Raw genomic sequence first — 60948 nt, 5'->3', positions numbered from 1 at the left:
CAGTTTATTTACCCTATTCTCCTTTATAGAACTGTGTATTGAGAATGATATCTTCAGACAAGTTGAATGCTATACAAAGTTCTATTTCAACAGCAAACAAACTGATTTTAACAATTGTTATTCTGGTGCCTTAGTTTTACCTTTGGCCAGTTTTTATTTTTCATTTGAACAGGTCTTTTTAAAATTACAGCTAAGACACACATTGTTAAAAAAAAATGATAATAAATAAAACTGACAAATGTACAGTGATGAAGTATTAAAAGTCCATTCATCAGACATGCTTATTTTTCAGATTACATATCATACATACTAGACAGCTCACTGATTGGTTGGCAGAAGTGTCCATCATTTGGAATAGCATTGATGCAGCCACATGAGGCATTGTTGAGTTCATCACAAGACCCATATACTGTGCACTTTTCACATGGCCAGAAATACTGATCCTCACACCTGCACTGATATTCAGTACCATTCAATCTACACACTGTGAAATAGAAAATCATGACAATGTTGTTGTTGTTTTTTTGTTTGTTTGTTTGTTTTTGCTAAATATTGTAAAATATTGTCACTACATATCTATTACAATAGATCAAGACAATCTTTAATGCTATAACTCCTATAACAAAGGTCTAAAACAGTAACACGGTTTCAATGAGTTTCGGTAGACAGAGTAAAGTCAGTTACCTGTAGTGATGTGTATTTCAGTGATATTGATGTTAATATTTATTAAGGGTAAACTGAATGTCTCCAAAAGGTTCCTCAGTAGTTCCAACATTTTCATATCTACTGTGTCAGTCTCAATCTCGAACAGATATTCAGCTGAAGGAAAGGTGAGAAAAAATTCTGCATACAATACCATATTACTGAAGTCTAAATTGCAACATAAAAGGAAACAGGTGAGAATTCGCACATATCCTGGTAGTTAATGGAGTATGTTGGTTTTACCTGTCGGTGTTACATCAGGACATGCAGAGTTAGCTATAAAGTACAAATAACAGCATGATTACAAAGGACTAATAAATACAATTTATTAACGTACTCTAACTTAATTGTGTATTGAGTATGATAGCTTCAGACAAGTTGAGTGGTATAAAAAGTTAAATATGTACAACTCTTTGTACCAATTCTTATTCTGTTGGCTTAATTTTACATTCGGTCAGTTTTTATTATATATTTGAACAGGTGTTTAAAAAATTACGGATAAGACAGGCATTGTTCAAAAAAGGACTAACAGTGACCGATGTATACTGATGAAGTATTGAAAGGCCATTCATCAGATATCCTTTTTTTCATCTTGCATATCATACATACTGGACAGCTCACTGATTGGTTGGCAGAAGTGTCCATCATATGGAAGAGCGTTGATGCAGGCACACGAGGCATTGGTGAGTCCATCACAAGACCCATATACTGTGCACTTTTCACATGGCCAGAAATACTGATCCTCACACCTGCACTGATATTCAGTACCATTCAAACTGCACACTGTGGAAAAGAAAATCACGACAATGTTTTTTTGGGGATAAATATTGTAAACTATTGTCACTACATATTGGTTACAGTGGATAAAGACAATCTTTAATGCTATAACTCGTATAACACAGGTCTAAAACAGTAACAGGGTTTGACTGAGTTTCAGCAGACAGAGAAAAGTCAGTTACCTGTAGTGATGTGTATTTCAGTGATATTGATGTTACTATTTATTAAGGGTAAGCTGAGTGTCTCCAAAAGGTTCCTCAGGAGTTTCAAGACTGTTATATCTACTGTGTCAATTTCGATATCAGTCAGATATTCAGCTGAGGGAAAGGGGAAAATAAATTTTACTTAAATATACTATGGTATTCTAGTCATAATAAAGGAACACAGGTGAGAATTTGCACATCTTCTGGTAGTTATTGTAGTATGTGGGTTTTACCTGTGGGTGCTATAGCTGGACATGTAGAGTTGTCTATAAAGTAAAACCAGCAGTGTGATTAAACGTTGTAATTAATACAGTTTATTTACCCTATTCTCCTTTATAGAACTGTGTATTGAGAATGATAGCTTCAGACATGTTGAATGCTATACAAAGTTCTATTTCAACAGCAAACAAACTGATTTTAACAATTGTTATTCTGGTGCCTTAGTTTTACCTTTGGCCAGTTTTTATTTTTCATTTGAACAGGTCTTTTTAAAATTACAGCTAAGACACACATTGTTAAAAAAATTTTTTTATAATAATTAAAACTGACAAATGTACAGTGATGAAGTATTAAAAGTCCATTCATCAGACATGTTTATTTTTCAGATTACATATCATACATACTAGACAGCTCACTGATTGGTTGGCAGAAGTGTCCATCATTTGGAATAGCATTGATGCAGCCACATGAGGCATTGTTGAGTTCATCACAAGACCCATATACTGTGCACTTTTCACATGGCCAGAAATACTGATCCTCACACCTGCACTGATATTCAGTACCATTCAATCTACACACTGTGAAATAGAAAATCATGACAATGTTGTTGTTGTTTTTTTGTTTGTTTGTTTGTTTTTGCTAAATATTGTAAAATATTGTCACTACATATCTATTACAATAGATCAAGACAATCTTTAATGCTATAACTCCTATAACAAAGGTCTAAAACAGTAACACGGTTTGAATGAGTTTCGGTAGACAGAGTAAAGTCAGTTACCTGTAGTGATGTGTATTTCAGTGATATTGATGTTAATATTTATTAAGGGTAAACTGAATGTCTCCAAAAGGTTCCTCAGTAGTTCCAACATTTTCATATCTACTGTGTCAGTCTCAATCTCGAACAGATATTCAGCTGAAGGAAAGGTGAGAAAAAATTCTGCATACAATACCATATTACTGAAGTCTAAATTGCAACATAAAAGGAAACAGGTGAGAATTCGCACATATCCTGGTAGTTAATGGAGTATGTTGGTTTTACCTGTCGGTGTTACATCAGGACATGCAGAGTTAGCTATAAAGTACAAATAACAGCATGATTACAAAGGACTAATAAATACAATTTATTAACGTACTCTAACTTAATTGTGTATTGAGTATGATAGCTTCAGACAAGTTGAGTGGTATAAAAAGTTAAATATGTACAACTCTTTGTACCAATTCTTATTCTGTTGGCTTAATTTTACATTCGGTCAGTTTTTATTATATATTTGAACAGGTGTTTAAAAAATTACCGATAAGACAGTCATTGTTCAAAAAAGGACTAACAGTGACCGATGTATACTGATGAAGTATTGAAAGGCCATTCATCAGATATCCTTTTTTTCATGTTGCATATCATACATACTAGACAGCTCACTGATTGGTTGGCAGAAGTGTCCATCATATGGAAGAGCGTTGATGCAGGCACACGAGGCATTGGTGAGTCCATCACAAGACCCATATACTGTGCACTTTTCACATGGCCAGAAATACTGTTCCTCACACCTGCACTGATATTCAGTACCATTCAAACTGCACACTGTGGAAAAGAAAATCACGACAATGTTTTTTTGGGGGTAAATATTGTAAACTATTGTCACTACATATTGGTTACAGTGGATAAAGACAATCTTTAATGCTATAACTCGTATAACACAGGTCTAAAACAGTAACAGGGTTTGACTGAGTTTCAGCAGACAGAGAAAAGTCAGTTACCTGTAGTGATGTGTATTTCAGTGATATTGATGTTACTATTTATTAAGGGTAAGCTGAGTGTCTCCAAAAGGTTCCTCAGGAGTTTCAAGACTGTTATATCTACTGAGTCAATTTCAATATCAGTCAGATATTCAGCTGAGGGAAACGGGAAAATAAATTTTACTTAAATATACTATGGTATTCTAGTCATAATAAAGGAACACAGGTGAGAATTTGCACATCTTCTGGTAGTTATTGTAATATGTGGGTTTTACCTGTGGGTGCTATAGCTGGACATGTAGAGTTGTCTATAAAGTAAAACCAGCAGTGTGATTAAACGTTGTAATTAATACAGTTTATTTACCCTATTCTCCTTTATAGAACTGTGTATTGAGAATGATAGCTTCAGACAAGTTGAATGCTATACAAAGTTCTATTTCAACAGCAAACAAACTGATTTTAACAATTGTTATTCTGGTGCCTTAGTTTTACCTTTGGCCAGTTTTTATTTTTCATTTGAACAGGTCTTTTTAAAATTACAGCTAAGACACACATTGTTAAAAAAAATTTTTTATAATAATTAAAACTGACAAATGTACAGTGATGAAGTATTAAAAGTCCATTCATCAGACATGTTTATTTTTCAGATTACATATCATACATACTAGACAGCTCACTGATTGGTTGGCAGAAGTGTCCATCATTTGGAATAGCATTGATGCAGCCACATGAGGCATTGTTGAGTTCATCACAAGACCCATATACTGTGCACTTTTCACATGGCCAGAAATACTGATCCTCACACCTGCACTGATATTCAGTACCATTCAAACTGCACACTGTGGAAAAGAAAATCACGACAATGTTTTTTTGGGGGTAAATATTGTAAACTATTGTCACTACATATTGGTTACAGTAGATAAAGACAATCTTTAATGCTATAACTCGTATAACACAGGTCTAAAACAGTAACAGGGTTTGACTGAGTTTCAGCAGACAGAGAAAAGTCAGTTACCTGTAGTGATGTGTATTTCAGTGATATTGATGTTACTATTTATTAAGGGTAAGCTGAGTGCCTCCAAAAGGTTCCTCAGGAGTTTCAAGACTGTTATATCTACTGCGTCAATTTCGATATCAGTCAGATATTCAGCTGAGGGAAAGGGGAAAATAAATTTTATTTAAATATACTATGGTATTCTAGTCATAATAAAGGAACACAGGTGAGAATTTGCACATCTTCTGGTAGTTATTGTAGTATGTGGGTTTTACCTGTGGGTTCTTTTTAAAATCACAGCTAAGACACACATTGTTAAAAAATATATATATATATAATAATTAAAACTGTCAAATGTACAGTGATGAAGTATTAAAAGTCCATTCATCAGACATGCATATTTTTCAGATTACATATCATACATACTAGACAGCTCACTGATTGGTTGGCAGAAGTGTCCATCATTTGGAATAGCATTGATGCAGCCACATGAGGCACTGTTGAGTTCATCACAAGACCCATATACTGTGCACTTTTCACATGGCCAGAAATACTGATCCTCACACCTGCACTGATATTCAGTACCATTCAATCTACACACTGTGAAATAGAAAATCATGACAATTTGTATACTTTTTTTGCTAAATATTGTAAAATACTGTCACTACATATCTATTACACTAGATAAAGACAATTTTTAATGCTATAACTCCTATAACACAGGTTTAAACAGTAACATGGGTTGACTGTGAGTTTCAGCAGTCTCCACAAAAACATACTGCACAATTCTCTTAGCAGGTGTCTCTGACACTTATTTCTCCCAAATAGACTTCCACAAGTCCAATGGATCCCTGACTAGCCAGCCGTACAGTAAGTCAAACAGGGAAAATACTGTAGAAGGTGCCCCACCTTCTTATAAGCAAAGACTAAGAATGGTAACCATTTGTCCCACTCCCATCCTTTATTGGCCACAAACTTCCAGATCATTGACCTGAGGGTCTGATTGAACTGTTCCACCAACCCATCGGTTTGTGGAAGGTAGGACATTGCTCTGAGTGCCTTGATACCAAACTGACACCGGAGCTGTCTCACCAGTCTGGATGGGAAGTTTGTCCCCTGGTCATCCCCATGAAGATCTTCTCTAGAATACCCACTCTGGAAAACTGCTGGACCAGGGCACTTACTAATTTTGCAGTTGTTATGGAGCGTGGTGGTATGGCCACAGGAAATCTATTGGCATAGTGACATATGACAAGGATGTAAGAGGTACACATTCAGACTGATGAAGAGGGAAAACATTTTGACAAACTGCACATGTCTTGCAGAAGGTTTGGATGTCAGTTTACATGGTTGGCCAGAAGAACCAGCAGATAGGTTTTTTGTTGCCGCAGGTGCAAAACAGGGGTTTCAGTATCACATCCTCCTTTTGTAACCTAACAATATCCTGAGGCACTTCCCAATTCACTGATAAATCCCTGATGTCTTCTTTTGTCTAAGGGCACCCCATTAGCTTTTCAAGGAGCCACCTGCAGCATGTTTTCATAGGCCCCTTTATGGATTCAACTATTACATTATCTGACAGATGACAGATGGTGACTGCACCCCAATCAAATCCACAAGGTTGGAACAGCTCATACAAGGATAACATAAGAAGGCAGGTTTGTTACCACAATGGATCTTAGCAAGCACTTCTGTCTTTGTATCTCTAGAATCAGCTCAGACTGAGGGTATTATTTTTGATTTCCATGAATGCACTGGATGAATTTTGGATATCCATAGTTAATGGTGTTCAAAAGAGCATGGTATTCTTTAATCAGTGTAACAGCATTGAGTCTATCATGGCCATCAGAGTGTCCTCATTAACCGTCACAATCTGGTGCATAGGACCAGTCTGTTGTTTAGAAGGTAGCTTTGCAGCTTCCTCTCTTGGGCCATAGCAATACCCTGTCAGCTTAAACTTCTTAAGGGGACACATTGATGCCTTATTCCCAGGTTGTTGGCAGTAATAACATATAAGGCTTTTGCCCATACCATAAAGTTTGCCTGTCTCCAACCTACTGCTCCAGGTACTTCCCCTTGGGATGACATCTTTGGCCTCTCTGCTGGGATGGTAGGATAGTGCTGATGCTCTGGCTGGGCCACCCTAATTTGCACTGAAGTACAGTAGTACAAGTTTTTCCACTGGTAGAACTTGCAATATCTGCTCTAAGATAGAAGTTCCCCAATCTGTTCCTTAGTTCATTGTTCTGTTCATATTTAATGCTGGTATAGCCCCCTCGGCCAATAGTTAGCCTCCGTTGGCAACTCCCTAGCAGATGTTGTTGTTGACCAGAAGCATTGTCTGTACATCTCAGGAGATATGTCCAATTTTTGTAACAGTGCCTCCTTGACATCCCAGTAACTATTGAATCTGTCTTCATCCATTGACCTATACACTTCTAGCACTTTACCAGTCAGCAACAGCACCAGCTGGCAGGCTTACTGCTACTGGCCAATGCCATGTCTTGGCCATGCGTTAAAATTGCAGTAGAAAGTTTGTAACTGTAGTAGAAAGTTTATTTGTCTATTGATGGCTGACACTCACAATACAAAGGTGCTCACAATGTCACAATCAACCATCAGCTTAACACTATGTATTTGACAATGTGGGGTGCTAAATAGAACAGTATTAATGAAAACAAAATTTGTATTTGAAAGAAAAGATATCTTACACATGTAAAAGATTCCCGTTTGCTCATTATTCACCAACATTAGTCACATTCCATGACATAAATATGCACAACATTAGATAACTTGCAATCCATGTTATTATTTGATCCATATTAAAGCTAGACAATTTATGACAATACATTTATCATACTCACATAATTCTACATAATTCAAATTAACAATTTGAAACGTGCTTACATTTAGTATAGGCAACAAAATCATGTTTTAATGAGAAATTAAAGATTTTTCAGGTAAATTATACATAATATGGTCTCATATATCTGACATACCACATATTCCCCTTTTCAATGTACATCATATGAATCTTACCTACACTATATGTCCAGAAATATGTGGACACCACCCCTAATTATTGGGGTTTTCAGCCATACCCATTGCTAACAGGTGTATACATTCAAGAAAGTAACCATGCAATCTCCATAGATAAATATTGGCTGTAGAATGGGTCATACTGAAGAGCCCTTTGCCTTTACAGATGGCGCTGTCATAGGATGCCATATTTGCCACACATTTCTGCCCTGTTAGATCTGTCCTGGCCAATTGTAAGTGCAATTATTTAATTATTCAATACAGAGTTCCAAACTGCCTCTGTAAACAATATCCACTGCAGTACTGTGTCTGGAAATTTTGTGCGTTGAGAGCTTCATGAAATGTGTTTCCATGCCCGAGCAGCTGGACCCAAGCATAGGATCACTATGCGCAATGCCATCTGTCGGATGGAGTGGTGTAAAGAACACTGACACTAATTAATGCCATGGTTTTGAAATGAGATGTTCAACAAGCTCTTATAGGTGTGATGGTCAGGTGTCCACACACTTTTGGCCACATTTTGAGATTTAAAGAACTCTTGTTCTTCCCTCTGTTTTCAGACACCACTACAGGATGCCCCCCACCCACACACACACACACAAACAAAAGTGCACTGTATAAATTAATTTGATATATTTTCAAACACAGTGTAATTAATACCTGTTGTAATGTCCACATCTGTAATTTCTGCTACATGAACAGATGAAATTGGGAGACTGAGTATTACTAGGAGGTTTCTCAGTTCATCTATCATTGTTGTGCTTGTAGCATTTATCTCAATTTCAATCAGGAAGTCAAAGCCCGGTAGTTCTAAAAAACAAAACAAAAAAAACAAACAAAAAAAAACAACAACAAAAAAAAAACAAGGAAAGAAAGAAATAAAAGGGACATGTGAATACACAAAAAGCAATTTCATTTTTTTTTTTTTTTTATTATTTACTTACAAATTTCCTCTTACCACTTTTTGGCACACACATCTGTGCATCACTGGGAATGGCACTGATACAGGTACATGTTCCTTCATTTAGGTTATCACATGCATCATAAGTAATACAGTTATAGTATGACCAAACATACTGATCCTCACAGATGCACTGATATTCAGATTCATTTGCCTGGCACACTGGAGAGAATAAAAAGCATTTAATGACTGAAATTATAAACATGTCCCTGTCAGCAGGAGTCTCCTTTCCCAGAGTTCTAACCTAGTACTGCACTTTCTGGTTACTTTCTGGTAATAAAGGCTATAAGGCCAACATATGCATGGGCTTGTAAAGTCTTGCTAACCTTTGCATTCATGTAAGTTATGAGCTATGCACACTATGATTGCTATTCCTGTGTTTTGACTCTTGTCTTGACTTTTGAACACATTTGGTTGTGCCAGCTGTTTAGCTATATCATGCCTTTTCTGCATTTCTATACTGCTATCATTATGCACAGGTTTTAGGTTGTAAAGTCTGTTTTTTTTTTTTAGTTCAGTCCCTCTAAAGACACAAGGGGTTGGATATGATAGAAAATACAGAGACATTTAGTTGATAAAACCTCATAAATGTATACAGGGTTTTTTTTTTTTTAACAGAAATAACAAGGGCATATATAACTAATTATTTATATAATGTAGCGAACACAAACACAGAATTCATATGCAACAGGTTTAATAAACACAATATAAGAATGGAAAACTAAATAAGCCTGGTCATACCCTTGAAATACTGTGAAAAATATACTTTAATTAAACATCCCTGACACTGCCAGAAATTTGTTGTCAGTTGTCTGTGGTCACAATGGCACTATATCAGCCATCAGTGAGTGTCAAGTTATGTTAATTGGCAATTTATTATTATTATTATTATTATTATTATTATTATTATTATTATTATTATTATTATTGTTTATTTATTTATTTATTTTATTTTATTTTATTTTTTTTACAAAATGTGATTTTTGTCTGTGACAACAACCAAAAGAAAGTATAAACCCACCTTATGGACCCACCCAAGTCCATAAGAGAAGAACACTTTTTTAATATATATATAGTGTAAGAGTTCCCCTCTCAGGGCTCATAATGAATGTGAAGTTCAAGTGGGACCTTCATAACACTTTTATAGTCATATTTATATAATGTAAGTTATTCCCATTGTGAGATTGCAAGTAAATTATTTAAGTACATGCATAATTAATAATTATAATATTATAATATCATAGTAATATAATTTACATTGACAAAAAACCTAAATGAATTATATTTAAACATAAACAAATTAGCTATAATAATAATGGAGCTTACCTGTTGTAATGTTCAACCCATCAATTTCTATGGTGTTGTCTATTTGTAAAAGACTTATAGACTCCAGTGATGATTTGATTTGGTCAAACAAAATCATTTGTGACACATTCACCTCTATGATCACAATGTATTCTAGTACATCCGTATTCACTGGAAGCAATAATATGATTTTGATTATTTTGGTGACAGATATAAAAAGAAAAAAAAACAGACATAGATATATTATATTGTATAAGTTTACTTTAAAATAGTGCAGCAGGATTATTAATTATAACATCAGAATTTTTATTTACCATTTCGTTTTTCCCTTAAGTGAGTCATTAGTCCGTCTGTATAATGAACCTGAATTTGGAGAAAAAAGTTATTACTCAGATAAAGCATAATACTTGTTAGTGTTATGTTATAACAATAAGTTATAATACAAGTTATATACTTGTTAGTGTAAAACAGCTAAAGACCCACCTCTTCTGTGAACACCTAACCAACTCAAAAAAAAAAAAAACCCAAAAAACATTATATATATTTGCACTTTCCACCTCTACTCTGTGCACTTTGCTTCTTCTGGAACTCAATTAATGGATCTTGTATGGTAGCACTACTTATATTGTTCTCTGCTAGATATATTGCTTTGCTTGTACTTTTCTCACTTGTTAGTCGCTTTGGATAAAAGCGTCTGCTAAGTGAATAAATGTAAATGTAATGTAGTGTAGCTTAAAGTGTATTTATGTTTATCAGAGTTTATCACAAGAATCACAGTCTGGAGGGATGGGTGGAGGGATGGATAAATAGATGTACTTTATTGATCCACCTAGGGGGAAATTTGAGTGCTACACCAGCCAAAGACATTGATACAATGGAAATGACAAGGTGTACAAATAAATAGAGTTAGATATTTTGCATATATTACCAAATTACAACACATAATATTGATGTTAATGTCTGAACTTATTTTAGGACTATATTCTAACATAACAATTAAATAAAACAAGACTAGGGAATGTGGAGGTCTCATGACAGTGCCGAATTCAGCCATGCCTCTGTTTACCAGAATCCACCACAGCACAGCTGATCTGACTACATTTCCCAAAACCCATAGTCACAAAAACATTCAAGAGCCCCTGATTACTAATTGCACACACCTGAACTCAGCACATACAATCTCAGTCATGACAACCAAAGCTTTTGTATTTGTGTGCCCATAATCTGGTTTTGACCATGTTCTGTTTGCCTGTTTTTTTATTCTGTTTTTTTGTCTTTGAAAATCTGTTTGCTTATCATCTGACCCAAGCCTGTTTTTGACATTGATTCTGCCTTTCACTTTGAATTTATTAAAGTGTTGCAAGAAAGACAGCCTGCACTTGCAACTGTCTCTTCTGTCTGGTAGAAGATTTCATTGTAACCTGGATAGCGCAGGCATGTATGATTTGAAACAGCATCCAAATGGACAAAGCACTCACTAGAGTTACAGCATCACTCTCTTCCAAGAGTATTTGAAAATTGGTGAACAGCTCCCAAGTTAGAATTCAGAACACGAAGCATGGAGCAGATGGAATGCATAAAGCAGCATATCTCCTAGGGCTCAATCCTGATGTAATTACCAGACTTGCATACCATGACAACTAGGTTTCCCTGGACTCTCTCTCATTGTTTTCTCCATTCGTCTGGGTCAACTATTGTAGAACCAAAGAGGAAAGCTCACAGAGATGTCACAGAGTGGATGTCAAAGTCATGAGCCTACCTGAACCTAGGCAAAGACACCATGACAGATGCTCCACTATGGAAAGAAAAAACACAGATGAGAGAAATCCAGCTTCTATTGTGGGAGCCCCATGCACCAAGCTGCTCAGTCCCATTCACTATCACAGCACAATCACGAGCAAGTCAACTAAAAAACTCTGCAAGTCAATGCCATGCATCATGAGAACATTTAATAACTGGTGATGTACCCCATCATCCTCGGATTCCCCTGGATGCAGAAATAAGCCTTATAATACTTAAAAAATAAATAATCAGCCCAGTGCCATTGTTGCATCCACCTCAGTCCTGAAATGGATTCCAAAGTGAATATTCTAGTTTCCAGTTTCAAGGAGTTCAAGGAAGTATTTAGCAAGGCCAAGACGAGTCGTTTACCATCTTACAGACCATATTACTGCGCCAAAGAGCTCTTTGCAGGTGCTTGAAGAGCTCCAAGATGCATACCTTTGTTTCCAAACATGACCTGCACAGTGCATAGTTTTTCATCAGGATCAGAGAAGTGAATGAGTGGAAAACAACCTTGCCACCTCTGGCCACTTTGAGTACTGTGTCATGTCATATGGGCTCTCTTGCACGCAATCAAAATTTGAGCGGTTCATTAATGATGTTCTTAAAGACATGCTGGGAAAATTCATCATTGCCTAAAACAACATCGTCCTCATCTACTTGCTCTTGTTTGAAATCCATGCAAAACATGGATTAGGAGCAGGCCAAGAAAGAAGGTTACATTTCATGTAACCCAGATCTCATTCCTCATATACATCATCGGAGTAGTGTAAATATGATCCAAGCAAAAGTCTCAGTTCTCAAGTAATGGCTTGTCCCAAATAATGGAATAGAACTACAAAAAATCATTGGTGTTGCCTATTTCTACAGGAAGTTCATCAGAGGATTTAGTTTCATTGCTGGGTCCCAATATTTTTTAAAACAAAACAAAATTTAAAACATCACAACCCCTCACAGCCACTCATAGTTAAGGTAGATCATCCTACAACACAAGTACTAGTGGCCAAGTATGATAACATATCAATAAATTCATCTCATCATGCTCCTCATTTGTGCAAGCTAAGGTTCCATGAACTCTCCCTGCAGGTAAACTCAGGCCTCTGCCCATACCTCGACACCCATGATCACTTCATAGACAAACTGTCCAAGGTTGAAAAGACAGCCTCCCAAGCCAAGTTCTTGTCCGAGGTCGATGAGATGGCCTCTCAAGCCAAGTTCGTTTCCGAGGATGAAGAGACAGCCTCCCAAGACACGGTCCTGTCTGAGATCAACTATGTGACCTCCCACTTCAAGTTCCAGTTTGAGATCATCTATGTGACCTTCCATGCCAAGTTCCAGTCTGAGATCGACGTTGTGACCTTCAATGCCAAGTTCCTGTCTGAGGTCGAAGAGACGACCTCTCAAGCCATGTTCCTGTCCGAGGTCAAAGAGACGACCTCTCAAGCCAAGTTCCTGTCCGGGGTTGAAAAGAGGGCCTCTCAAGCCAATGTTCTGTCTGAGGTCGAAAAAAGAGGGCCTCTCAAGCCAAGTTCCTGTCCGAGATCGAAGAGACAACCTCTCATGCCAAGTTCCTGTCCGAGGTCGAAGAGATGACCACTCAAGCCAAGTTCCTGTCTGAGGTCGAAAAGAGGGCCTCTCAAGCCAAGTTTCTGTCTGAGGTCAAAGAGACGACCTCTCACGCCAAGTTCCTGTCCAAGGTCGAAAAACGAGGGCCTCTCAAGCCAAGTTCCTGTCCGAGATCGAAGAGACGACCTCTCACGCCAAGTTCCTGTCTGAGGTCAAAGAGACAGCCTCCCAGGCCAAGTTCTTGTCTGAGGTAGAAAGGAGGGCCTCTCATGCCAAGTTTCTGTCTGAGGTTGAAGAGACAGCCTCCCAGGCCAAGTGCCTGTCCGAGGTCGATGAGATGGCCTCTCAAGCCTAGTTCCTTTCCGAGGACGAAGAGACAGCCTCCCAAGACATGGTCCTGTCTGAGATCAACTATGTGACCTCCCACTCCAAGTTCCAGCTAGAGATCAACTATGTGACCTTCCATGCCAAGTTCCAATCTGAGGTCGACGATGTGACCTTCAATTCCAAGTTCCTATCAGATCGCCTGACCCATTGCCTGTTTTTGACCATGCTATTGTCTCATGATTTGGATTTGTCTGCCTGCGTCTCTTTATTAAAAGCTCTTATCTGCACTTGCATCTGTCCTAACCTCTGTTATGTCCAAAATGTGACACTGGGGAGAGGGGGTGTCTGAATGAATGGCAGGGTCAGTAGATTGAGTGGTAGGGATGAGCATGCACCTATTTACTGTATCAACTATTTTAGTAAGCAGTTTCAGGAGTATATTGCGAGTACCAGGTGTGCTGATTGGCTTGGAAGCCAAAAGCAAGAACTGAGCTGAACTGTATGTGTGTGTCTTTGTGCATGATGTCAAATTGAGACAGAAAATTGCACTGAAAAGTGCTCAAAAGAAACAAAAGGAAAACAATAAAGAGCCCTCTCTAGCCTGCTTCATGTTTCCAGAACTACCCCCAAACCCACAAGACTGCTAAAATCCTGTTCTGGTTTTTGATTCTGGATTTTGTCTTTGAAAGTCTGTTTGCTGATTGCCTGACCCAAGCCTACTTCTAAGTACAAGACAGCTAATGAAGTAATTTTTTAAAATCTGTTCTAAAATACTTTACATTTAGAAATCTTTTGTTTGTAAATCATATTTCAGATCTATTTTTGTTTTAAACTTTACCTCTACAGTCATGTCTGAAATTTCAGAAAGTCCTTGTGAGTTCATAAAATGCATATGAATGAGTATGATGGCAACAAATCCCAGGAAATATTCTGATGCTTTCCCTGTAAAATAAAGTAAAGTAATGGAACATTTAGCATTGCAATTTAATTTTCACATACAGCTATCACGTCTTATACAAACATAACAAGTGGCAGGTCTGTTTCAGACAGTGGATGCTTTATTTTAGAGCAGCTGTGGCCATAGGCCTGACTTTATTTAGAATCCCAAATCCACCCTTCTTTAATCCATCTGTTACTGATCATGCGAATAACTCAACAAGTTCTAGGAGTGAATGAACAACAGCCTGATGTTCTTAGTGCTCATGCAGCTAGTCTTTCATTACATTCTTTCTATAGATTCTTTATCCAATCACAGAAGAGAATCTACAAGGAAGTGGGGCTTTCAACAAACATTAGTGGTGTACTCACACTACGCCTGGTTGCCTTGTACCGTGTCCAAGCCTGATTGTTCCCCCTCCCCACTCCCCCACTGACCTGCACTCACATTACAGTTAACCTTCTGGACATAAGCACACTTATGTCATTATGATGCAGCTTTTTTGTTTTGAAGAAAAGTACTCTCACGCAGCACAATGGAGTCCATCATCGTGACGTAACTTATCTTAAAACAGACTTTTTTTTAGATTAGATTTTACTTGCCTTTTGGAAAAGAAAAAAAAAGACTATTGGTATGTACACTTGTTTTTATGATTTGTATCCATACATGATTGTGTTTATATGTAAAGTGCCTTTACAAGCTACTACTAAATGCACTATATCAAATAAAGTTTTTTTTATTATTGTGGCTTGTTAGCAGTCAATTGGGGCATGGTGACACACGGTGCTCTCACATGCCTAATAGATTGCCTAATAGATTTATTACTTATTTAGTGCAGTGACTTTCACTTAATCATGCAACACATATCAGAAGATTTTTACAGAGGCAGCTTACAGTTGACTAGCGCATTGTGCCCGAGTTCAACTAAACCGTGCCTGAGCCAACCGCTTCAAATGACCATAATATTCAAATGAACTGGACTTTGGGGTTAAACATGCTTGGGCACAATACAGATCACCTACTGAGTACACCCTGCAAAAAAGGAATTTCAAGAAAGTAAAAAAAAAAAAAGCCTTGTTTCTGGGGAAATTAGTCTTATTTTTTGTATCAAAAGAAAAATAGTGTGTGTTTAAAATCATAGGCTATACAAAACATATGTTCTGTTTTGTGGGTTTTTGTGAATACCATAGGGTGGAAAATAAAATTGAGAAAACCGATGGAGAAGAAAAGAAGAGATTTTACATTGTTGTAAACTGCAACATTTGTCTCTACGAATTTAAGTATCACAGAAGTACATCTTTAACCTACCATTTAAAAATGAAAACTAAAAACACTGACAGGTGACTATTTTTAGCAAACAAAAACTAACCTGTGATAATGGCCACTCTAGTAAGAAAATAAAAAACACTGCCACAGAGTGTGGATCTCAGTCATGACAATATACAACAAGGGCTCTCCATTTCTGTGGAAATGTAAAATTTGCAACCCCATCAGCTTTCATTTCATATAGTCTAAATGGATCACCAGTTATGCAGATTGGTGAACCTCTGCCCATCTTTACTTCTGAAAGACTGCCTCTCTAAGATACTCTTTTTATACACAATATACTGGCAACATGAGTTTTGTTGTGCTACTAAGGCAGTAGAAGATGAAGCATGCTGATATTGCTGACAATCGTTTATGGGAAACCATAGAGTATAAATGCCATAGAGCTCTCATATACCATCATCAAAATGTGGACTAGTAAATAATAATAATAATAATAATAATAATAATAATAATAATAATAATAAACACTATAAATATTGTCTTAGGAAGGTAGTGAGCCACCACATGCTTCAGTGCACTATGGCATAGATTCTACAAGACTGGAACTTTGTTGGAGGGATAAACAATGGGTTGTTTTTTCCCCCCAAAGGAACTAAAGCTATGTTTATTGTTATACACTTGATCAGATTAACTATAGACTTGGTATTTGAGCAAGACAGATTTAGAGATGGTTTGATTTCCTCTAGAAGGAAAAATTTGATCAAAACAAAATGTGGAATGTAAATCTTTTTCTTCCTGTAGGTTAGTTATTACAACCCAAACTACATCATTTTTATCGTTGCATTCCTAAAAAAAAATAAAATAAAATAATAATAATAATAAAAAACTTACCTTTATTTGCCATGATGCTGAACGTCAGCTGATATCACTTCAGTGTCTCTACATATAAACACAAGAGTTATTGGGCAAATTCAGAAGCTTAATAGTATAAACTGATAAAAGTAACTCTCTTTAAGTTGTCTTTCAATTGATTCCTATCATAGCAATTTTTATCTAAACCTTCTACCTAGTTTGCCTTTGTTTACTTGTTTTTTTTGTTTGTTTGTTTGTTTTGTTTATGCAGGCTTTAATTGTCATCTGTCATACAAGTCCCTGTATAAGATGTTACACAATAAGGTATTAGAAGAAGTGCATTAATATAAACATGTGATTTGCTTTGTATCCAGAACTACTTGTCAGAGCAACACCTTCTGATCAATCAAAATCAAGAACTGAACAGCAATGTGGTCAATTTATTTTAATAAACATTATTTTTGTATAAGTGAAGGCTATTCAATTACTAATTTAAGAATTGATAGACAGTGAAAGTATTTCATTTATCTATAGATTAAACATTATTAAAGGAAAAGTATATTTGCTTAGTAAATGTATATTTTTCCTGTCTGTGTTTTAAGAAAGTTTTGTGAATTAAGTTGTCAGACATAAGTGATGTGACTGATATGAGGTCTATCAGTTGTTATTTCTCATGAGGACAGTACACAACTTTCACATGTTTTTATAAAGAATTAAGTTCCTGACATTTTGAAATAATTACAAAACCATTACATGTCTGTAAAAGCCACATTTCTGTCAAACTGAAATTGAATTTGTCTTGTAAAAATCTACAAGGTATGTAGGATTGTGATTATCTTATTAAAATTCATACCAACCTTCCTAGCGTTTTAAAAATTGACTTTTATTTTGATCAATTTCTAGACTTTCTCAGCATTAATTTAAGCATCATCAACTACATCAGAAATGTAATGCAGTAGGAGAGTATAGAGGCACCTAAATGTAGCTTAATAATTACTCACATCTCCTGGATCCACAAATGAAAATTACAATTAAAATAGGATTAGTAGCAAGTCATAAATCAAATAATATTCAGTGTAAAAAAATATACAACACAAATTTGAGGTTGTTTTTAATTGTTTGTTTGTTTGTTTGTTTGTTTGTTTGTTTTAAATATTTCATTATAGTTAGTTGTGTTTGCAAGATTTAACTGACATGTTTTAATTGTTCTTTTAATGTCATTTGTTTCTTTCTTTAGGCTTTGAATGCAGAGTTTAATCCCCCTTTTTAATTCTCCTCCATAATCAAAACTGATACAGATTATGACATACGAAATGTGATATTTCAAAGCTGCTGCTGTTTCTCAATTCAAAACTCAGGCCAAAGTACTTTAGTAATAATAAAAGTTCAAATTAAAAAGCAGTTGAGGAAAACTAATTATTTTAGAACAAGAAACTACAACTACAAGATCAAAAACATTCTTTCCCTCTCTAGGTAATATTGATTAATCATTAAAGACAAATGCTAAAACATGCTTTGTTCTACAAAAAAGTAGAATAAAGAGAATATCAATGATATCAATGTTATCATGAAATTTTAGTTTTCAAGTCTTACCTTCACTCCAGCCAGCCCACGTTTGTCTCACCAAACATGAGCTGGTTTTCCAGAAACCTCTTAGCTTTTCAGGTTATTATTTCTGACACCTGACCATACAGATGCTTTAGAATTAAAGACTAATCCTATTATGTTTTTCTACTTGCCAAACCAGTTTCAGACTTCAGTCTTTTTTTACATTCTCCTTCTTCCTGATCCCAAGTTATAAGGATGTTTAAGGTGAGGCAGGATTTAGGGATCTTACATTATATGGCCAAAATGAACACCTGACTATCACGCACATATGTGGGCCTTCCCCAAACTACTGGCACAAAGTTGTAAATATATTAATGAAATGAAACATGCTTACCCTAGCTAACTAGTATCAATAATTCATCTAATAATAAAGTGAAATAAAAGTAAATTGAACAACTAGATGCAGGTTTGTTTGTCTTTAATTACTCTTAATTCATTCGTCATTATCTCCATCACTTACAGGTCTTTGGTTTTAGAAGTCCAGGTTAGATGATGGAGTGTTCTCTGAGTCACCGTGACAGTAAGTAATGAAACAAACTGTTTGTAAAGTGGCAAGTAAATCTGGCAAGTTCTAATCACAATTTTTGGTAGCAACAGTTATTTCTCTTAGTGACTCGTAAACATCAATTTAACCATAACTAATTGCACATACTGTGTCTGTATAGGACCAGCTTGTTAGTGGGATGTTATTTACCATACAGGACCATGTTCAAATATTTCTTGCATTCTAGCAATGTAACACATGCCTGTGTGTGAAATCCTCAAAGTGAATAACTGTAGTTATGAAATTAAACAAAGTAAATGACAGTTAATAGAATGTAGTTAAGATATGAATTGAGATCCAGGCAATTAGTACACCAAACAGCTATATTTTAATTAATATCAACTGATGAGCATAAATAAGAAACCTTTTGTTAATAGTATTTTTGTCTTAAAAAACTTTGTTTCTTGGTTTTATGTCCATGTGTCTGTCACGGATCCTTGTTAGCATAATATCTGAAGAATGTGGTTGAATATATTTGTGATTTATATGGAAATACCACTGTAAACAGCTGATGAACTTATAGAACAAGATATCAAGATAGCAAATTAAACTTTTTGAAGTATATTTTAATGGTATTTCAGACATGCAAACTAGTAACAAGAAGGACTAGACTTGTTTGCAGCAGAGGCATCCCTGTCGAGTTCTAATTGTTAATTAGATTTTTTTATTAATTCATTTTCATTTTCATATATATTAATAACATCCACTTAATCATTGAAAAGTTTTTCTTATTTTGCATGCAAATGTATTGTATAATGTATGATGTTTGCAGTTAAAAAGACTCTTATAACATGGGCCTAGCAGCGTAGCTGTCAGTAGCTGTATCTGAGTTGCTTGAAGACATTTCGGCACTCGATACATTGTACACATCTGAAAAAGAACAAAATATTAGTGCCAAAACTATTCACATATCAGGACATTGCTTATACAGTATCTCACAAAAGTGAGTACACCCGTCACATTTTTGTAAATATTTGATTATATCTTTTCATGTGACAACACTAAAGAAATGACACTTTGCTACAATGTAAAGTAGTGAGTGTACAGCTTGTGTAACAGTGTAAATTTGCTGTTCCCTCAAAATAACTCAAGACACAGCCAATAATGTCTAAACCACTGGCAACAAAAGTGAGTACACCCCTAAGTGAAAATGTCCAAATTGTGCCCAATTAGCCATTTCCCCTCTCCGGTGTCATGTGACTTGTTAGTGTTACAAGGTCTCAGGTGTGAATGGGGAGCAAGTGTGTTAAATTTGGTGTCATCGCTCTCACACTCCCTCATACTGGTCACTGGAAGTTCAACATCGCACCTCATGGCAAAGAACTCTCTAGGGATCTGAAAAAAATCATTTTTGCTCTAGATAAAGATGGCCTAGGCTATAAGAAGATTGCCAAGATCCTGTCACTGAGCTGCAGCACGGTGGCCAAGACCATATAGCGGTTTAACAGGACAGGTTCCACTCAGAACAGGCCTCGCCATGGTCGACCAAAGAAGTTGAATGCGCATGCTCAGCGTCATATCCAGAGGTTGTCTTTTGGAAATAGACGTACGCGTGCTGCCAGCATTGCTGCAGAGGTTGAAGGGGTAGGGGGGTCAGCCTGTCAGTGCTCAGACCATACGCTGCACACCGCATCAAATTGGTCTGCATGGCTGTTGTCCCAGAAGGAAGGCTCTTCTAAAGATGATGCGTAAGAAAGCCCACAAACAGTTTGCTGAAGACAAGCAGACTAAGGACATGGATTACTGGAACCATGTCCTGTGGTCTGATGAGACCAAGATAAACTTATTTGGTTCAGATGGTGTCAAGCGTGTGTGGTGGCAACCAGGTGAGGAGTACAAGGACAAGTGTGTCTTGCCTACAGTCAAGCATGGTGGTGGGAGTGTCATGGTCTGGGGTTGCAGGAGTGCTGCCGGCACTGGGGAGCTACAGTTCATTGAGGGAACCATGAATGCTAACATGTACTGTGACATACTGAAACAGAGCATGATCCCCTCCCTTCGGAGACTGGGCCGCAGGGCAGTATTCCAGCATGATAAGGACTTTTGCCTTGCTAAAGAAGCTGAGGGTGAAGGTGATGGATTGGCCAAGCATGTCTCCAAATCTAAACCCTATTGAGCATCTGTGGGGCATCCTCAAATGGAAGGTGGAGGAGCACAAGGTCTCTAACATCCACCAGCTCTGTGATGTCATCATGGAGGAGTGGAAGAGGACTCCAGTGGCAACCTGTGAAGCTCTGGTGAACTCCATGCCCAAGAGGATTAAGGCAGTGCTGGAAAATAATGGTGGTCACACAAAATATTGACACTTTGGGCCCAATTTGGACATTTTCACTTAGGGGTGTACTCACTTTTGTTGTCAGCAGTTTAGACATTAATAGCTTTGTGTTGAGTATTTTGAGGGGACAGCAAATTTACACTGTTATACAAGCTGTACACTCAGTACTTTGTAGCAAAGTGTAATTTCTTCAGTGTAAGATATAAGATATAATCAAATATTTACAAAAATGTGAGGGGTGTACTCACTTTTGTGAGAAACTGTATGTATATTTGTGTGTGCATATATGTGTGTATTTATATATATATATATATATATATATATATATATATATATATATATATATATATATATATATATAGATAGATAGATAGATAGATAGATATAAAATGAGTTTATCATCAAAGTATTACAATGATAAGCCACATGCAAAGATTACTTTCCTAAGTAAAGTGGCTTCTTATGATAGTAATTTATAGAATTTAATTTGTTTTTATTTTGTGTGCATTCTGTAGAGCAGCCGGAATTGTAGAGAAGCCAGTTTTTCAGAGCGTGTCAACCAAGCAGATCATCAAAGGCCATATCAATCTGAGCCAGGATGTATCATTCAGCAGCAGCTTGCAAATAAGAGACTTAATTTCTGGGATAGATGGTACAAGGACCAGCATATTATGCAGTTTATGGTATATAGTAGTTTTTGTTCTAGTTATATTATAGTCTGTCTCTCTGACTGTGCACCCGAGTCTTTAAAATGTCCCCTCCCCAGTCTTGAGTATTTTCAATCTTCTGTCAATGTAAATACCTTCTTACAACCACACTAGTTAGTACATTCTGTTCCTAAAAGTCATGAGTATTTAAGTGAGCATTTAAGTGCTTTATTTAAAAACTCTTTTCAAGGGACCATGCCCCCGAACCCTCATAGCATTTCAGCATCCCTCTAGGTTCAAAATCACACATATGCCCCTGACAATACTACACTGAGCAGTGAAAATCTGAACTAAAACTACACAAATCCTATTACATTGTTTTAGTACAAATCTGAAAAGAGAGTTTGAGTTAATGTGTGAACATTATAATGAAATGTGGTCAAACACAATTTGATAAAACAGCCTTAGTGAATAAAATGTGCATATTAATAATCAGCTCAGTTACATACTTCTCTGCCGTAACCTCTGAAAAAAAGGAAATCCACTTGAGGATGAAGGTCCTGCACTCGTACTCTGTAATTTAGACACATCCATCATCAACCATAATTATTAACGTAAAGTAAGTTTTTTTTTAACCAGTATATGTAGCATAAACTATATTTACCCTGGTACGGATAGAGCTTAAGTTACTCAGTGAAAACGTTCGTGCCAATGCTTCTCGAACCTGCAACCACAAAACAGGCAATATCAAAGCATTATTTATATTTGTTTGTGTATTTTAAGTGAAGAGTTGTGTAATGGCCTTAGCAAAATCATACCTTACTATCCAGTAATGTTCCAAACATCAAAATAAAGAAACCCTTTAAAGAGACAAAAGAATATTTTTAACATTTACTATAAATATAATTACTTTAAATATGACTTATAATCTAGAATGTCTAAAAAAAAATCTAAATGATTTGTAGATTAATATTAATTTGTGTGTATGTAATTAGAGTAACTTGGCTTTAGTACCTGCAGTGAATTAAGGAACGCAAACACCACATGAATCCCAAAGTTTGGTGACACCATGGTCCCAATGCCGAATCCCCACGTTAGACCAAAGAGAGGTGTTAAAATTGCTACACATCTAGCAATAATCAGTAGGGGATGTTTCTCATCTGGCTGAGTGGTGGCATTAACTCCTCTCCTCAACATCTTACACAGAACCACAATAAGCACCAGGAGGTTTATAGCTACAATAGTCAGAGCAGGAATCACAAATGCCAGGAGGGCCTTCGTTTTACTCCAGTTTAGCCAACAATTGTAATCTTTTTGAATGTATCCTTGGCTTCCAGCTGTAGAGGCCACAGTAATGACAGCTATGATTAATGGGGCTCCATAGCCAACAGTGAAGGCTATGGCCATCATTGCTCCTTTGGACATTCTAGAAAAGACCATGAGGGTGCGGTAGAGGAGCAAGAGTGCTGACAGCAACATCCAGAAGAAAAGGGCAAGATAAAAGAAGTGCATGAAGAATGTCGCTGTACTGCAGGGACCCACTCCTTTCTTTACAACTGCTGCTCCAATGAGGAAGCATATGTTCGCAATCAGAAGGGAGACAGCGATGTTGACTATGGAGACATGGCGCATGTAGGATGTGTCATTTCTTGTCACTGATTTCCATATAATCATTTCAATGATGAGACACAAAACCAAGCTGCCCAATGAAATGGCCACACCAATGTAGGTTATATAGTCTAAGATTATTGCTAACTTTTTATCCAGGGTAAATGGTGACATCAGGATTGAAAAAGAGGTTGTGTGATTGCACTCACACGTAATTCTTTCAGTTTCATTTCCTAATTTCTTTAGTTGACATCCAGTCGAGTCCCATCCCCCAATGTCATTCAGAAGATTAAAGTTCCAAAAGACACACTGAGGGTTTCCCAGTGTATTATTTTTGATGTCAATAGAGAGGGAAATGTTGTTAATTGTTGAGGTTGTCTCAATCAGGACTACATCTCCATTGATGCTGGTGCCAGTCTGATTGCTGTCATTGTTGGTAAGACTTCGAACAGGTAAGATATTGTTAAAAGCTGAAGAAATTATGACTGTGAGGGGCGTCTGTGTACCAGTCACTGGAATATTTATTTGGGTAGTTAAATTTTTTCCAAATGTTCCAGAAAAGGGAGCAGTAATGTTAGTTTTACTGAGAGAGGTAGTGTTTGTTGTTATGTTCATGTTTTCATCCCGGAGTCTGCGTGCAAAATCTTCAGTCGATTTCAGAAGTTCAGAACTGGCATTCAGGGTTGTATTTTTTGTATTTAAACTGACCCATGTGTTCCGTGCACCTTCTGCTCCAATAACATCAACTATTTGTAGGAAATCCTTGAAAGTGAAATATTGATTAAATACAGCACATCTGCACCATCTTATACATCAATAGAAATATATATCAATGAATAAGCACAAAGCAAAAACAGTTTGAACTGTAACATTGCTACATAGTATAAAATGCTGATTTTAGTACAGATTACATAAACTAAAAGTCAATATTAATGCTATCCCCTTTATTAACAATGCACTTCAATAGCATATGAAATAAATGCAGTCATTGAAGAGAATCATTCAACTAAATCCATTTAATCAAGTGAATTTACTTACCTTCATAATGGGCTGATTAACTAAAACAGTACTTGAGAGCTCAGAGATGGTGTTTAGGATTTCTACAATTGTCAATATAGTTGCTGGAGAGGTAGTTACATTTTGAGTCCCTACTGTAGCACTACTGAGGTTGGTCATAAATTGTGGAATGTCTACTATCTGTAAAATCTACAGGAAAAAAAGCACAAATTGGTATGAAGAAGCCAATAGAACTTAGATTATTTTTTAATATCCTTCATGTAAGTAAGAAAAAAAATCAAATTGCCTTAGCATCATTTATTAAAGTTTGAAAGATGCGTGGAATACAGTTGTTTTCTATGATGTCCCAATGGCCTGATGAATTACACTTAGCCGTTTGATTGCCAACCATGTCTCCAGTGCAGTTAGCAATGGATATGGCTCCAGAATCCCCAGCTCCAAATATAGTATCAAAGCAAGAAAATCCTAAATAAATAAATAAAAATGTAAAGGGAGTGGGGGGAATTACTCCAGCAGCATTTAATGATATTTGTTTGCTAAGTCAAACACGTATTTGCATTTTATTTGTCTATTTTTAGAGCATGAATTATTTAATACATAACATAAATTCAGCTGTAAAACATTGGGTATTTAGTTGTTTATGGGTTTGTTGGGTATTTATCTGTTGCATTTTTAGGCACAACAATGATTATTCTGTCATATTAAAAACTGAATAACAATCCTAGCATTATTATACAGTATTATTATTGTAATATTACAATAATAAAACTGTGTTATTCTCATGCTTCAACATTTCCAAAATTTCTGCAGTCCTTTTTGAACTGTCAATCAAATGCTCAGAATAGGGACTTTGGAAACAACATTGTGGTGTTGCAAAGCAAGTGATAAAATTGGTATCATAATTGTTGGCATATGTCTTGAAATGTCTTGTGCAATACTAAACATATTAAGTTAACAATTGCTAGAGCCAATTTAGTGTTCTTCAATGGGGAAATTTAATTTCTTCTTGTTTCCAGCTTATTCTTGACCTGCTTGAATAGATCATGGCTTTTACAAAATAATAAACATTACTTACTCCAACTTTGCTAATTTGACTGAAATAATTCACAGGCTCCAGTGTTGATAAACTTCACAGGAAAAAAAATTATCATACCCACTTCCACTTTTAATCCAAAAACTGAACTTTTAACTTCTAAACAGATAGTGATAATGGCATTGCATTATACCATTACTGTAATAATAATTAGCAGTAAAAAAAAAATAAAAAATAATAATGATTACATACCTCTGTCTTGTACATTTATGCTGATGTTCTTTGAGTATCTTTGTGTTGTACTTCCACTGAGAGGCGTGAGTTGACATGTGACCAGTATTACTTGGTCATTATTCTGACAGGTCTGTTTGTTAATTTCATAGTCACATGATATGCAGCCTGTTGTGACTGTGCAGCAAAATTAAAAGGTGAAATGCATTAAAATAGAATTAGCTTAATTTTCAGCCAAACAGGGCAAATTATCATTCAGCTGATCATTGGTGAGAGCAAACCAATATATTTTTTGTAATAATGTGTTGTTTTGAGATTATGTATTGATTTTTGAACTATACTGTATATTCAGTTGGGTTGATATTCATGAATACATAAATCACATATAAAAAGCTGTGTGTGTTACCTGGTGCAGTTGACCTACAAGCTGTGCTCCAATTCCCTTTATACATCCCCTGAAAACAACACTGCAGTGGGATTGCTGTATTCTCACATTTTACAACTTTGCTAAGAGTTATTTGGATATCGGGGTATGGCTGAATTGTAATGCTTTGCCTGATAACATAGGGCACCGAATTTACTGTTGTACTGCATTCATACAGACCTGAGAAAGCAGAGAAGAAATTAATAATAATTATATCCACATAGAAGAATGTGTTTGAAATGTCCTAATCTTGAAATGCCTTTAAAATGTTTGCATGAGAAACTAGGATAGTACAGATTTGATGGATTCATCTGCAAGTTATTTGCACAGTCATTTTCTGTCATCACCCCTATACTCTGAATGTTGTCCCAGAGAACATTATGTGACACAAGCTCTATGGGTGTTTTTAATAATAAACAAACAAATAAACAAATAAAATAACTTCACATGTATATTTATAGTTATTATTTTGCAAAAACGTTTTATTACTACTGTATTTCATCACATATTCTGTTTGATTAATGTTCTGCCTTTTTCTGTCTACTACTTTTTTGTTCATCTTTATACAATTCATTCATGATTGAACACAATTTAAATAATAATTTTTTTATGTTTACTTATTATCTATTGACTGGTTTTACAGGATTTTTTCTGACTTACCACTGTCAGCAGGAGTGACTCTGTTTACAGTGAGGATAAGGTTATCCACTGTATACTTATCCGAAGTCACTAGCTTATTGTTATTCATTTTCCAAGTTATGTCATTATTCTCTGGAGGGTTGCAGGTCAGTTTGAGAGTACTGTCAGGATATATATAGTCACTGCTGTTATATAGTCCACCATTCACTGAAATGAAAAGCCAAAGTTTTTTTTTTTTATGCAGTTCCCTTTTACACATGCACAGGATTACCACTAGACAATGTGTACAGAAACCAACTTTAACCTCATCTGAGCTCGACTTCCCGGAACATTCATAGCACTAAAGACTATTTAATTAACAAGTACAGGGGCATGCACAGGGGAGTTATTATGTGGTCTGAGCCACTGCCCATATGCCCTCATAGGCTGAGGTGCTGAGGCTGAGGTGACCCTCTGGCAGGCAAAACTGCACTGTAAACTGTATGAGCAGAGTGGGGCGGAGAGGATTTCTCCATCTCTGCTAAAAGCATGCTGAAATCACAGCTAAAGATCCGCTCAGTGGTTCCCATTTACCTGTCTCGCCCCATCAACAGGTAGATATTAGTTTTGCATTTTGTTTTTGTATTGCTGGTTATGTTTTGTTTTTGCTCCTGGTCTTCTAATAGTGCTAACAGTTGTATGAAATATCAGCATTCTTGGAAGTCCACTTGTCTAATCAAATTAGTGGACCCGATCTGATCTAATATAAACAACACCAAAATGGCTGTTGATACAATTTGTAGACAATTAATTCATGAAAAAAATGACAGAGAGAGAAAGGTCAAAGGGAGGCTGCCAATGGCAGTTTCAAACATTTCAGAGCTGGTTTCAAAACAGTCATTATATAGAATATTAAGCAAACAAATCACACTGTCACTTCTGTAAAGTATATTTCCCATCGTAATCATTTGTCTTAGTTGGTAGTAATCTTTAACATATAACATATTTAGAATATTTTATGAAACCATATAAATACTGGTATACATAATTGAAAACATTAATATACAAAAATATTCAAAATGATTTGTATCTTAGCATAATACGGATATATTCTGTTTAACCATAAATTAAATTTCGAATACTTCCATTCAAGATGAGGCAGAGACAGGCTCAGAGAGTGACAGGTACTGGTAAGAGGGTTAAATTGGCAAGGTTCATGCTACTAAAAGTGTGATGAGAATAAAGCTAGATATGGTATTCTTTGAATGGAAGAGTTATTACAACAACATTAATTGAATTGAGCATTAAGCCTAACTATTTACAATATAAATGTAAAATGTTTGTTATTAATTCTCTATATTAAGATGATGACACAGAAGCAACTCAAGAGTCAAAGTGAAGGTCTTGGAACTAAGTCAGAGACAGGACATGGTACCAAATAGAAAGGTTTTGCTGTGAAATGAACAGGCAAAGATCAACATGTAAATAGTTTATCTTATTATCAGCAATTAATTCTATCAAAACTGTTATCAATAACAAAATAGATAAATAAACCATTCTTTCCTTTTTGGATTCACGCCACTGCCCTTAAAATCTCTGTGCATGGTCCTGCCCAAATCCTTTATTAATAATGCAGTATGTTTACTTATGAGGAAATTAATGAGTAACCTGATCTATTCATAATTCACTAAGGACTTTGTTATATGGAACGTGTGGCTACTAATTTCAGATAAACAAAAAATCCTCACTGATCCATTTACTTAAATTAAAATTATTCAGGCGAATTATTATTATTATTATTAGTAGTAGTAGTAGTAGTAGTAGTAGTAGTAGTAATAATAATAATAATAATAATAATAATAATAATAATAATAATAATAATAACTAACAAGTTTGTTTAAATCACTAATTCATCTATGAACTTTTGGAACTATGAAGGCTTTTGGAAAGCAGTAAGATTCATTGTTAATCAAACGCACACCCCTGAAGAATGATAGGTTAAAAAACAGGTTGATCATGTTGATAATAATAATAATAATAATAATAATAATAATAATAATAATACCTATTTGACTGGATGCATTATCACTCACACTGTATCCCTGTGAACGGAGACTGCTAGCAAGCTGTTTGTTAGCTGAATCCAAATTAAGGTTATCACTGGTTGCTTCGATGGTAAAGTCAACTATCACACTTCCAGGTCTGTTGAAAACACAGAACATAATTGAAGACATGATCTTTTTAAAAAAAAGTTTACAACCTCTGTTTTAAATAATAAAAATGTAGACTATACTCTGGATCTTTGGTTACAAAAAAAATAAAAATAAAATAAAATAAAATAATAATAATAATAATAATAATAATAATAATAATAATAATAATAATAATAATAATAATAATAATAATAATAATAAAGGATTGATGAATTGGGTAATTAATTAATCTCAAATAATAATTTAAAAAAATGCTTGTAGCATTGGCTGCTTGGGGCAGCTGTGGTTCAGGTGGTAGAGCGGGTTGTCCACTAATTATAGGTTTGGCAGTTCGATTCCCGGCTCACATGATTCCACATGCCGAAGTGTCCTTGGGTAAGACACTGAACCCCAAGTTGCTCCCGATGGCAGGCTAGCGCCTTGCATGGCAGCTCTGCTACCATTGGTGTGTGAGTGTGTGTGTGTGAATGGGTGAATGAGACACAGTGTAAAGCACTTTGTAGAACTGCTAAGGTTAAAAATGCGCTATATAAGTGCAGACCATTTTCCATTTAAAAAGATTAATACTACATAAACAATAAATAAAATCACCTGAATTTAGTCACGTTTGCAGAATTGGGCTTATAGCCAGGTACAGATTTGTAACTTTCATTAATCTGAGGATAAAAAAAAGTTCTGTGTGTCATATTTTGTTTTAAGTGACAGTGGAAGTATTATATGCCACAACACTACTAGTACTTCTACTACTACTATTACTACTATTACTAAATAATAATAATAATAATAATAATAATAATAATAATAATAATAATAATAATAATAATAATATCAATAAAAATAACGCCAATAACAATAATACTAACAGCAACAACAACAACAATAACAATAATAATAATAATAATAATAATAATAATAATAATAATAATAATAATAATAATAATAATAATAACACTTTATTAATTAAATCATCCATTTCTGGATTAAATCATCAAGCATATTAAACTGTTTCACACTTACTGAAGACTGAATGTCCTTTTTATATGTTTTGTATGTTTCAGATGATGTCTCAGTGAGTGCAAAGTCAAATCGTCGATTTATTGTCAATGAGAAGCTTAATAAACGGACAACTATGAAAAAAATAGAAAAAGTTTATAAAAAACACAAAACAAAAAAATGGTTAAGGTAAAAGACACATGAAAACAGTAACTTGATCATCATATACACACACACGTGCTAGGGGTTTAAGAGAATACAAATGCAAATTATTCTGATTGAACAGAAAATGTAACCTAAATGTATAAAAAATACAGATCTAAGCTTGCCAAACAAAACAAAACAAACAAACAAACAAACAGTTGTACAAGCACACGGTTTTTACTGTAATTTTGACCTTTACAGAATAGCTCAATAGAAGCTTATGGGGCAGGATACCAGGTTTCAGCATAATTCTCATGCCAACTACAACTCAGATCAGCACAAAAAACTTGAAACTATCTTTTTTCAGGTTAACAGTAGTGTGCAATTTAGATTTTGAACATATATCATGTACCTTAATACACAGACATTATATGTGAAACATGGCAACCCTGCTCATGGAAGTGACATCATATAATTAAGAGATTGTTTAGTTTCAACCCACTTGGAAGATGAATTAAAATAAAAGTAAGTAAAATCAAAGTTATTGTGGTCAAAATACATACGTTTTCAAACTGAAAAAAAGCAATTACATTGAAATTATATTAGGTTTGGAAAAGGACAAGAACAAGGAATAAAATCATACCTGTGGTTGTAGTGGTCGTGGTTATAGTGGTTGTAGTAGTTGTTTTTGTGGGAGCTGCAGGAGTTGTTGTGGGGGGAGGTACTTCTGTGTATGTTAAACAAAGGGTTAGGGTTAGTATGGGGTTAGGGTTAGTACATGTATGTGCGCATATACACTATACGCAGATATACTTTCTGAGAAAAAAAATCTGATGAGTGATTTTCTTTCTTTTAAAAACATTCAATATAGTGCCGTATATAAATAAATATAAACTAAATAAATATTCTTACAAATTTTCTCTTACCATTTTTTGACACACAAATCTGGCCATGACTGGCATTGATACAAGTACATGTTGCTTCATCTGGGTTGTCACATGCATTATAGGTAAGACAATTATTGTATGGCAAAACATACTGATCGTCAAATGTGCACAGGTATTCAGATTCATTTTGTTGGCACACTGGGGAAAAGAAAAATTTTAAACTTGATTATTTACTTATATAAATTACACATACACCTCCCTGTCTGCAGGGGTATCCCTCTATGTTCTAACCCAGTAGGCTACTTCCAACATATGTATGTCCTTGCAAAGTCTTTGAGCTTTGATGTGAATGCATTTAGTGAATTTTGACCCTTGCGTTGGCTTTTGACTAGTCTTTGAATTTGCCTGCTTGTTGTGCAAGTCCTGTATGTTTCAATATAACACTGACTGTATGTAATTATATGGGTTGAGATATATCACTAAAGAAATAATCTTTTTAATTCAGTCCTTCTGAAGAGTAAATACTAAGGGTTCTATGTGCAATGGAGAGTTATTTAAGAGAAATATCAAATGCATAGCCAGCTAATTATTTAGAGATTGTAGCAAGGAAACCTTATTTCACTGAAGCACTGATTCACTTTAAATAACTATGGGTGCAGAAAGGGGGCTAGTGTTCGTACTAGACTAGCACTGTCCTAGTCATAATCTCTGCCACTGGAGTTTGCAGAATAAATAAAAATGTTCCCTGTTCAATGATGTTATGATACAAATGTTCTTTTTTAAATTAGTGTATGTAGAACACCAAACGGAATGACTAAATAACAGGACTCTAGCCACATAGTGCTTTAATATATAAATTTAGAAATTTTTGCATTCTGCATTCAGTTAAGGACTATAAATTGTATGAGATTAAAGCAGGTACAAGAAGACACTGCCAGAACTTTGTCGTCAGCTGTCTTTGTCGCAAAGGCAGTAAATCAGCAATGGGTGAATACATCAATGTACATTATGCTCATGAACAAAAAATGTATTCACAATGTGTGATGTTTGTCTGAGATAGCAACCAAATACAGGAAGAAAGTCATACAGTGTAAATCTAGCTTTACATCCAGTTTAAGAAGACTTTTTTTCAGTGCAAAAATTCCCCTCTTAGGGATCATGATGAAAGGTCAGGTGGGATTAATGCCCCCCCCCCCCCCCCCAGTAAATTCCCATAGTAAAATGCCGAACAAAAAAATTGTGTGTGTGTGTGTGTGTGTATATATATAAATATATATATATATATATATATATATATATATATATATATATATATATATATATATACACGCACACACACAAACACACACACACACACACACACACACACACACGCATATATATATATATATATATATATATATATATATATATATATATAAAGCTAAACAAATTAACTCAAAAAATTTTTGCTTACTTGCTGTAAGGTTCAAAGCATCGATTTTTGTGCTGTTGTCTGCCTGTATTGGACTTTTGGATGCCACTAATGATTTGATTTGGTCCATCAAAATCACTTGTGGCACATTCACATCTACGATAAAAATGTATTCTACTATGTCCGTGTTCACTGAAAATAATAATGTGATTTTGATTAATAGGTGAAACAGACTTAGTTATAATATATAGATTTGCTTTTAAACATAACATGTAAATTATTATTTACCATCCCGTTTTTCCCTTATGTGATTCATTTGCTCATCTGTGTAGCTTAACTGAATATAAAAAAAAAAGTTATTGCTTAGGTAAAGTTGCATAATAATTATTACTGTTTATTAAATAATTATCTATATTATTCTGTTACCTTTGCGGGTATATAATATACCCATACTTACAGTACCATTAAAAACAAATTTTCACAGCCTTTTTGCTCATACAGTGCCTTCCACTAATATTGGCATGAAGCTTGAACAAAGTAAAGAAATTCCTCCATTTGTACACAGTCTATCTGACTGTGGATTGGTGGAGTCCAAACTCTTTAGAGATGGTTTTGTAACTTTTTCCAGCCTGATGAGCATCAACAACTTTTTTTCTGAGGTCCTCAGAAATCTCCTTTGTTCATGCCATGATACACTTCCAGAGACTTTGATAGATCTCGCTCACACCTGATTATCAACGCATTGATTGAAAACACCTCACTCTAATTTGATCTTCAAATTAACTGATAATCCTAGAGTTTCACATAGTATCCTCCACTAATATTGGCACCCTTGGTAAATATGAGCAAAGAAGGCTGTGAAAAATTGTTTTTATTGTTTAACCAAGGGAACTTGGCCTTTTTTTATCCAAACAATCCAATTAACGAAGCTTTTTTATTTTAATTGTCTTTCTTAACTCATTTACATTTCAGAAGTGTTTTTTTACTTTACCTCTGATATTTATATTCTATATACTTTACCTCAATATATATTCTATATACTTTACCTCAGTGTCTGATATTTCAGGGAGTACTTGTGAGTTCATCATTTGTATATGAATGAGCAGGATGGCAACAAATCTCAGCAAATCATCTTTTGATATTTTCCCTGTAAAGTATATAAATAAAAATGTTGTTTTTTTTAAATGTCTTGCAGGGTAATTTTCATATACACTTTATGCAAATATGACAAGTAGTCTACATTTTATTTAAGAACAGCTGCATCTGTAGACCTGACTTTATTTATAGTCCCAAATTCATCCTTCTTCAAGCCCTCTTTTGCAGACCTTTCATATAACTCTGTTGCTGAATAAACTCAACATCATTAGGCCACAAATTTGCCTTCATAATTATAAACAGTTGTGTACTTGGAACATAGAAATATCAAACTTGTGCAAATTCAAACAGTAACTGCAAATTTTAATTCTATTCGACCTTTTGTGTGAGGTGGAGTTTGCTGAAAACAGAGGTGTATCTCAGTTAAGCATGATTCTGACCATGGACTTAAATCTATTAAAAATCTTAATCAGAAATACTGCTCATCTTGAGAACCATTTTTTAAAAGAATTTACTTAGTGAGCTGTAAACAAACTGTTGGCACATTTTCTTTATAAGAAAGTGCATCAAATTAAAGAAAACATTGGCATTATTTTATTAATTTCACAAACCAAAACAAACCAAGTCTTATAAAATGTCCTATATCCCCCACCTCCATTTAGTATTTCGTGACTTCATTAAGTTGTGCTCACAATTACCTATTACTGTCCGATATAATAACAATAAAATGCACAAAAAAAAGGAGTTGCTGAATCAAGTGCTTTTTTATAAGCTTCTTCATAATGAGGGTGGAAGCCACATTGTTCAACTAAATCAAATTTGCAGTGATTAATGTGAAAAGTGCAAAGACAACTATTTATCCAACAATATATTGGCAATGAATTAGACTACTATTATTTTAATGCTTATGACTGACTTATTAACATTTACATTTACTCATTGAGCAGACACTTTTATCCAAAGCGACTTACAAATGAGGAAATACAAGCAAAAACGAGGAAGTTGTTTTTCTTCTTGAAGTTACTTGAAGTTGCTTTTGATGAAAGTCTGTTGCTTTCATGTTACATTGTATTCCATTTTACAGTAAAGAAAAACAGAGTTTATGGTGTTTCAAGAAATTATCTGGAAGTAAATCACATCAAACCAAAACTAAAAATGTACTGACACAGACTCATCTGACAATTTCACCCCACACCACCAGACGTTCCCATCACCAGAACACTAGGCCAGTCACGGTTCACCTGAATTAGTACTCACTGCAACCTAATTTACTCTCTGGTATTATAATCCCAGTTTTCATAAGCTGACTGCAAAGTATTGCCTTCTTACTGATTGCATTTGTTTTTTGAGTGTTATCTATTTCTGTATTTTTTTCTGTTTGCCTATTATTTTTGTTTTGATTGCTGATTGGTTGCCTGTTTAGTTTTGACCCTTTTGCCTGCCTTTAGACTATGATTGTGTGCTATGTTTATTCCAAAATAAAGTATACACCTTCCTCAGACTGTGCAGTCAATTAGAAATGCAAAATACCAAGAATGCAGTAACAGTGCAGTAACAAACCACAGAGGACATTCCATTACAGCTTGAACCATCTGATGTTTTGAACAGTAACCACTGCAACAGCATCATAACTAAACTAGTTTTTACATTCACCCCTCCCAGGGATGAATAACAACTCATTGTTTGTATCTGTACCGACTTGTATCCGACAATGGTATCCGTAAAGTTTAAAAGGTTGTCTAGGCAACAACATTTCATAACCAAACATTGTATAGCAAATATTATATATCCGAACACTCATGTAAGTTTAACATGCTACAGCATTTCCATTATGTTACACAGAAATCCCCAATGCTGACCTGTAGTGAAGAAGTAGCCAACATTAAGCAACAATACTATTAAGACTGGATCTTGGTCATGACAAGATACAATATGGGCTGTGTGTATGCATGAAACTGTTAAATTTCCAGCAAAACAAATTCATTTCATTTCATTTCATTGAGTCTAAATGGATTGCATGGATGAAGGTTAGCAGTTCCTCTTCAACATGACCTGCATATGGTACTAAAGCCCAAGTGGATCAGCACAGCAATCACAGGCCAGTACAAACTAATAACATGGGTCCCAGCTTTTACGCCCTAACATTCACCCCCAGCATATGGCTTACAGGCACAAGTAGATGATGAGGAATGTGTTAATAAAGGAGTCAATTTACACAGAATATCTTTCTGCTTGTCAAGATACCTCTACCAAGAGGCAAATATACACCAAGTATAACATCAACATAATCTGGATTAAAAAATGATAACTGTACTGAATATGGGCCTGATGTTTTGACTAACTACAGTATATTGTCTCTAGTGTTAGAAATTCATATGGTGTTTTGTATTCACTGGGATAGATTTAGACTTTATCAATAGTGAATCACTGACCAGTTATACATTAAGTACCATTACTGAGACATCATTACAAAAGAGATTCATTATCTTCTAGACTGTAAACTAGCCCTAGATGATCTGCTTTATAGGCAAAGAGGGGTCTGTTCGATTGTACAGATATAGTAGACCCATCAAAAATATGAATAACATAACAGTGTCTGACAGGACTACATGAGCAAGTCTCAAATAAAAAAAAAATCCACCTGGCCGCAAAGCTTGTTCAGACAATTGTTGTACTTAATTAAGACCTAAAACATGCTGCCACAACAGATTTTTAAGTTGAAGAATTATTTATTTTGATTTTTTAAAGAACAGCATGATCTGAGTTACTATCTATTAAGAAAGCTATAACTGGGTAGGACCTCACTTTACTGTGAATTCTTAATGGCATGGATTCCACAAGCTGTTAGAAACATTCCTTTGAGCACTGCTGGGCAACAATGACTCCCTTTCCTGTAAATTACATAACTCTATCATGTGACCTGTAAGCACTCACACCTGTATTGTGTTTTTTGTCATCAGCAGGCCTATACAGGTTCTCTGTTGTCTGTGTTTCCATACTTAGCTTTTATTGTATATCACCTGGTTATGCTTGGTCTCATGCATGTATTGTGTTGTATTGTACCAAATTGTTTTTGCCCTTTGTTCTACAGATAATCCTTGCTTCCATTTTGTTTGTTTTGTTTGGGTTTTCTTTAATAAAAAACCTGCACTTGCATCTGCCTACCAATTTCTGATACATAGCTGGTACATGCTGCCAATTTGTCAGCTGTACGTTCATGCTGTGAATCTTAGGATCAAAAATAAATGTGGAATGTAATCCTTGTGCTTGATTTATTAGCCAGGTAAGTTAAATTATGACTTACCTTTATTAGCCATGATGCTCAGGCAGATTTTGAACTTCAGCTGGTATCACTTTGGTGTCTCTACACATAAAATACAAGAGCACATTTAAAAGACATCAGGAAGTAGTAAATAGCTTTTACTTTCCTTACAGGAAATGAATCTATTAAATAGTTACACTTATCTGGAGTAATAGTAATTCTGTTCAGGTTGTCTTTTCTTTGATTCCTGATCATTTCAGCTTTTAGCTAAAAGTTTTCCACTTGGTTCCTTTGTTTTTTGTTTTTTTCTTCTTCTTTTGATTACATAGAATATCTACCATGCAAGTCCCTGTATATGTGTAAATTGTTACTATATAGACACAATCAAGTATTGCATAGTTTGACCGCATTAATATAAACCTGCAATTTACCTTGTAGCCGGAACTACTGTCAGAGCTGCTATTAAAGAATATTATATTAAAGAACACTTTCTCATCAATCAGAATCAAGGATTCAACAGCTCTGTGGTAAATGTATTATAATAAACATTAATATTTAAATCAGATTTCCAGACAAATTTGTAGGTTTTAAGTATGGATGCTTTGCCCTGTCATTAATGTGAACTTTTCAGTGATGGTCATTCAAATAGTAATTCATGAATTCACAGAAAGTGAAAGCATTTCATTTATGTATAGATTTGGTATCATTATAGGAAATTAAATATTTGCTATGATGTATATTTACCTGTCTGTGATTTAAGAAAGATTTGGTAATTTGGTTGTCAGTCATTATTATCATTATGACATGGGTGCCATCTGAAGTATTTAACAGAGTCATAAATGGCTTGTTTTTATAATGCTCTAATATACTACAGCTGTTCACTTTTATAATAGCATCTGATTTCTGAACACAAACGGTATTATTGTTGGTGGTAAGTCTGTCATTTGTTATTTATTATGAATACATTACACACATGTGATGTGTTTTTATAAAGCATTAATTTCTTGATATTTTAAAATGGAAAACTTTTACATGTATGAACAAAAGTCCATTTCTGTACGATTGAAATTTAAATGTGTCTCATAAAAATCTACAAGGTGCGTAGGACTAATATTTCTGAACGTTGCTTTTAATTTGAAAAAAAGGTTTCGATTTTCCTCAGTGTTAATTTGCGCAAACTACATACATCAGTAGTTGTATGTAACAGGAGAATTATTTTATTTTTATTTTTTTTGTCGATACGATAGAGATGTATGTGAGTGAGTATGACCTCACATCATTTTTTGCTACTTCCCCATCAAAGCCTGTCATATTATATTGCAGAATTCAAAAGCAATACATGAATTCAACTTTAACTGCATGAATGTGCAGATGTACAGGTGTTACTAATAAAGTGGGCAGAGTGTAGATGAAAATATTTTACAAACCTCAAAACTCAAATCTCAAACCTCATTATTGTTAGTCTTTTGAAATACACTTGATGTTTTCTACTTTTAGGGAAGAACTCCTCAACAGAGCCACATCACAGTACATCAATAATGGTATAGGCTTTCACATGTATAACACTGATTCAAATTTTCCACCTTTGTAAGCTTTTGTATCTAATCAGATGGGATTTGTAAATGCATGGATGAAACATACATGATGCATAATAACACTCTTAAAACAGGTGTCAAGGGAAATAAGACAAATATGTTGCCTGTCCACTTATTGATGCATATGAATTAGCCGACTGTTGGAACAAAAATGACTTACAAATATTTTTATGATGTTACAGACGATATATATATATATATATATATATATATATATATATATATATATATATATATATATATATAGATAGATATCTTTAAACTGCTTTTCATTTTATTTTTATGAAAATTATATGTAAATTAAACCATGACAAGGTCAGTGGACAAAATTCCATATTAAAGGAATTTTCAGAACCTTTGTTGGAGTTTATTGGGATCATACGAGTTACAGTGATGGGAATACTCCTGTGACAAGACTAGATCCTTTGTAATGTGTATGACTGTTTTTATTGTAGGTGTTTAGGGAGCCCCAGTTGAAGACATCAAGGACTTACAGATGCTGGCCTTAACCTTTCAGCCTGGACAAACATCTATTCAGTCCTACCTACCAGATTTCACTCTGCCTTGTCTGAACCAAGATCTCTTCAGAATTAGATAATATAAAATAGGGACATAACCAACTCAATATTGCAAGTGCTAAGAACTTGCCTTACTTCAGAAATAAAATGTTAATTGCAAAGGAAAACTTTTTATCCATTATAGTTCTCTCTAGTGCTCTATCTACTATGTGAGGTATAGTTTTACAAATCCTGTCATCTACTAAGACTAATGTTGTCCACACCTGTATGTCTTTCTTTTATGGAACACAAAGGGAAACTGAGTATTCACTCTCACTCCCCATTAATTTATTTTATAGAAAAAATATGTAGTGATAGTGAATGGTAACTGAGGGTATCAGTCTCTTCTGTCGTTCTGCCTTACACCTCCTTTTGTGTCCCACTCACATAATCATACAGGTTTGAACAGTTCATACAGGTTTGTTCAAGTCAGCTCACTGTTTTTGTAACATTAACATTGTGCTAAATCTAATTTGCAATGTAAACCAGGTTGAATTTAGACATAATCTCATGTTATACTGGCCAAACGTGACATATAAATGTTTAATTAAAATGTTAATGTGTATACAGTTGCTTTATGTTTATCATTTGGTTTCATTAGATATATTAACCTCGAGTAAAGTACTCCTGGATTAAAGGGTAACTACAGTTTTTAAAAAATAAGTAAATGTAACATTTAATTGGATAATTAATGAAAAGTCCAGTATGAATTAAATTCACTTAAAACATTTAGTAAATGTAGTAAAAATGTACATCATAGTTAAATTTTTTAGAGTTCATTTTTAGGTCTTACCTTGACTGCAGCGAGCCCACGTTTATTTCACTGAACATGAACAGGTCACCTGGAATCTTCTCAGCTTTTGACTTCACTAATTTATTATATACCTGATACCTGACCATCCAGATTCCTAAGAGTTGAAGAGCGTTACAGTATACTTGTCAGAACAGTTTAACATATTGTGTTTCCTCATACCAAGTCATAGGGATGGTTAAAGCGAGGCAGGTTTTAGGGGCCAAGACACTATATGGTTAAAACTATGTGGGCACATGACCATCACATCCATATACTTTTGCCCTAAAGTTGAAGACATGCAATTGTCTAGAATGTCTTTGCATGTTGTAACATTACGATTTCCAGTGACCTGAACTAAGGGGCCCAAACTTGTTCCAACATGACTCTCAGCACATGTCATAGGTCCATGTGTCATAGCTCCACTGGTCTATGTGTTTATTTTTAGTTCATGTCATGTTTGTATACAGTACAGTCATGTCTGTTTCGTTTGGGTTGTTGTCTCCACCCTTGTCTTGTCATTATTTCATGGTCATATTATGTTATGAATATTCTCACATGTTTTCAGTTCTTCTTCAGTGATGCCACCCCCATACTTTACAGTTGGGATGGTGTTCTTCCGATTAAGAGCCTCGCCCTTTTTCCTCCATACATAGCACTGATCATCATGGCCAAACAGTTTTTTTTTTTTATCTGACAGACACTCCTCCAAATGATTGCCTAAGAATTCCATTCTGGCTTTTTAATGCCATTCTTGGAGTAGGGGCTTCTTCCTTGCAAGACAGCCTTTCATGCCATGGTGATATAGGACACTCTTAATGGTGGATGTACATAATTTGGTACCTGATGCCAACAACTCCTTCACCAGTTCCTTTTTTGTTGGTGTAAGCATTAAAATAAGTCATGCAATATGGAATTGGTCCAGCAGAAGATCAAGGGGGGCAAAGTATGAGCCTCCAGGGCCCCCTCCACAGCATCTCACAATGAGTCCACCCACCCCCAGTACCGCAGGTGGGCCCATCCCACTGCGGCCCATCAGAGATATAATTCTAGACCAAAAGATTTGCTTAATGATCCTGAAGGCTTCAATCAACGTACATATTTTTTAAAAATAAAATAATAAAATAAAGTAAAACAACAAAAACAACAGCAGCAACAACAGCAACAACAACAATAATAATAATAATAATAATAATAAATACAAATTAGGGCATTCGGCTAATAATTACAATGAAGTATCATAATAACAATGTTAATAACAAGGATATGCACAGCAGCAATCTCTATAACAACAATATTGATATTGATAACATCATTAATAATAATAATTAATTAAGTTGGTAAACACTTGAACTGTTTCCGTGGATGATTTTAACAATTTTCGTCCCATTTCAAATTTTTCTGTTTTTGGCAAAAATACTTGAGTGTGTTGTTGCCTCTCAACTATGTAGGCATCTTACAATTAATAACCTCTTTGAACCCCTTCAGTAAGGTTTTCGCAGTACTTCACAGTACTGAAACGGCGTGGATCAAGTTACCAATGACTTGTTGATGAGCTCTGATTCTGGAGCTACATCCATTCTTATTCTTCTTGATCTTAGAGCTGCTTTCGATACTGTGGATCATGGTCTTTTACTTACCTGCCTTCAAAGTGTTTTTGGTGTGTCTGGGACAGTTTTAACCTGGTTTAAATCCTATTTTACTGACTGTTCCCAGTTTATTTCTATGGGTGGCTATCGGTTTGACCCTAGCTCTGTGCTCACTGGTGTTCCTCAGGGTTCAGTTTTAGGCCTTCTACTCTTCAATGTTTATCTATTGCTACTTGGGCATCTGTTGCAATCGCTCGGCCTCCATTATCACTTTTATGCTGACGATACCCAAATCTATATTCACTCAAAATCTGGTGAAAACCTTGATGTTTGTTTTCTTTCTGATTGAATTTCTGAGATAAAAACATGGATGAATAATAACGTTCGATGCCTGAATAGCGGGAAAACCAAAGTCATGCTTATAGGCTCCCGTCATCAAATTCGCAAGCTGCTCCACTGTCTCTGTTTGTTGATGGCTCTATTTTAGAGACCCAAAGTAAAATGAGGAACCTTGGAGTAATTTTTGATACCTCACATTTGATTTTTTTTTTTGTTCAGAGCACTGTGAAGGCATCCTTTTTTCACCTCAGAAATATAGCTAGACTGCGCCCAATGCTAAATTTCTCTGTGGCTGAAAAACTGATAAACTCATTTGTTGTCATTCGGCTGGATTATTGCAATGGCGTTTTAGCCGGAGTTTCTCAATCCACAATCAACAAATTGCAATATGTTCAAAACTCTGCCGCCAGGATCCTGACAAGAACCAGGATATGTAAACATATTACTCCTGTTTTGGAGTCCTTACACTGGCTCATGGTCAGGTTCCGTGTTGATTTTAAGATCATGATGTTGACATACAAGGCACTACATGGCTTGGCTCCGCATTACATATCTGGTTTATTAATCCCTTACACCCCAAATCACAGACTACACTCCTCACAGTTCCATTTGTTAACTGTTCCACAAACCCGCCTAAACTATATGTGTGACAGGGCTTTTTCTGTCTATGCTCCTTCACTTTGGAACTCTCTTCCTCCTGAACTCAGGGAAGCTCAGACTTTTGGCATTTTTAAAGCTCTACTCAAGACACACTTTGCATTTGACTGCTGATGTCTTTTCTTATGATTATTTTATAATTATTATTATTATTATTATTAACGTTGTTTTTGTTCTTATTAACTTTTATATGTTTTATTTTTCTGAGTACTGCTTATTTTCTGACCAGCGCTGTGTGAAGCTGCTTTTAAAGGCGCTTTATAAAATAAAGCTTATTATTATTATTATTATTATTATTATTATTATCATTGAACAAGTATAATATCCTATTATTTGGCAGAGTAAAATTTAAAAGAAAGAAAAAAAACTGGGATGTACGTGGCATGAATCTGTATTTGTTTTAATTTTGAAATTGTTTAGGAATGGTTTCCAGTCTCAAAGGGTGGCATGCAGCTTTTATGAAGAGCTGTGATTTGTGCCATGGATATGTACTCTATTATTAGATTATTCCACTGATTTTAATTGAGCAAGTGCTTTGACTTGCTTTCTTCGTGATGGTTAAAGAAATCAGCAAACTGGCCTTGTGTTTGGCTGATATGTTGATCAGTGTAAGGTCTCCAAGCAGACAGAGGGATGGAGATAGCCAGGATAGCCAAAGATTTTTGTATGACTGACAACCAGAATGTTTGAACTGGTGGACATGCCCATTTTGCATGTAAGAAATTATCTGTGATGCCATGGTACATTGTAAGTGTAGTGGGGTGTGTGTCGTGGTTAAAATGTCATGTTAAATGTACTTTGGGATCCCGGAGGATATTGTGAGGGATCGGAGCCCACAATTTACGTCCCGAGTCTGGGCCAATTTTATGGAGAAGATGGGTGCCAACCACAGGCTAATGGGCAAGTAGAGCAGGCCACTCAGGAAATCGGTAGGTTCCTCTGGACCTTTTGTGCCACGAACCCGGAGGATTGGTGCTGATTCCTCCCGGGGGCGTAGCATGCTCAAAACTCCCTACGCAGCTCACCCCCTTCCAGTGCATCTTGGGCTACCAACGACCATTATTCCCATGGAACGCCAACCCCACTGACTCACCGTCAGTCAACGAATGGTGCCACAGGAGTGAGCAAGTTTGGGAACGCGCACACCAACACCTACTGCAGGCCACACACACCTCCAAATGAAGGGCAGATCGTCACCGGAGAGAACACCCTAACTACCAACCTGGTGACAGAGTGTGGTTCTCCACTAAGAACCTGAAGCAGCCGTTCCCATGCAAGAAACTCATCCACAGGTATATCGGGCCCTTCCAAATTAGTAAACAAATCAATGAGGTCACGTACAGACTAGAGTTACCCAAACACAGCCGTATCACCCCATCATTTCATGTCTCACGCCTCAAACCAGTTATCCCGGGTCCATTAGCCACGGCAGTGCCAAGTGACTCACCAGCTGGGCCATTAGACATAAACGGCCAACCAGCGTGCCGCATCAAGACCATCCTTAACTGGTTGACTGGGAGGACTATGGCCCAGAGGAGCAGTGCTGGGTCCCATCTCAGGACATTCTGGACCCAAGCCTGTGTAAGGACTTTTATGCCGCTTAACAAGTGAAACCAGGACCCCGGAGGTAGGCCTAGAAAGGACTCGGCTCCCGGAGTGAGCCCATTGGGGGCGGGGACCAGTGACTACAATTCCCAGAGTGCAACGCAAACTACAAACATGGCCGACGAGGACTATACTTCTCATACATGCACATCGTGCATTCTCCCGAGTTCTGATCACAGACACCTGCACCTAATCTCACACACACACACACAGGTTGGGGGCATACTCTGTACTTTATTAATTTTATTACGACTAAACTCTCAAGTCAAGTTCCTGTCTGCGGTCGAAAGGAGGACCTCTCAAGCCAAGTTCCCATCTGAGGTCGAAGAGACAGCCAACCAAAGCTCTGCTCACACCAAGTTCTTGTCCCAGTTCGAAGAGACATCTAACCCAAGCTCTACTCACACCAAAGTCCTGACCCAAGTCTAAGAGATGGCCAACCCTAGCTCTGCTCATGCCAAGTGCCTGTCCCAGGTCAAAGCCAACATCACGACCAACCAGGTTCTGCTCACACCTGAAGCCAACATCACAAACAACCAGGTTCTGATCACACCTGAGTCACGACCAATCAAGTTATGCTCACGCCAGTGTCAGTTGACATGACCAAACAAGTTCTCCTTATGCCTGAAGCCAACATCACGACCAACCAGGTTTTGCTCACACCTGAATCCGACGTCCCTTTTTGAGATGAAAGGGTGTTTGAACTGTTGAGAAAGTTTGTCAGTGTTAGTAATTATGACTGATATGTATATTTCAGTTAATGTGAATGGAAATTTGTCTTGGATGTAGTCCTTTTCTACTACTAATAATGCAATCAATCTAAGACAGAGGTAGAAATGGACATTAGGGGCATATTGAGATGTCCTTGCGGGATCTAGAGCTATATGATGTCTTAAAAGTGCAAATATACTTGAATTGAATTAAACTGAACTGAATTGAACTTTAAATGTTGACTCTCACTGTTCTAAAGCTGGGGCACCCTCTGGTGCGCAGTTCAGGTATGACAGGTCAGATAAGAAAAACTAAAAAATATATAATAAGAAAGGGTTGTGGTATTGTGTCAAGTGGTTAATTTAAATTTCTCTAATTTTAATTTAATTTAGAATAAGAAACATTTCCAGAAAGAGCTTAATGTCTGAACCTAAACCAAAACAAACTTGATTAAATAGAACAAACCACATAATGTAAATAATAGTTCATTGTTGAGATGTATTTATTTAAAACACAGCAACAGTAATCCAGCCCCAAATCCAAAACTGAGTGGTTTTTAAACAGACAGGTCAATGCTTGAAGAAAGACAGGCAACCAAAATATAATCCAAGACACAACGGTTAAAAAATGCAAAACCAAACAAATCACACACACAAACCATGGCTCAGAAATGCACAGCAGAGAATAACTCATCAACCCTTTGGCTACAGGTGAGAGTGGGTTGGTTTTTGGTTTTAGAAGTCCAGGTTAGATGATGGAGTGCTCCCTGAGGTCACCGTGACAGTAAGTAATGAAACAAACTGTGTGTAAAGTGGCAAGTAAATCTGGCAAGTTCTAATCACAATTTTATTTCTCAGTTATTTCTCTTAGCGACACATAAACATCCATTTAACCATAACTAATTGCACATACTGTATCTGTATAGGACCAGCTTGTTAGTGGGATGTTATTTACAAAACAGGACCATGTTCAAATATTTGGTGCATTCTGGCAATGTAACATACCTGTGTGTGAAATCGTCAAAGTGAATAGCTGTAGTTATAATTAATGAAAGTAAATGACAATTAATAGAATGTAGTTAAGATATGAATTAAGATCCAGGCAATTAGTAGATCAAAAGGTAAACTTGATACCAAACATATTTTTAGGATTAGAATAAAGAATAAAATAGCTCATCGTTGTATGGGTGCAGTATCAGATAATGAAAATAAATTAGAAGAGTTTTTAAAAACCTTTTGATAATAGTAGTTTGTTAAAATATAACTATATATATATAAATATATATATATAAATATATATATATATATATATATATATATATATATATATATATATATATATATATATATATATATATATATAATAAGACTTTTATAACATGGCCCTAGCAGCGTAGCTGTCAGTAGCTGTATCTGAGTTGCTTGAAGACATTTTGGGACTCAATACATTGTACACATCTGAAAAAGAACAAAATATTAGTGCCAATACTGTTCACATACAGTGGGAGAAATAAGTTTTGAAGGTGTTAACATTTTTTTCAGTAAATATATTTCCAATGAGGTTATTCACATGAAATTTTCTCCAGACTTTGGTATTAAGTCTTGAACACATTAACTGAAATTTATTGAATACTTGGAGAAGCCCTTGTTTGTAATAACAGCTGCAAGACGCTTCCTGTATGAAGAAATTAATGGGCGCAGAATTCAGGTGTGATTTTAGCCTGTTCTTCTAAACATATTGTCTTTAAATCTTGTTCAATTGGATTCAAGTCAAGTGATTGACTGGGCCATTCTAACACCCTAACAGATATGATAAATAAAGAACAGATTTTTTAAAATGCCTGAGCATTCATTTAACAATGTTTGCAGCGGAAAAAAAATAAACCACATGTACATATAAATTTTAAACAATTTAATACTTATTAATACCTTAAAGATAGACCATTAAGTTAGACATTTTTAAGGTCGACTCAGACCTTGTAATAGTAATTCACAGTCAGACCTGTGTCATAGTTCTTGGTCGGAATCAATGGGAATGTGGTAGGCTTATGTCTTACGCCATCTCAGATATGTCACATGTTATTATGCCACAGCTTTCAACAAGAAAGACGGCTGAGTACATGGTGACAGACATGCGCCAGAAGTCAGTCAGTGAAAAAAGAGTGTCGAAATCTATTCCTAATTTGTTTGGATGATAGGAAAGATACTCATCCAGTTTATCATAATTGTGGAATTTGTATTATTACCTAGAAGAGAAGTTTTTTGGGTTTTTTTTTTTTTAGCTTTGATAGCCTACTGATTATAGATAGTGATTAAAAGAAGTTTTTTGTGTGTGTGTGTGTGTGTGTGTGTGTGTGTGTGTGTGTGTGTCATCCAGCAAATTAAAAAATTATTCAGTAGTTCATTTTAAAATGATTAAACTGTACTACATTTGGCAGAGTCCCTTATCCAGAGTGATTGACACTTATACAGCTGAGCAATTGAGCGTTAAAGGCCTTGCCCAAGGGTCCAGCAGCAGCAGCTTGGTAGTAATGGGGTTTGAACTCACAACCACCTGATTGGTATCCCAACATCTTAACTACCACTGAGCTACCCTGAGTTACTATAGTTTGAGTTAATGTGTGAACATTATAATGAAATATGGTCAAACACAATTTGATAAAACAGCCTTAGTGAATAAAATGTGCATATTAACATTCAGGTAAGTTACATACTTCTCTGCCGTAACCTCTGAAAAAAAGGAAATCCACTTGAGGATGAAGGTCCTGCACTCGTACTCTGCAATTTAGACACATCCATCATCAACCATAATTATTAAAGTAAAGTAAGCATGAATTATTTATTTAACCAGTATATGTAGCATGAACTATATTTACCCTGGTACGGATAGAACTTAAGTTACTCAGTGAAAACGTTTGTGCCAATGTTTCTCGAACCTGCAACCACAAAACAGGCAATATCAAAGCATTATTTATATTTGTTTGTGTGTTTTAAGTGAAGAGTTGTGTAATGGCCTTAGCAAAATCATACCTTACTATCCAGTAATGTTCCAAACATCAAAATAAAGAAACCCTTTAAAGAGACAAAAGAATATTTTAAACATTTACTATAAATATAATTACTTTAAATATGACTTATTATCTAGAATGTCTAAAAAAAAATGTAAATGATTTGTAGATTAATATTAATTTGTGTGTATGCAATTAGATTTACAGAGAAAATTAGATTAAAATGACTTTAATACCTGCAGTGAATTAAGGAACGCAAACACCACATGAATCCCAAAGTTTGGTGACACCATGGTCCCAATGCCGAATCCCCATGTTAGACCAAAGAGTGGTGTTAAAATCGCTACACATCTAGCAATGACCATTAGGGGATGTTTCTCATCTGGCTGAGTGGTGGCATTAACTCCTCTCCTCAACATCTTACACAGAACCACAATAAGCACCAGGAGGTTTATAGCTACAATAGTCAGAGCAGGAATCACAAATGCCAGGAGGGCCTTCGTTTTACTCCAGTTTAGCCAACAATTGTAATCTTTTTGAATGTATCCTTGACTTCCAGCTGTAGAGGCCACAGTAATGACAGCTATGATTAACGGGGCTCCATAGCCAACAGTGAAGGCTATGGCCATCATTGCTCCTCTGGTCATTCTGGAAAAGACCATGAGGGTGCGGTAGAGGAGCAAGAGTGCTGACAGCAACATCCAGAAGAAAAGGGCTAGATAAAAGAAGTGCATGAAGAATGTTGCTGTACTGCAGGGACCCTCTCCTTTCTTTACAACTGCTGCTCCAATGATGAAGCATATGTTCGCAATCAGAAGGGAGACAGCGATGTTGACTATGGAGACATGGCGCATGTAGGATGTGTCATTTCTTGTCACTGATTTCCATATAATCATTTCAATGATGAGACATAAAACCAAGCTGCCCAATGAAATGGCCACACCAATGTAAGTTATATAGTCTAAGATTATTGCAAAGTTTTTATCCAGGGTAAATGGTGACATCAGGATTGAAAAAGAGGTTGTGTGATTGCACTCACACGTAATTCTTTCAGTTTCACTTCCTAATTTCTTTAGTTGGCATCCAGTCGAGTCCCATCCCCCAATGTCATTCAGAAGATTAAAGTTCCAAAAGACACACTGAGGGATTCCCAGTGTATTATTTTTGATGTCAATAGAGAGGGAAATGTTGTTAATTGTTGAGTTTGTCTCAATTAGGACTACATCTCCATTGATGCTGGTGCCAGTCTGACTGCTGTTATTGTTGGTAAGATTTCGAACAGGTAAGACATTGTTAAAAGCTGAAGAAATTATGACTGTGAGGGATGTCTGTGTACTAGTCGCTGGAATATTTATTTGGGTAGTTAAATTTTTTCCAAATGTTCCAGAAAAGGGAGCAGTAATGGAAGTTTTATTGAGAGAAGATATGTTTGTTATTATTGAGATGCTTTCATCCCGGAGTCTGCGTGCAATGCTCTCAGTTGAGTTCAGAAGTTCAGAACTGGCATTCATTGTTGTATTGTTTTTGTTTAAAAGCACCCATGTGTCTCGTGTATCATCTGATCCAATGACATCGGTTGTTTGTAGGAAATTCTTGAAATTGAAAGTAAAAAACAACAACAAATAAATACAGCACTTCTGAGCCATCTAGTTTATCAATAGAAATATCTAATCACTAACTAATCAAATTGCAGAAACAACTGTTTTGATTCTTTTCAGCAAAAAACAATTGAAGGAGTTGCAAAAGGAATTGTAGCTGTAAAATAGCTACATAACATGAAATGCTGCTTTTATTACAGATTATATAACCTGATAGTCATTGTTAAAGCTATTCCCACTTGGGTATTTACATTGTACATCAAATAGCATATAGAGTAAATACAATCATATTTATTTTAAAAAATTAACTTACCGTCATGACGGGTTGATTGATTAAAATTGTTTGTGAGAAACTAGAAATGATTTTCAGTATTTCTACAATTGTTAATATGGTAGCTTGAGAATCAGTGATGTTTTGAATCTGTAATACAGCATTATTCCTGACGTTGGCCATAAATTGTGGGAGGTTTCCAACCTGTAAATTCTACAAAAAAATAATAATAATAATAATTATGAAGAAGCAAACAAAAATCACATAACTAATGTTATCCTTCATGGAAGTAAAAACAAAGTCAATTTGCCTCAGCTTCATCTTTTAAAGTTGCAAAGATACGCAGGACACAGTAGTCTTCTATGGGTTGCCAGCGGTTTGATGAATTACACCAAGCTACTTGATAGCCAACCATTTCTTTATTACAGTCACCATTGCGTACGTCTCCCTGATTTCCAGCTCCAAATATACTATCTGAGCAGGTAAATGCTAAAAACAATAGACATGAGGCATGAGTAAATTTCATTTCTATAGTTGCATAGTCAGGTCAATATTGTGAAAGATTTTCCCAGGCTATTTTAAATCAAAATTGTATAAAGTATAATTGAAGGATGCATTCTTTACATTCGGAAAAGGTATAATTAACCTTATTTATTTATTTATATTTGAAATGAACATTTGATTAGAAAATGGTTGTCACAAATTGTGATAGTAGTAGTAGTAGTAGTAATAATAATAATAATAATAATAATAATAATAATAATAATAATAATAATAATTATTATTATTATTATTATTATTATTATTATTATTATTATTATTATTAATATATTATTTTTAGTACCATCCTACATGAGGTGCTCTGACATTCCTAGGTTTGTTATAGATTTGGGGAGAAATGTAAATAAAAATGAATGATTACTCACCTTTGTTGGTTACATTTACTATAATGCTCTTTGAGTTGTAACTTTGAGTAGTAATTCCATTGATGGGATTTTTGAGTTTGCATGTGACGTGTTTAGTAGTCTGGCAATCATTTTGTTTAAGTGTATAGTCACATAATATGCAGCCTGCCGGTGAGCCTGTGTAGCACAAAAAATTGTAAAACACAAGGCACGATAAAATTATTCAATAATCAAAGCATTGTTACTTAGTTAATTAAGTAACAATTACATTGTTACTTAGTTGTTAATTAGTTTTTGGATTCATGACCTCCCACATCACATATAAAAGCTGTGTGTGTTACCTGTTAAAGGTGAGGTGCAAGATATGGTCCACTCCACTTGATAAATCTCCTGTACACAACACTGCAGTAGGATTGTTGTATCCTCACATTGTACAACTTTGTTAGTGCTCACTTCAATATTGGGGTATGGTTGAATTGTAATGGTTTGCCAGATAACATAAGGAATTGAGTTTACTGTTGTTGTGCATGCATATTGACCTGAGAAAACAAAGAAGAAATGAATAATAATCTAAAAATAGAATATATATATATATATATATATATATATATATATATATATATATAGAGAGAGAGAGAGAGAGAGAGAGAGAGAGAGAGAGAGAGAGAGAGAGAGAGAGAAAGAGAGTGTACAGCTTGTCTAACAGTGTAAATTTGCTGTCCACTCAAAATAACTCAACACACAGCCATTAATGTCTAAACCACTGGCAACAAAAGTAGGTACACCCCTAAGTGAAAATGTCCAAATTGGGTGCAATTAGCCATTTTCCCTCCCTGGTGTCATGTGACTTGTTAGTGTTACAAGTCTCAGGTGTGAATGGGGAGCAAGTGTGTTAAATTTGGTGTCATCGCTCTTACACTCCCTCATACTGGTCACTGGAAATTCAACATGGCACCTCATGGCAAAGAACTCTGAAGATCTGAAAAAAAGAATTTTTGCTCTACATAAAGATGGCCTAGGCTATAAGAAGATTGCCAAGACCCTGACACTGAGCTGCAGCATGGTGGCCAAGACCATACAGCGGTTTAACAGAACAGGTTCCACTCAGAACAGGCTTCACCATGGTTGACCAAAGAAGTTGAGTGCACTTGTTTAGCGTCATATCCAAAGGTTGTCTTTGGGAAATAGACGTATGAGTGCTGCTAGCATTGCTGCAGAGGTTGAAGGGGTGGGGGGTCAGCCTGTCAGTGCTCAGACCATATGTCGCTCACTGCATCAAATTGGTCTGCATGGCTGTCGTCCCAGAAGGAAGCCTCTTCTAAAGATGCACAAGAAAGCCCGCAAACAGTTTACTGAAGACAAGCAGACTAAGGACATGGATTACTGGAACCATGTCCTGTGGTCTGATGAGACCAAGATAAACTTATTTGGTTCAGATGGTGTCAAGCGTATGTGGCAGCAACCAGGTGAGGAGTACAACGACAAGTGTGCCTACAGTCAAGCATGGTGGTGGGACTGTAGGTCTGGGGCTGCATGAGTGCTGCCGGCACTGGGGAGCTACAGTTCATTGAGGGAACCACGAATGCCAACATGTACTGTGACTTACTGAAGCAGACCATGATCAACCCTCCCTTTGGAGACCGGGCTGCAGGGCAGTATTCCAGCATGATAACGACTCCAAACACACCTCCAAGATGACCACTGCCTTGCTAAAGAAGCTGAGGGTGAAGGTGATGGACTGGCCAAGCATGTCTCCAGACCTAAACCCTATTGAGCATCTGTGGGGCATCCTCAAACGGAAGGTGGAGGAGCACAAGGTCTCTAACATCCACCAGCTCTGTGATGTCATCATGGAGGAGTGGAAGAGGACTCCATTGGCAACATGTGAAGCTCTGGTGAACTCCATGCCCAAGAGGATTAAGGCAGTGCTGGAAAACAATGGTGGCCACACAAAATATTGACACTTTGGGCCCAATTTGGACATTTTCTCTTAGGGGTGTAGTTTTGTTGCACCCCTAGGTTTACACATTAATGGCTGTGTGTTGTGTTATTTTGAAAGGACAGCAAAATTACACTGTTATACAAGCTGTACACTCACTACTTTACATTGTAGCAAAGTGTCATTTCTTCAGTGTTGTCACATGAAAAGTTATAATCAAATATTTACAAAAATTTGAGGGGTGTACTCACTTTTGTGAGATACTGTAGATATAGATATATATATAGATATATACCCTATTTTTTTAGTAAACATTTTGTTATAGGTGTTTATTTTATATTTGCACACATTAATTTTTCAACAACAAATGAAATATTATAGAAAAATGTTTGTATGTCATTAAAGAAAGCAACATGTTATGTAATATATCACTTTTCAACCCAAAACGTAATAAAGTCTGCATGCAACAAAAAGAAACAATAGGTTTCTTAAGTTCAAAAAGTGCAATAGTCAAAGTCTCCAGAAGAACTTTCAGATTTTTCAAGTCAGTAAAACTTACCAGACAATTTCCTTTATGAAACTGCACGTTTAGCATATGTTTAGCATATACTCTAGTGTATATAGTATAATGAAACAGTTGAGTGGATTTCTTTGAAAGCTGGCTGCACAGTATTAATTCTTAATTACTCCAAACCCTGGAAATATTTTTCCAGAGAACATAAAGGACACAAGTGCTATATTATTATTGTTGGTGCTGTTATAATAATAATAGTAATAATAATAATAATAATAATAATAATAATGTCTGAATACTCGATGCCGGAAGGTGTGCGTTAAAACTGTATATACTACAGGTAGTTCCAGTCAGTTTAATCAATGTTCTAAATTAATGCCCTGCCTATAAACAAATGTAACCATAGTAACATACAAATAAACTCACATCTTCTTTATTAGTAGAGATGCCGCACAGATGCAGTCAGTTCACACACACACACAATCTCTCTCTCTCTCTCTCTCTCTCTCTCTCTCTCTCTCTCTCTCTCTCTCTCTCTCTTTCTCTACCTGTTTACTATAATTCATTCAAGTAAATGTAATCTTATCTCACTACTTTATCTGTGAATGATTTAGAGCGGATGGAATTCTAGACCTCTATATAAAATAACTAACGAAAATGAACTCTTATTTTGATCTTTTCAGTAACATTTTGCACTGCAAACATCAATGACAGTTTTAACTTAGCAAGTGAACATGGTAAGTGGGATAATCCAGGCTAGGTGTGCATTAAAATCGTGTAATGCACACCTAATCAAGGATTATCCCTTACGCATCTCGTTATATTTTTATGTTTTTTAGCAATCTTTATAAAACACAGAAAATTCATTCATCATTGTACACTATTCATTAATATATTTATCATGTTTACACATTATGTCTGACCACTGTAATATGCTGATCTAACAGAATTATTTGTAACTTACCACTGTAATTAGAAGTGGCATTATTGAGTTGAAGGATATTATTTGAATTGTCTTCGATGAGTTTCCCATCCAGGGTCCATTGTATGCTATTATTTACTGGAGGATTGCAGGTCAGTGTGAGATTTGTCCCAGGATATATATTGCCACTACTTCCATATAGTCCATCTTTCACTGAAATAAAGAGCCAAGTACATCTCTAAAGTTTGTTTTTTCAAGAGCTCTGCATAATCATACACACATACATTATTAATACTAACTTGTAATAAGTTGTATGTATATAGTTAACAAGCCCCTACCACTCTGGATGAATGCAGTATCGCTCACATTGAATCCCTGTAAACGGAGACTACTAGCAAGGTCTTGGTTTGCTGATGCCAAATTAAGGGTAGCATTTGTTGTTTTGATAGTAAAGTCTGTAATCACACTGCCAGGCCTGTTGAAAAACACAGAACATCACTGAAGACATTAGTTCTTGAAATGTTGAGTAAAATTTTACAAACATTGAGGTTTTCAATTGATAAAAATACAGATTATAATCCAGATCATTCATTGGAATTTTTTACTGTCAGTATTTAATTATTGATTTAATTCATTTAAATAAGATTGAGATTAGGACTGATTTTTCAAAATCTGAACAATGCAGAAAGACAGGTCTAAAATATTATTATGCTGGGTTACAATAAATAACACTACCTGAAAGCAGTCACTGTTGCAGAATTGGGCTCGTAGCTAAGTAGAGTCCTGTAGCTATTATCAATCTAAGGGGGAAAAATGCCCAGTATGTCATATTTAGTTTTAGATTAGAGTGGAAGTATATGCCACAACTCTACTATGACTACTTTTAATAATAATAATAATAATAATAATAATAATAATAATAATAATAATAATAATAATAATACATTATTTTACTATTCATTATTGCTATATGAAACTATATTGTGTAACACTTACTGAACTCTCAATTTTTTGTTTATATGTGTTGTATTTTTCACTGCTCTGGTCAGTGAGTGCAAAATCAAATACTTCATTTATTGTCAGTGAGAAGCTTAATACTTGGACGCCTGTGAGAAAAATAACAATTCAAAAAGTCAAACACAAAAGAAAACAATATTATCTAACCCTCAAGCCTTGGAGGATGATCAATAAATAAAATGAAAGTAAAATAATCACAGTCAAAATAAATACATATCCAAAGTGACAATATTAACAATAATAAACTTTATTTATAGAGCGCCTTTAAAAGTGCTGTACACAAAATAAGCAGTACAAAGAAAAAAATTTATTAAAATGTTATAAAATTAACAACAATAACAACAACAACAACAATAATAATAATAATAATAATAATAATAATAATAATAATAATAATAATAATAACAAGAAGAAGAAGAAGAAGAAGAAGAGAAGAAGAAGAGAAGAAGAAAAGTAGACTTCAGCAGTCAAATGCAAGTTTAAAAAAGTAAGTCTTAAGTTGAGCTTTAAAAATGCCAAAGGTCTGAGCTTCCCTAAATTCAAAAGGAAGAGAGTTCCAAAGGGAAGGAATATAGTTAGAAAAAGCCCTGTCATGCATAGATTTTAAGCAGGTTTGTGGAACAATTAACAATTAACAAATTATACTGTGAGGAGCCCATTCTGTTATTTGGGGGGTAAGGAATTAATAAAGCAGATATGTAATGAGGAGTTAAGATGTAATGCTTTGTATGACAGCATCATAATTTTAAAATCAACACGGAACCTGACTGGGAGCCACTGCAAGGACTCCAAAACAGGAGTAATATGATCGTATTTCCTAGTCCCAGTCAGAGTCTTGGCAGCAGACTTTTGTACATATTGGAGTTTATTGATTGTGGATTTAGAAACTCCATCTAAAAGGGTGTTACAGTAATCTAGCCGAGTGACAACAAATGAGTTAATCAGCTTTTCAGCTACAGAGAAATTTAGCATAGGGCGCAGTCTTGCTATATTTCTGAGGTGAAAAAAGGATGCTTTAACAGTGCTCTGAACAAAAGAATCAAAGGTAAGGCCAGTATCAATAATTACTCCAAGGTTCCTCATGTTACTTTGAGTCTCTAGAACAGAGACATCAACAAACAGAGACAGTGCACCAGCTTTGAGAATTTGCTGACAGGAACCTATAAGCATAACTTCAGTTTTACCGCTATTCAGGCACAGAAAATTATTATTCATCCATGTGTTTTCTCAGAAATACAGTCAGAAAGAAATGTAGATTCGGGTATCGTCAACATAAAAGTGATAATGGAGGCAGAGCCATTGCAGCAGATGCCCAAGTGGAGATAGATAAATATTGAAAAGTAAAGGGTCTAAAACTGATCCCTGAGGAACACCAGTAAGCACAGAGCTAGTGTCAGACCTGTAACCACCCAGAGAAATAAAACTGGGAACAGTCAATAAAATAGGATTTATACCAGTTTAAAACTGTCCCTGACACACCAAAAACACCTTCAAGGCAGGTAAGTAAAAGACCATGATCCACAATATCGAAGGCAGCTTTAAGATCAAGAAGATTGAGTATGGAAGTAGTTCCAGAATCAGAGAAGTAATATAAACCTTTTATGTAGTATGTTTGTCATTGGAAATAAAACACTTAAATTAAAATTAAATTATTTATATGAATGAAAAGAACAAGGATTAAAATCATACCTAAAGTTGTGGTTTGTATGGATGGTGTTACAGTAGTTCTGGTGGTTGCTGTGGATGTGGTGGTTGTATTTGTATTGGTTTTGTTTGCAGTAGTTGTTGTGTTAACTGTAGAAAAAAATCATGATTTGAAAACTCATAAACAGGCATGTTAAGTTCATTAAAAAATTAAATGCACTTATAGTCCAGTATTACCACATCCAGTACATCCGGTATTACGCAGTAAACCAATAAGGTCTTAAAGTACATTTTCAAAGTCAAAATTCACTATTTGTCAGCAGATCCTTAAAAAAATAATTTAAAAAAAAAACTGAAACATGCTGCTTGCATAAGTATTTAAACCATTCAGACTAGGACTTGGTGGAACCATCTTTTAGTGCAATAAGTCTTTAAGTCTGTTGTGGGTAAATTCCTACCAGCTTTGTACACTGTTTCACCCATTCTTCCTGGCAGATTTGCTGCAAGTTCTACAGGTTGGTTGGATGTTGTTTGTTGACTGCAATTTTCAGATTTCCACTTGTCTGCAACAATGCCACAGATTGTCAATGGGATTCAGATCTGGATTTTGGCTTGGCCATTGTATAGCATTCACTTTTTTGTTGCAACCATTCTTGCAATGCTGTGGCCTTGTGTTTGGGACTATTGTCCTGCTGAAAGGTGAAGTTACTCCCAAGATTAAGCTTGGGGGGGGGGGGGGGGGGGGTTAGTTTGTTTTGTTTGATTTTTAGCAGTCTGAAGCAGGTTCTCTTGTAATATCCCCCTGGTTTTACTCTATCCATTCTCCCTTCAATTTTGAGAAGCAGCCCAGGTTCTGAGAATGAAAAGCATCCCCAGAGCATGATGCTGCCACCACCATAATTCACTGCATTTGTGGTATGGCTTGATCTTGGTCTAATCACACAAAAAACACTTCACTGGATCACTCTCATGCGTTCATGTTCACTCTCATGCTCTTCTTTTTTTTGTGCTGGGTTTTGAGGGCAGGCCTTGTCTAGCTAGTGCGTGGATGGTATGATGCAACTTCCACTGCCTCACTATTGATCCAACAGTGCTTACTTGGATGTCCAATGTCTTAGATATGACTCTATTCCAAAGTTATGAAATTCTATTTCCTTATTTTTAACTTCCTTAGAATACTCCATAGTCCTCATTTTCACATCTTTTCTTCAGACTGACAGTCTCTTCAGTTTACCTGAGATGGTTGTTTTTCAGGAAATGAGAGGTGTTTTAATATTTCACAGGTGAAGGCCAATTATAAGTTGATTGTGTGCTCATTAAGAGAGTATCTTTCATCATCAGCTTCCAGAAACTTGGGGGATTGAATACTTATGCAAGCAGCATTTTTTATTTTTTTTTATTTTTTTTAAATACTTTCATTTTGACTTTGAACATTCACTCTAAGAGGATGTCTGGGTCTCGCATGTAACCGTGTTCCCTGAGAAGGGAACAAGATGTTGTGTTTAGCATAACACTATGGGAGTGCCCCTCACGCGTGACCAGCATCTGAAGCTTGTGTAAAATCATGCCTGCCATGATCAGGTGACATGGCAATTATGCGTGTTGCGTGATATATATATATATATATATATATATATACATATATATATATATATATATATATATATATATATATATATATAGAGAGAGAGAGAGAGAGAGAGAGAGAGAGAGAGAGATATTTATAGATATAGATATTTATATATATATATATATATATATATATATATATATATATATATGGCACCTGTGAACCGTGCCATAAGCCACTATTATCTGAAGCGAAGACACAATTCACAGGCCTACCTCGGTATGACAAAGCTACGCAACGTCTCGTTCCCTTTTCAGCGAACAGGGTAACGCAGACGTTCCCTTTCAAAAGGAACTTCATGTTGTGTTTAACATAACACTATGGGAACGAGAATACCCACCCCATCCTACTGACGGTATGGCCTGTTCAAAGAGACCCAAGCCACCCAGGTCACTGCAAGACACTCGAGCCCGGGGCAGAATGAATATCTAGGCTGTAATATCGAACTGTGGTCTAGACCACCCTGCAGCAGCACACACATCCTGTAAGGGTATCCCGTTGGACAAAGTCTTCGAGAAGGCGACCCCCCTAGTGGAATGAGCCCTTATGCCCAGAGGCGTAGCGAGACCGCATGCCTCATATGCGATAGAGATTGCTTCCACTACCCACTTAGAGATGCACTGTTTTGACCCAGCATCACCTCTACTGTCGCCGCCAAGCAGACCAGCAGCTGATCCGACTTACTCCATTGGCTGGAGCGGTGGACGTTAGTACAGAGAGCCCTTACTGGACACAACAGGTGCATTCTCTCTTGTTCTGGTGTGAGGAACAGAGGAGGGAAGAAAGCCTGCAACACCACAGGCTGGGTAGCAGATGTAGGCACTTTAGGAATATAATCCCGCCTAGGATACAGGAAGGCCTTGGCTAATCCAGGGGTAAAGGCAAGGCAGTAAGGGGCAACTGAGAGAGCTTGTAGATCTACTACTCGCTTGAGAGATGTCAGGGCCAGCAGAAGAGCTACGTTTAGAGTCAGAAGCTTCTCAGAGGCTGAGGAGGGGCTCTAATGGGGCACCTGACAGACCTTCCAGGATGACAGAAGGTCCCAGGAAGGTATGCGCAGCCTGCAGATGGGCCTCAGCCGCTTGACACTACGCATAAACCCAGAAGTTAGAGGATGTTGCCCCACAGAGGCTCCATCAACAGGGGTGTGGCTGGCCGAAATGGCGGCCACGAAAGCCCTGATTGTAGAAGGAGCCCACCCCGCTGAGAAATGTCCTTGTAAGAACTCCAGGGCTGTAGCTATTGCACAGTTCATCAGGACAGGCTGGCGTTCCTCACACCACAAGACAAAAAGCTGCCACTTGAGCGCATACAATTTCCTTGTGGATGTTGCTCTAGGGTTAAAGATGGTCTCTACAACCACAGTTGTGAGACCAGAATCTATGAGCTGGTGCCCCTCAGGGGCCAGACCCACAGTTTCCATAGTTCTGGCCGAGGGTGATAAATCAGATCTCCAGCTTGAGACAGTAGATACCTGCGGATGGGAATTTCCCAAGGAGTGCCATCTAGCAAGGATATTATCTCTGAGAGGCATATTCGAGCTCGCCAATAAGGTGCTACTAGCAGCCGATGTAGACTGTCTTAGCGAACTCTAGCTTGAACTTTTGGGAGAGGATCGACTGGGGGAAAAGCGTACAGATGTGACCTGAGCCACATGTGCACCATGGCGTCCAGCCCAAACTGTGCAGGAGGAGTGAGGGCAAACCACAGTGGGCAGTGTGTTGCCTCCTAGGAGGCGAACACATGCAGTCCTGCTTGGCCAAACCTCCGTCATATGGACTCCACCACTTGTGGATGGAGTCATAAATCCCTGGGCCTCAGTCCCTGCCTCAACAGGATGTCTGCCCCCACATTCCAGTTGATAGGATTGACTCTACTCGTGTTGGGGATAGAAGCGCCCTCATTGTAGTGGAATCCTTATAACCCCTAGAAATGTTGTCCACTGCACTGAAGAAAGCATACTTTTCTGAGGTTCAACCTGAGCTCCAAGCTCTTCATGTGGGCGAGAACAACATCTCGATGTTGAACCGCCAGTTCTCTGGATCATACTAGAATTAACCTGTCATCCAGGTAGTTTAGTACACGGATGCCCTGGAGTCACAATGGAGCCAGAATGACATCCAGGCACTTTGTGAAGGTGCGAGCGGATAAAGCTAGCAATATTTCTATGTGGAAATATGCACCTTTTAGATCTATCATCACAAACCAGTCCTCAAATTGAATCTGTGGAACGATAAGTTTGGGCGTCAGCATCTTGAACCTGTATGTCCGAAGAGTTCAGATGACAGAGATCTAAAATTGGCCGTATACGCCTCTATTTTTTGCGAACCAGGAAATAACAGCTGTAAAAAACTTAGGGAATGGGGTACATGTTCTATGGCCCCTTTGTCCAAGAGGAATCTTACTTCCTGTGCTAACGTCGGGCTCTGGTCTGTGCTGACTACTGTGGTGAGCACACCTCTGAACCGGGGGAGTCGAGCTCTAAACTGGACCCGGAGACCTTTTCCTATGGTAGACAGAAGCCATGGAGTCACATTTGGCAGTAGTTTCCACACTGCCAGACGGTCTTTTAGTGACGTTAATATTCCACATTCTATTGGAGGGAAAGCATCATATTTCCGTTGCCCTGTGACAGCTCACTGACCAGAGAACACTGAAAACCTGGGTCTTGGCTAGGGGAGGCCTTACAATAGCACTGGGGGCTAACTGCCCTAACAACCTCATGTCCCATTATATGTCCCACCACGACCCCTCAGGACTGCTCTTCTTTGTCTGCTTGGCATTTATGACCATTCTCAGATCAGGCCTAGTAGCAGGCCGAGACTGTGGCCGCCTGGTTCCCCTGGCTGTCTGTGGGGGTTGGCGGCTGCCATACTCACCTTCTGAGTCTCCCTCACACTAGCGCTGGCCCGGCTGGCACTCGACACAGCAGGGAAGGAACTGGTTGAATGCCGTCATATGTTGAGCTCACTCAGCAG

General features: G+C 36.2%; 3 protein-coding genes across 4 annotated transcripts in view; all 3 read right to left on the bottom strand.

The window, feature by feature from the left end:
- Positions 1-4283: 4283 nt before the first annotated feature.
- LOC128635238 (uncharacterized) lies at positions 4284-10257 on the bottom strand. Its single transcript, XM_053687066.1, has 6 exons — positions 9956-10257; positions 8627-8791; positions 8329-8478; positions 5056-5229; positions 4651-4785; positions 4284-4474 (listed from the first exon to the last, which is right to left on the bottom strand). The coding sequence occupies exons 1-6, from the start codon at positions 10050-10052 to the stop codon at positions 4284-4286; spliced, it is 912 nt and encodes a 303-aa protein (XP_053543041.1). The 5' UTR covers positions 10053-10257.
- Positions 10258-19128: 8871 nt separating this feature from the next.
- Positions 19129-39733, bottom strand: LOC108276943 (adhesion G protein-coupled receptor F5). Of its 2 annotated transcripts, XM_017489105.3 has the most exons (20): positions 39626-39733; positions 36723-36782; positions 33370-33470; positions 32612-32660; positions 32366-32515; positions 30949-31107; positions 30666-30749; positions 29903-30012; positions 29477-29541; positions 28738-28874; positions 26715-26900; positions 26037-26234; positions 25652-25807; positions 24653-24831; positions 24388-24555; positions 22756-24111; positions 22560-22601; positions 22406-22465; positions 22251-22314; positions 19129-19689 (listed from the first exon to the last, which is right to left on the bottom strand). In XM_017489105.3, the coding sequence occupies exons 2-20, from the start codon at positions 36733-36735 to the stop codon at positions 19604-19606; spliced, it is 3363 nt and encodes a 1120-aa protein (XP_017344594.1). In that variant the 5' UTR covers positions 36736-36782; positions 39626-39733; the 3' UTR covers positions 19129-19603. The 2 variants fall into 2 exon arrangements, with proteins under 2 accessions (XP_017344594.1, XP_017344595.1); XM_017489106.3 differs by lacking the exon at positions 30949-31107.
- Positions 39734-45889: 6156 nt separating this feature from the next.
- LOC108276945 (adhesion G-protein coupled receptor F1-like) overlaps positions 45890-60948 on the bottom strand; it is a 16898-nt gene continuing 1839 nt past the window's right edge. Inside the window, exons 3-16 of the mRNA XM_053687075.1 lie at positions 56386-56490; positions 54676-54785; positions 54415-54479; positions 54018-54154; positions 53722-53892; positions 50646-50843; positions 50326-50481; positions 49710-49888; positions 49442-49612; positions 47767-49122; positions 47553-47594; positions 47399-47458; positions 47237-47300; positions 45890-45980 (exon numbers count right to left, since the gene is read on the bottom strand). Coding sequence (XP_053543050.1) covers positions 45895-45980; positions 47237-47300; positions 47399-47458; positions 47553-47594; positions 47767-49122; positions 49442-49612; positions 49710-49888; positions 50326-50481; positions 50646-50843; positions 53722-53892; positions 54018-54154; positions 54415-54479; positions 54676-54785; positions 56386-56490 — 2900 coding nt within the window. The 3' untranslated portion in view covers positions 45890-45894. The remainder of the gene's footprint in view (positions 45981-47236; positions 47301-47398; positions 47459-47552; positions 47595-47766; positions 49123-49441; positions 49613-49709; positions 49889-50325; positions 50482-50645; positions 50844-53721; positions 53893-54017; positions 54155-54414; positions 54480-54675; positions 54786-56385; positions 56491-60948) is intronic.

This window comes from Ictalurus punctatus, chromosome 16 (assembly GCF_001660625.3).
Source record: "Ictalurus punctatus breed USDA103 chromosome 16, Coco_2.0, whole genome shotgun sequence".
In the NCBI taxonomy this organism is placed as follows: Eukaryota; Metazoa; Chordata; class Actinopteri; order Siluriformes; family Ictaluridae; genus Ictalurus; species Ictalurus punctatus.
The sequence above is the reverse complement of the archived record's forward strand: the minus strand, read 5'-3'. Positions and strand labels throughout refer to the sequence as shown.

Coding starts and splice junctions, on each gene's coding strand:
- LOC128635238 (XM_053687066.1), bottom strand. CDS start 10,052: ATGATTTTGTTTGACCAAATCAAATCATCACTGGAGTCTATAAGTCTT. Junction 8,479..8,626: donor GATGTGTGTGCCAAAAAGTG/GTAAGAGGAAAT, acceptor TTTGTTTTTTAG/AACTACCGGGCTTTGACTTC. Junction 5,230..8,328: donor AGATGTGGACATTACAACAG/GTATTAATTACA, acceptor TCTATTTCACAG/TGTGTAGATTGAATGGTACT.
- LOC108276943 (XM_017489105.3), bottom strand. Junction 31,108..32,365: donor TGCTTTGAACCTTACAGCAA/GTAAGCAAAAAT, acceptor TCTTTTCCCCAG/TGTGCCAACAAAATGAATCT. Junction 22,602..22,755: donor CGTTCCTTAATTCACTGCAG/GTACTAAAGCCA, acceptor GTCTCTTTAAAG/GGTTTCTTTATTTTGATGTT.